Here is a 72,089-nt window from a genome sequence, read left to right on the forward strand (position 1 = left end):
GAAGTGGAGCTCTTTTATCCAAGTAGGAGGGTTGGGAGAGGAAGGTTTTCAGAGGGAGCTGGGACAGGAAAGCCAGTGGTTTCCCAGAGAAGCCAACACTAGTCTCGGAGTGGAAAAGATTCATGAAAAACCACTGATGACATGTGATCAAAACCTATTTGCCGCAAGCAGTCTTCACTATCCCAGCGGGTCACCTGGAGGTTTTGCTTGTGATCAGATAATTGATCTGATGGCAGTGGGGTTTGCTGGCTCTGAGCGCAGAACTGGATGGGTGGGAGGGGCTGTCTCCAGGAGTGCAGCCCCAGAAAGTGTTCTGCTCACATGGGTTTGCTGGGAGCAAGATGGCTACACTCCTTCTGGAGACAGACAGGTCCTCGCCTGAAGTTGGCCAAGCAGGCCCCCAATCCTGATCTCCAGCTTTGTAAACAGCACACTGCACTTAGTTCCTTATGTAGTATTAAATTATATTAATGCACTTCCTTTCCTCCACCATCACCCACTCTTCTCTGACCCCAGCAAGTGCTCTTAATATGACCATGTGACAAATGATTAACACGGGCTTCTGACCTCACTGCCTGGCTTGGAATCTGTGCTCTGTCGCTTCTAGCTGTGTGATCTTAGGCATATTGATGAACCTCTCTGTTCTGTTCATCCCTCATTTATAAAATGGTGACAGTGATGATAACAAATACCTAGGGTTAATTCAGGATTAAAATGTAATCATTTGCATAAGTCCAGTACAGGTTGGTGCTGGGAGATGAGGAGTTATGTAAAAATGTTGGCTTTTAATATTATTGAAAATAGGTTATTTCCCCGCTTCTCTCTTTACCCTCTGTCACTGGCTAGACTCAGTTGACATCCTGCTCCAGCCGCTCAGCTCAACAGCTTCTAATGTGGCTCCCTGCTTCCTCTCTTGCCTCCCAAATCTCTTCTGCATATTTCAGCCAGAGGGGAGTTTAAATGTTGCTTTAGTTTCCAAGACTGCCGTGCAAATTACTGCAAACTTAGTGACTTAAAACAACAGAAATTTCTCCTCTCATCTTTTTGGAGGCCAGAAGTCTGAAACCAAGGTGTCAGCAGGGCTGCTCCTGAGGCTCTAGGGAAGGATCCAGGCCCACGGACCCCCATGGTCTGCTGCCTGCGGGTCCCTGTGGGGTCATCTGCTCATTCGTTTGATAAATGATGATTGATCCCCTGGCAGGAAGGAGAGGCAAGCATGATGTGAGAGCTGTTTAGAATAGTCATGAGGAAAACAGTCCGAGCAGTGCCCAGGGCCAGGCGAGGTTGGCCCTGTCGGTTAAGAGAGGGTACGGATTCTATTTTAATTGTGATGAAAAATCACTGAGGCTTTGATCAAGGAGCAAATGATTTTCATCTGTACTTTACAAAAATCTCCCTGGCTTAGGGTTGCCAGATTTAGCAAGCAAAATACAGGGTGCCCAGTTCAATTTTAGTTTAAAATAAACAACAAGCATATTTTTATTTTAGCATAGACTTGTGTGCGAGCTCAGTCATGTCTGACCCCCATGGACTGTAGCCCACCAGGCTCCTCTGTCCAAGAAATTTTCCAGGCAAGAATACTGGAATGGGTTGCCATTTCCTCCTCCATGAGATCTTCTTGACCCAAGGATTCAACCCACGTCTCTTGTGTCTCACTTAGCAGGCAGATTCTTTACCACTGTACCACCTGGGAAGCCTTTTTTGTTTTGTTTTGTTTTAGCATAAGTATGTCCCAAATATTGCATGGGTTGACACCTGTCTTTAGTTGGATGACTCAGGGTGTAATTATGAGCAAAATTAAATTCAAACCAAGCTGTGATCAGTTGAGATGCATGCGTAATAGAAGGTTCCAAACTGGAGAAGGATTCTTTCAAAGAAGAGGCCTTGTGGTCTCAAACACCCAAGTGATGATGAGAACCTGGCATTTTCACAAAGACGGGTGCTTCTCATCATCCACTGCCACGTTCTTCCCAAACACAGGCACAGCCTCCCCTTGGGGGTAAGAGGAGAGTCCTCCTCTGGACCTCTCCATTTGAGGCCACCAAACCACAAGCCAGGCGGGCCTTTCCTGCTCAGGTGGGTCCCAGGCAAGTCTCTCCAGGTCCCTGAGAGCACAGCAAGTCTTCTCAGAGCACGGCTGTGGCCACAGACTTACCCTGGGCTGGAAAACCATGCTTTTCTGTGGGTCCTTGCATCAGAGCATCTCTCTTCCCCTCCGCCTGCTTGTACCTGAGAAACCTGGGTCAGGGCGTGTTGGAAGGGAATTCATTCATCTGCTGGTCTGGTCCCTCACTCACTTGTAGCAGAGAAAGCCAGGTCACCTTGGCACCCAGTCTCAGAACCAGGTCACGTTCAAATAAAGAGCCGACTGAGGGTCAGAAATAATTGAAAAGCAATTTCAGTCTTTGCTGAAATCTCACAAAAGCACTCAAGAAGCTTCCATTTTTGACATACATTGAAGCTTTCTGAGGAGAAGGAAATGGCACCCCACTTCAGTACTCTTGCCTGGAAAATCCCATGGATAGAGGAGCCTGGTAGGCTGCAGTCCATGGGGTCGCTAAGAGTCGGACACAACTGAGCAACTTCACTTTCACTTTTCACTTCCATGCATTGGAGAAGGAAATGGCAACCCACTCCAGTGTTCTTGCCTGGAAAATCCCAGGGACGGGAGAGCCTGGTGGGCTGATGTCTATGGGGTCGCACAGAGTCGGACATGACTGAAGTGACTTAGCAGCAGCAGCAGAAGCTTTCTGACACCCTCTATCTAGCAGCTCTCAGCCTGGCACCAAGCCTGACCAGGGCTTGGTGAGGTTGGAAAGCCCCGGACAAGCATGCTCAGTGTGTGTTAAAATAGGGGCTTTGTACCAAGCTAGAGGGGTGGGATGGGAAGGGAGATGGGAGGGAGGTCCAAGAGGGAGGGGACATATGTACACCTATGGCTGATTCATGTTAAGGTTTGACAGAAAACAGCAAAATTCTGTAAAGCAATTATCCTTCAATTAAAAAATAAATAAATTTAAAAAACTCCCCAGTGATCCCAATGCACAACCTAGTGTGAGAACCTCCTCAAATGTGTTTCAGATCCTCCCTGTTTTTCTCTATCACCCCATGTCCCCTCTACACTCACTAATCCTGTTTTTAAAACAAGAACAAGAAATGAGTTGGCAAAGCCTGAGTTCTTCTTGAAGGGGAGAATGAAGAGTTGGAGCTGCGGATTTACTTGTTAATTTGGGGCACACGTCATGGGTCTGCCAACCTTTTTTACATGCCAGGCACTATGTGAGGCCCAGCAAAGGTATTGAAATAAAAGGGATGAGAAAAGCTGTGGCTTGAGGCAAGCAAGTAAACGGCAATTACAATAAAGGTCGACACAGACCGTAAAAATCACGGCCAATACCATGTACTAACTGCTGGCTGGATTCTGTTCTAAGTCAGTAGTGTGGATTAACTTGTTCAACCCTCACAACAAACCTGTCGTGTAGGTACCAACGTGAACTCCTAACCCTAACCGTTTGCTCATGGCAAAAAACAAAAACAGAGAGGTTACTCATTTGCACAAGATCACATAGCAGGTACGTGGCAGAGCCAGGATTCCAATCAGAAATGTCTGACTTCCAGAGCCTGGCTCTTATCCATGGTGCTATCCTCACAGAAGTCTGTGTGGTGGCAGAACTGGGATTTAAACCAGCCAGGCACCAGGAAAGGCTTCCTGGAGGAGGCAATGCCTGAGTTGAATCTTGAAGGACCAGAATTTCCAATAGGGTTCCTCCATTTCTGTAACCTTTAGCAGTTAGGCTGTGCCTGGATAAGACGGGACCTGGGAGTGGGGAGAGGGGAGGAAGGTGGGCAGGCTATCCACAGGGATGTTCTTTGGTTGTGACTTGAACGGGGAAAGAAACATAAAACACTAGATTAACAACAGCAACAACAAACCCAGGCTACTCACTGATGCCTAGAACTCTGAAGTTGAACAGTTTGGCAGCCTGCAGGCACAGTTGTACCCAGGGGCTTGTCTGACTTACTCTGCTCTCGCTGTCTCTTGGCTCTGCTTATTTCTAGCTGGCCTCATTACTGGGCAAGCTGGGTTTCAAATGACAGTAGGGATGCCTCCAGCACTTCTGGGCGTCCATTACTTTCATAGTTAGCAAGTCAGAGAAATTTCACAGTCTTCCTACAAAACCCATTTCATTTCCCCTAGACTTCCTACAGAATCCATTTGATTTCTCACAGAGGACTCTGATTGGCCCTGCTTTGGTCATGTGACTGTCTTCTTGCCCTAACTTGATGTTCCAGGCCATGGACTGCTCTGATTGGTCGGCTTGGGTGAGCTGCTCAACCTCAGGGGAGGGGAGGCATTAAGGCAAAGGGGCTGCCAGAGGAAGAAGAGTCTTTTCTCTTCCAGCCTACTCCTCAAGCCTGTCTAGCCAAGGCGTGCCTAGGATGAGGAAGATGGAAAAAGAAGGAGGAAGACAAACCACAAGTTTATATACAAAGTTAAAAAACAAATGCAAACAGAGCCCTAGTTGGTCCCAGAAAACATCTGAAACTGTTGGAGAAAGAAAATGAGAAAGAGATGGGACCCTTGGAAATGAGATGGAATTAACTGGCTGTGGAACTGAGCACCATGAAATTAAAAATAACTTAATATGAAGTTCACAGACTTTTGTCTGGCTTTCTCTTAGCATACGGGGAAACTTTGACACACAGATGTGCCCCAAATGGAGAGCACAGGGGAAGGGAGAGAGTGCGACCCCTTCTTTGCGGTCAGGTACCTGGGAGCTCAGCTATGGGAAAAGGGTCAGGAGTCCTGGGAGGCAGGGCTGCTCCTGTCTCCATGGAGACAGGCCTACCATCTTCCCAGGATTCTCTCAGGAGGGTAGGGAGCTCCTACACAGGCAAGGTCCAAGTGAGAAGCACCTGAGTTAGAATCCAGGGCTTCTAGGTGCCTGAATGCCCGAGGAAAGCATATCTCCTAAACTGCAGCTTCCTCAGTCTGTAAAGAAATGGTTGATGGAAGACAGTGTTGACCTGTGTTGGGAAAACGCATCACTGGCAAGGCTAAGGATTGCTTGTGGTACAAAGCAATTTTTAAAACTTTCATAACGATATGTTCATCTTTAATTTCACCTTCCATTTTTATTTTTCCATCCACAGTTGTGATATATAACTTTATTTTAAAATATATTTGCTTTTGTGAAAAGTATGCATCGTTTTAAAGAGTAGTTCTAAGTCAATCACAGAGCCAGTGCTTAGTCACTAAGTCACGTCCAACTCTTTTGCAACCCCATGGTCTGTAACCCCCCCAGGCTCCTCTGTCCACGGGATTTCCCGGGCAAGAATCCTGGAATGGGTTGCAAATTTCCTTCTCCAGGGACTCTTTCGGACCCAGGGTCTGAACCCAAGTCTCCTATGTCTCCTGCATTGCTGGCAGATTCTTCACCCAATGAGCCAGCTTAGAAGGCCATAGAGCCAGTAGGCAAAGACAGGAAGGCATTACCCACATGCTCAATGTCTGGGAAAAGCCAGCTGGATGCACTGGGTTTGAGGTACAAGTTCTTATTTTATTCGTACATGTCCCATGAGTAGGAACACTCAAAGTGCCCTGGTGACCAGCTATAGTGCCCAGAGGAAGCACTGAACTTCCTAGGCTTGCTCTCCCAGTGATTCTCCTAGGCACTTCTTAAAAAAACAGCTGCAACCCCTGAATACCATGCTGTTCTGAATCCTGCTTTTTTGAAACTTAATATCTGCTGACAGTCACCACATGCCGGCAGACTGTCTCCTCCACTGGGATCATCAGCTTCTGCCTCCAGGTCCCAGTGGGGAAGGTCCTGTCATGTGCTTAACTAGCTCCTTTTTGGAAGGAGAGCCCCCATTTTTCGTGATTGTAAACGGCAGTGCTTTGAGCTTTCCCGTAGCCAGATCTTGTCTCTGATGATTCCGAAGGGTGCTTTCCTCGGAAGGAACGTGGCTGGACACTCCTGATCAAGGTGGAGAGGAGCCACCGGCGGCCCAGTTACAGCCCCGAGCTGCTGCCTCCCACGGCAGGAGGCCATTCATCTGCAGTCCTGTCTAGACAGCAAGTGTGCCAGCCACTCACTGCCAGGCCTGGGCCAGCTGTGTGTGTGTGTATGTGTGTGTGTGTGTGTCTATGTGTGTGCTTGTTTGTTAATTACTCTGGAATGTCTGTTCCGGCCGCCACAGTGGAAATGTAGGTCATCCCAGTGAGGCGTGTGGTCGTGAGAAGGGGGGTCAGGCCAGCCGGCGGTGCACACACTGTATCGAGGTCACGGCGGTCTGGGAGCCAGCCTGCCGGGGCCAGAGCATGTGAGAAGCAGACAGTCTGGGTTCTTTCTGCATCTCTTTCTCCTCATACATTTCATAGCATTGCTGACATCGTCAGCCTCCAGAGTGTGGCTTCGCCATCATGGAAGAAAGGACAGGTGTCCCATTGTACATCTTAAATTAGATCTGTCACGTAAAATTCCTGTATTGAGCTGGGGACATCCTACTGGGCAATTTCCCCTGCAGGGTCAAAGTCATTTCATCCTTCTACCGGCCCAAGGAGGAGGGTCCTATTTTTATCACAACACCCTAATATATAATCTCCATTTACATTTTACAGGTAAGGAAACCAATGATCAGAAACATCACCCTGCTATGAATAATAACTATTTGTTCCTAACTGCATGCCAGTCTCCTCTGTTCTCAGTTCTTTGTATGTAACAGCTCTGTGAAGCCTCCAACAACCAGACAATGGAGACTGTTCCCATTTTACAGATGAGGAAACTGAGCCATAGAGTAGCCAATCTCAGAGCTAGAGTAGTTCAAGCCCAGGGAGTCTGGTTAGAGTCTGTGCCCTTAAACCATGAGTCGTCCGTGGTGGCACTATGGTGCCCAGACTGGCCTAGAGTCAGCCTTTGTCTTGGATGAACTATTTGGATTAAAATAAAACTGACCTACTTCACTCTGTATAAAGGGTTCCAAGTTCATCCACCTCATTAGAACTGACTCAAATGTATTCCTTTCTATGCTGCTGCTGCTGCTAAGCCACTTCAGTAGTGTCCCACTCTGTGCGACCCCATAGACGGCAGCCCACTAGGCTCCTCTGTCCCTGGGATTCTCCAGGCAAGAATACTGGAGTGGGTTGCCATTTCCTTCTCCAACGCATGAAAGTGCAAAGTCAAAGTGAAGTCGCTTAGCTGTGCCCGACTCTTAGCGACCCCATGGACTGCAGCCTACCAGGCTCTTCCGTCCATGGGATTTTCCAGGCAAGAGTATTGGAGTGGGTTGCCATTGCCTTCTCCGGTTCCTTTCTATGGCTGAGTAGTATTTCATAATATATATGTACTGCTCCTTCCTTATGGACCCTGGCGGGGTGGAGGAGGGAAGGAGAGGGTGAGACAAATGGAGAGTGTAGCATGGAAGCATATACACTACCATGTGTAAATAAATAGCTAAAGGAAATTTACTGTATGACTCAGGAAACTCAAACCAGGGCTCTGTAACAACCAAGAGAGGATGAGAAAGGATGGGAGGGAACATATGTACACCTATGGCTGATTCATGTTGATGTATGGCAGAAATAAAACCAACATTGTAAAGCAATTATCCTTCAATTAAAAATAAATAAATTAAAACAAAGCTGAAGTGAATGCAGGGCTGTTGTGCCCATTGCTAAGAAGCTTTTGGTGAGAAAGAGTTAAGCCTGTTTCCTGCTAGACAAAGGTGGCTCCAGGGGATGCAGCTGAAAAGCCAGATCTTCTCCATGGGATTGTTCACAGGCTGAGGCCTGCAGCATCTTTTACCAACATACACCCTCGGCCTCCTGGCCCCAGGTTAAAAAAAAAAATCTAATCTAAGAGACTTTTCCATCTGCAGAACAATACACTGCTGTGTGGGGGTTTTGTTTGTGCACCTGACACTGATAATTGTTCAAACACTTATAAACTGTGATGTGATGAGAAAGAGGTTCTAAGAAATAAAAGGAATACAAGGAAGCACTGTTTTAACCCACTCTGTCCTGGAAACTGGGGCAGGATGCATCCGTTCCCCTCCCCCTGCCCCCAACATTTTATAAAAAATTCCAAAATACGGGAACACTGGAAGAATTGTACAGTGGACACCCAGAACCTCGCCGTGTAGGTCTTTACCACGAACAGTTTAGTACGCTTGCTTTGGCTCTTGTCTACCTATGACAGCCTGCGTCTGAAAATGCCTCCTCAGACATTATCTGCAGATAGATTTCCCTCCACAGGGAATGGACCCCCAGCCACGCAGGGTTTTGGCCATGATTTTTCAAGGATATTTTCATACAGAGTATAATGATGGAGAAGGAGTGGGCTGAGAAATGGCAGCAACTGCTCTTTTCTCAGTGCTCACGTTCAGGGGCGTTTTCTGTCTTAACAGTACTGTCTCCAAGGGAGGCATGCACTTGGACAAGTTATCTGACCCCAGTCTCTTTGTGTGTGAAAAGTCAGCGATCATACCCTTTGATGAAAGCTAATGTGAGATTTTAAGACACAGAGGGTGGACAGACAGCACCCTATACACAGCAGGTGCTCAATAAAAGGTCACTTTCTGTCATAATGGACTTCCCTGGTGGCTCAGATGGTAAAGCGTCTGTCTACAATGCGGGAGACCCGGGTTCAATCCCTGGGTCAGGAAGATCCTCTGGAGGAGGAAATGGCAATCCACTCCAGTACTATTGCCTGAAAAATCCCATGGACAGAGGAGCTTGGTAGGCTACAGTCCATGGGGGTCGCAAAGAGTCGGAAACGACTGAGCGACTTCACTCACTCAATCAGTCTGTCTTAATATCTGCTGAGCTTATGAGCTGTGGTGTGTGATTTCCATGTGAGGGGGTTGGTCCTGGGGTTTCTGTGACCCATGAGCAGGAGGATAGTTAGGTCTGGCTCTTTGGAACGGCCCCCTTGCCACCCGTCAACCCAAGGGTGCCTCATAATCTGTGGGCTTGCTCAGTGAGAAGTGTTAACGACCGTGGTAATTTGACCACCATTTAACAGTGAATCATACATGCATCTCATCTGTTTCTTCTGTATTTATCTCTGTTTCTGCCCTCAAGGAGCTGAAAGTCTACAGAAGAGATATTTTATCCCTTTCTCATGGGACCAGGAAGACTCAGCAAAGGGCTCAGTATAACTCAGTGCTTCTCAAAGCATCCCACACCTATTCAACCTAACATAACCTAACTCAACCCAACCCACCTCAAACCAACTTAACCTGACTCAGCTCAACCCAGCTGAACTCAACCCAGATCAATCTAACCTAGCTCAAACGAGCTCAGCCCAGCTCAACCCAACCCAGTCCAATCTAAGCCAACTTATTTCAACACAACACAGCTCAAACCAACCCAACCCAGCTTAACCAAGTTCAATCTAACTCAACCAAGCTCAACCCAACCCAATATGACCTAGCTCAATCTACACCAAACCACAACAACCCAGTTCAGCCCAGCCCAACTCAGTGGCAGCAGCTGTTTCACAGAATGCACACAGGATTTAGAAGCAGAGAGAGCTGAGGTGAAATCTCAGCTCCTTTACTTAGAAGCTGTGTGACCTTGAGCAAGTCACTTCACTTCTGAGTCTGTCTCCTCATCTTTAAAATGCTCTAACTAGCCTTTAGACTATAAGTATGGTCCCTTCAAAGTGCTGCTGTGCATGGCACACTAATATGCAGAAGTGACTGCCACCGTCTCTGTACCTGTGACCGTGGTCATGATACTAGTACAGAAGCTCTCACGTCTCCATGGCACAAAGACACTGGACTGACCAGCGCTCCTCACTGCCACTGTAAACACTCTCAGGATGCCCACAAGCACCTGAATGTTCAAGGATGGTCAGCTGCACCTCATGGAGTCCCTCCACTTCTGCTCCAATCTAATAAGTCACATGGTCACCCAGGGTCAGCTGGACTTGTTCCCAAACCTGCCCGTGCCAGTTATACTTACGATTTTAATTTCATAACTCAACTGAACTATCATACAAAGTGAAAAACTATTAGTATGAAAAGAAAGAGAATAGCTATTTTTATTTTAAAAAAAAGTAAGCCAAATGCTTTGGAATGACTTGATAAATACAAATTGCTCCCCAAATTGCAAAAGAATTAGGTGTGGGAGAGATTAAAAAATACATGGATAAAGAAGGACTCTACAGTCAGAATCTTTGCAAGCATACTTCAGTGTTTTCCTTCACTTTAAAGGATTGGAAACTAGCAATTCTAGATAATGTAAAAATGGGTATGGTTTACATAAGAAGATTAAGATGAAACTCCAATCAGTGAAACTAAAAATTCCTGATGCAAGCAAAAAGATTGGTAAATGGATGTCCCGTTGGGTGATTAAACTGTCAGCTTGAACCGCATAGGGGTTTTATGGAAGCGTGAGTGCTGTGGTGGAAGCTACGTGCTGGTGTCCTGGAGCCTGGCTTTGCAGTGGGCTTCAGGCATTTGTATGAGTGAGTGGGAGCAGGTCCCACCCAGTGGAAAGAACACAATCTGGCATAAACGCCAGTGGGCTCAAGGGCCTCACCATCACTCACTCTGTGACCCTGGGTGGACCACATCGCTTCTGAGGACATTGATTTCTTCCTTGGCAGGAGGAGGTGCTAATAACCAGCTCACGGGGTGTGAAGGTCAAAGGAGGGGTAAGGAGTGTCTGTAGCCAGTTTGGGACCCAGAAGAGCACCTGCCCCTCCCCTCTGGGCATCCATGGCCCCAGTGGTCCAGCGTGTGGCTGACTTTCTCATCTCCCAGCCCAGGATGGAGGAGTCTTGGTTCTCAGTTGAAGGGCTCTCCTGGGTGCCACATCTGTGAAATGTACAGATGTCTATGGAACTCACAGTCCTTCAAGCTCAGAAAACGTACCCGACAACAGGGATTTCCCTCGGGTACCTGACGTTTTGGTCAGTTGGATCTCTGTAGAGAACAGAGTGTCAGGAAAAGATAGGAAGGCCCAGTAATGGAAGGATAAGGGGCTGCCTCCTGGCTGCGTGGAGGATGAGAGAAGCGCTGCTTCATGGATTAATTAATGCTTGGCAACCTCATTAACCGCTGTCTGACCTCCGACAGGCAGGCACTCTGGTGGCAGTGCGGTCCAGGGTCATTAACAATGACGTGCATGGGTTCATCGGAGAGACAGCCGTTTCCTTCAAGACCCAGCTTCACATTGAGAAAGCGCGGGCTTCCGCTGCTTTGTTCCTGGTGGATAAACAAGGAGAGGAGAGCCGCGGGCTTTGGGGAGGGCCCCTCTGGGAAGCATAACAGAAGAGAGTCTGCACAATGGGCCCGTGAGAGCACCACCACAGGGAGGGGCAGGCTGCGTGGCCAGACTTCAGGGAGGGGTCCTGAGAGAACTGGCCCGGCGGTGGTGTCAGCTGGTGAAGGTCACTGGCTTGTGTGTCAGGCAGACCTGGGGCACAGGTGTGGACCAGTCCTGCCCTTGGCTTTACCTGCCCGCACCCCAGTCTCCTGGTGTACACGGTAGGGCCTGGGGATCAACCCATATGTGGATACTTCCCCCAAGAACCTGACATGGCGAGATGGGTCACCCTCTTCCCCATCTTGGGTCAAATAAGGTTTGCTTATTGACTAAAAGAGGATTTTTTTTTTTTTTTTTTTAGTCCTTGGGAGTTAGATTTAATCAGTTAGCTACTTTAATGTGAGTACTCGGGATATAAGTTCTTTCGGTTAATTGGACCACATTCTGCTCAGTTATCTCCTAAAGTTCCTGTCCCTTCTTTTACCTCGCACACATAGCCGCTCTGCTCCCCACCTAGTGTTAGTTGCTCAGTTGTGTCTGAATCTTTGCGACCCCATGGACTGTAGCCCCCCTGCCCCTTCTGCCCATGGAATTCTCCAGGCCAGAATATTAGACTGGGTTGCCATTCCCTTTTCCAAGGGATCTTTCCCACCTAGGGATCAAACCCCAGTCTTCTACATCAGCAGGCAGGTTCTTTACCACTGAGCCACCGGGGAAGCCCCCAAAATGTTAGTTGCTTCCATTAGTCATGTCCCCCACTAATACCTAGGTAAAATAAGGATGACCCATTAGACTTGAATTGAAAAAATATTTAGCTTATGTCCCATGAAATATTTGGCATATACTAAAAACAAAAAAGGTTCATTGTTTATCTGAAACTTTATATTCACTGGGTGAAAATCAAATTTTTATTTGATTTTTATTTCTATCTGCTCAATCTGACCATGGCGGGAGTGGAGGAGGCTCCAGGACACCCTAGTTGGGAGTGGGTACTGTCAATGATTACACTCACAGTTTCTTTATTGGATAGCCCTTCTGTGCCGGGCACGGTGCTGAGCCCTTGATATCCATCTTCCCGTCTTTAATCCTCACCATCACTTTGAAGATGTGGAAGTAGAGGAAAGGAAAACAGGGGAGACCTGCCCATTAGCCAAGCATCCCTGAAGCCCATGCCCTGCACCTCCAGAACCGAGACACAGGGCTCTGACCCCCTGCCCATCCCGCTCTGCACCTCCATCAACAGCTGTGCCTAGACTGCTTCCTCCCGCTGCCTGAACCTGACTTAAATCCCTGCTATTTTCAATCCAGTGCCTGTGCCACATGTGAAGTCCTTGGTTTTCATCTAAATTAGTTTCTGGGGACACCCTGCACCCTCCCTGGCTTTTGTATGCCTTGATTCAGTTTGCGAAATGAGAGACATCACCCTGAACCTCCCCTTCTCATTCCCCAGCAAGTCTGGTGGAGTCTCTCTGCCCTTGGCTGCGGCCCCAGCCTTGTTCTCCATGAAATGTTATTTCCAATAGACCAAGCAACTTAGCAGCCATCATATGGTACAAATCAGGCAGGAACTGCTGAGCAGCCTCTCCTCATCCCACTGTGTTTCATGGGCCACGGTTCACAGTGTTGCTCCAAGGCACCCAGTTTGATGCTGCCTGTACCTTCCTCACAGAGAAGGCAATGGCACCCCACTCCAGTACTCTTGCCTGGAAAATCCCATGGATGGAGGAGCCTGGCAGGCTGCAGTCCATGGGGTTGCTAAGAGTTGGACACGACTGAGCGACTTCACTTTGACTTTTCACTTTCATGCATTGAAGAAGGAAATGGCAACCCACTCCAGTGTTCTTGCCTGGAGAATCCCAGGGATGGGGGAGCCTGGTGGGCTGCCGTCTATGGGGTCGCACAGAGTCAGACACAACTGAAGCGACTTAGCAGCAGCAGCAGCAGCAGTACCTCCCTCGAGAGCAAACAGCTCAGTCTGATCCAAGAGGTTGGCCCTTATTTGGTTCCTTCTTTTATGTGGTCAGCTTTGTGGGAAGGGGTGGGTTTGCCAGCTGGAGTCATGCTCCAAAACCAGGCTTTTGAAACTGGAACTTTCAACACAAGTTAGAATGTTCTGTGTTTGCCCTGGTCTGAAATTCGGCGCCAGTTTGAAAAGACAAGTCATTATGGAGTGAGCTGGAGGGTGGCTGATGTCATTGGATAAAGCCAAGGACACCATCTTGCAGCTACTTGGGGACAGTGACCCTGGGAGAGATATTGCAGTTCATCCAACAAGGTTCATTACCACCAAAAATGCCCTCATTTGCTCATTTAAGGAATATTCCCTGAGCACTTATTGTGCCTTGTGTTAGCACCAGGCATACAGTGAGAAAATTGGGACATGTTCACTGTGTTAAGGGTTCCATCATATCAGAAGTGAGGCAAAGTGATCAGAAATATAAACCAACAGGCAAACTGACCAGATAGCAGCCACCATGCAGAGCCCCCTGAAGACCTGCAAGGGGGTCCCATATTCTGTGGCTCCAGGCAGTGAACCAGGATTGATTTAAACCTTTCAGAGCCACCCCATTATCCTTTTGCCAGGCTCTTATTTCCCAGCCTCTGTTGCATCTGGGGTGGCCCTTCACGTCTATAAATGAGATTTAGGTTGAAATGTGGCAGGGAGTCACTGAGAAATATTTCACCTCCCTGATAAAAAGACCATATTCACTGGCTTCCCCTTCTGCTTTCTTCTTGTCTTAAAAATGTTGATGTGATGCTTTGAGCTCCATCAGCTACCTTGACATCATGAGACCACCAACCTGAGGACAAAAAGCCTGGGTGTCTGGAATGCCAGAGGGGAGGGCAGGGACAGTTTCAGTCCCAGATAGAGTCACTGAGACAGGCCCCTCCCCTCCCCACCAAGTACTGCCTCTTCCTTGCTCCTCTACCTGCAAGAAAAAAATGAACTTCTGTTTATTTAAGCAACTATTGGCTGGCATTTGTGTTACTTGCAGCCCGAACCATTTCTAATAAATGCAGAATTCAGTGATTTTATCTGGAAGGTTTTGGAAAATCTAGACAGAAGAATCTTAAAAATGCACAGAGTCCCTTTGTCCTCAAAGACTCTCAGTCTGTCAGGGACACACAGCATGTCCTGGTTTGTCCTGCCAGATGAAGGGGCCACTCCTTGCCAGCTGGGGACCATGTTGCAAAGACTGAGTTTAACAGCTCTGGTCTCTGAGAACAGGGGAAGTGAAATCAGACTGCTTGGTCCTGCTCAGTTTCCCTGAGACTCCTGTGGAAACTCTGTCATTTCCAATCCAGCTGAGCTGTGAAAACACAGAACGCATAGAAGTGCTGATTGAGCCCCGGTGCCCGGACATTACCTAGGGCTCTTCTCTAGGTGCAAGTTCAGACCCAGTGGGTCCAGAGTCTGCATTTACAGCTCCCAGGTGGTGCTGGTGCTGATGATGCTGGCCTGAGGGTGTAGAGAGTGGCCATCTGCATCTAAAACCATCCCACTTGTGGATAGGTCCTGTCTCTTCCTTGTGGAATCATCCGTGCGGGTGCTCTGTGCCTCAAAGCATTTGGTTGAAACTTAGCCCCTGTCTCAAGTCCAGTCAATTACTCCCTTCTGCAGTCTATTAGGACCTCTCACTGGTGGGCTCTAGATCAATTTCATGGGGTTTGGATAGACCTACAATGACCAAGTGTTCTGGCTTGCCCGGGAGAGAAGGGCTTCCTAGGACATGGGAATTTCAGTCCTAGCAAACTGGGACCAGTTGGTGGCCCTGTCCAGACTGAAGCCTGAGCAGTTAAACCCAGGAGGATAGCTTGGAAGAGGCCATGGCCCCAAACCAAGGAAATAACTAATGAGTGTCAGTCAGGGGCTAGTGCAGGCCAGGTGAGTGACAGAATTGTCTGAGCGCTCCAATCAATAAAGTGCAACATATCTGCTTTTAGGAATTTCCTCAAGACCTGGTGGCTCAGACAGTAAAGAATCTGCCTGCAATGCGGGAGATCCAGGTTTGATCCCTGGGGTTGGGAAGATCCCGTAGAGAAGGGAGTGGCTACCCACTCCAGTATTCTTGCTTGGAGAATTCCACAGACAGAGGCTTGAACAGTTAGGAGACAAAACAAATCGCCCTCCAACCCTTGTGGGCTTGCTGCTGCCACGTGGGACTGGCGAGGGTGGCCCTGTCAGAGCCCTGAGGAGCCCTGAGGACTGGCATGGGGACAGAATGAGATCACGGGGCTTCTGCTCCTCCTGAGTTTGCAGGGGCCTCTCCACCTTCCACAGCCCTGGGCGGTTAACGTCTCAGCTCCTTAACAGAAAGAAATATGCACTCATTCCCTGCTGAATGCCCTTAATTTGTCTCATTTGTGCCTAAAGCACAAGGTGTCTAAGCAAAAAGGCTATTACCATAATGCACAGCCCTCGGCAAAGCTCTTCTGAAAGTGCATTTTTTCCCATAACCAGACGGAGTGGACGGAAATGTGATCAATATATTAGCGAACAATCTGAGCATAACAGGAATTCCATGCTTGCTTATATGCAAGAACGTTTCATGTTGGTGCACATGCACACACACACACATATCTCACATCTCCCTCAGTTCACACTCAGGTTAGGAGCCACACTCATCCACACCTGATGTTAAAACTGTCTACCTTGTTTCAGGCCACTATCCTTCCTCCAAATCCACATATTCACAGGCAAACTTCAGGTCTTCTTCATGGGGAAATACCATATTCACTGTAGTGTTTAGGTATTTTCTATCTGTTTAATGTGTGTACAACTGAACTAGTTTTTATCTTTTTTAAAAAATGTGTTACTGATGATGCTTTGAGAGTTTTGTGTTCTTAACTTGATTTCCCCCATAAGTCCTGCGGTCTTTATTGTGTGATTTTGCATAGCTTGGTGATCTTAGGAGAAGCGCCTTATGGCAAAACTGCCTGCTGTGGGTTGGGTTAATCATTCAGCCTCCTGGGAGCCTTAGTTTCCTTATCTGTAAAATGAGGGTAGTCATACCCATCTCATAGGGGATAATAAAAAGAGTCCTGGACTTGGAGTCTCAGTGACCAGGTTATAGACCAGGCTCCAAGATGCATGGGGCTTCCTCAAGGACTTGAGTTCCCCTGAGACCCTCCAAGCATCAGCTTCATGGCCTGTTGAAGAGGGACCACCTCCTCAGCCTCATCCACCTCAAAGAATGGCAAACTCAGGAGGAGCAGAAGCAGTGGCTTGGAGATTAGCCACTGGATGTCCACAGGCTTTGTCAACTTAATGGTTAGCGTCATCCAGTTAATTCAAAATTTGAAAGAAAAAGCCAGAAAGGTATGAAGGAAGAAACGAGAAGTGTCACAGAGTCTAACCATCATTCATCTCAGTAGATTCAGTTTCAGGCCCTTGTTTGTCACATGTCCGTGCTGGGTGGCACTGTGCTGTGTATGTGTACATATATATTATACATACATATAATATATATACATATATAACTATATATACATATAGTTTTATTCAATGTTTTGTCATGAGCATGCCATTTCCCCTTTATTAGGATTGCTTTGTAAACATCAGTTTTAAAAGTTGCATAAATATTTCATCATAAGAACATTCTATAATTTAACCATTTTGCAATGTTGGTCATTTAATTTTTTTTAAAGTCAAATAATGCCATGATTAATGTCTGTTTATCTTAACCTGTTTTCATCTCCTGATTATTTTCTTGGGCCAGATTCCCAAAAGCAGAATTCCAGAATAAAGTAGATGATTGATTTTAGTACATTTCTACACAAACACATACATCAACAATTTGCTTCTTGTGAAAGTGCTTCTGACAGCGTTTGAGGGAGCCCATGGTGACACCATCCCCAGCATTGAGTATTGTTGTTACTTTAAAAAAAATTTATTGGAGTGTAGTTGATTTACAGTGTTGTATTTACCTTTTAAAATCTTCGTTCAATTAACTTTTTAGATGGTCTCTCATTGTTTCAATCACATGGATTAATTCTAAAAATATTTCTTCATGGATTTTTTTAAACTCACAATTTCCTAAGTTAGAGCCCCTGAGAGAACATCTTGACTGGATTTTAGAGATGGTCCTTCTGAATGGGCAGGAAGACGTCCCCTCTGCTGGACTGCTGAGCCGCCGCCAAGTCTTCATGGTCTGGTCTGCTGGGCAGAAGGCCAGTGGCCTCAGGGGAAGGAGGTTAACTTTCCACTTTGCAGCAATCATCTGAGCATTAAGGCTGCGCTGACATCGGGAAGCCTGAATGGGAGTGGCCAGTCTGGGTTTGGGGTCTAGATGATCTGAGGCTGGGGGGTGATTTGAGAATCGCCATCCTCTGAATGGTAACTGGTCACTTCTGTGCCAACCTTGCCCAAAGGCAGAGCTCAGATTTCCTGCGGTGTGACGGGTCCTAAGAAAACCGGCATCTGCCTAGAGGATTAGATGAACAGCAAACAAGTTGTAGTCCCAGTGTACCTTTTCAGAGGTTATATGAGATGGCAGTAAGGGTGAAAATCTTGGAGTGTTTGCCTATGGCAGTGTCCCCTCGCCCAGGGTGACTCAAGTTGGCTGTAACCTCCTGGAGGCATCTCAGGGACACCAGCGGTTTTCTCTCCATTCTGCTGGCTCACGAGACACACCTTTGCTCCCCAGAACTGCATCTGTCATGTGCCCAAATTCAGGAGCTGCCCTGGCACTTATCAATCAGCCAGAAAGCAGATCTAATGCTTAGAGGACATCTCCTTAATTTTGCAAGTTTGAGTTTATTCCCTGTTTAAACAATGGATTCAATTCCATGCAAGGGGAAAGAAAAATCAAACAATTAAAGCAGCCCTCTGTCTGGGACAAGTGTGCACTTTGGAAAATGGTCAAGTGAGCTGCCACTGGGAGGCCATGGAGCTGGGGAAAAGATGGTGGCATTTGGAGTCAGGAGACCTGAGTTCAAGTCCAGCTGGGTAACCTAGGGGAAGTCAAGAGCCACTAAACTCCAGGGTTCTCACCTGTGTGTGATGATGAAAATGTAGCAACTTTGTGACCAGCAGAGCAGCATCCAGACGTTGGTGATCCCAGCGCTGACCACCATCCTATTAATATTGCTGTCGATGCGGTAACAAAGCCCACCTCCTTTCTGCTGGTTTTGCTACAACCATCCTTATTTGGTTGTAGGTTGGTTATGTAAGGTTGCATAAATAGTGTATATAAAATATGTATCTTTTAAATTTACCTGTATATTTTGTGTAAATACATACAGCATATGTATTTATTGATACATGATATAGATTATATATACTGATACATACATACATATGTATACATATTTATTAACATGATATACATATATATCACAATGCACATTTCTTTCTCCATGTTTTATTTTTAGCTCTAATTATAAATTACAGGCAGACCACTTTTTAATATGAAAGAACACTTTGTTGGTTAAAAAGTTAGTGATTTTTCCATTGCTTCCTCTATCAAAATGCTTTTCAAAGGAACACCTAAAAAGTGAAATTTAAAAACCTGATAGAGCCATAATTTCCATCATCACGCTGGCTGGGATGGAGTAGTCTTAGCAGGAGACACAGGCAAAACAGATGCTAAGACCTGCCCCCAGAGGAAGCAGTCCAAGGGCCAGATGAAGGCTCCTGGCGGCAGATTTAGCATCTAAACGGCAACTACATGGTCATCAAAAGGCTGAAGACTTTCTCTGTTTACTACATACTGACAGACACGTTTGTGCTTTTATGGTGACAGCGATATGTGTGTCTCCAGGCAGATGGCCGTGTTCATGCTTATTTAGCTCCACAGACTGTCCAGCATGGGGCTGGCCTGCTTCCTCCTCCAGTGTTAGCTGCCTGGCTAACTGAGTTTGGCTCGTCGGGCCATGATGGATTGAGCTTGCAGCATTGCCTGTGGGTGAGGTTGGGTGGGGAGACCAGTCCTTAGGAGGGTGGCAAACTGAGAAAATCCTAACAGGACACAGCAGGCCCCTGGGATGAGGGCCATCTTTCCCTAGGGCACACCTTTCCCAGGGAACCTGAGACTTTTAAGGGTTCATGAAGATGCTCAAACTTCTTTTAGAATCAGAAAAAAATAGGCTTGAAAATGAAAGACAGCAAGGCGTGTTGGGATTTCAGCATGGCTTCCTGCGTCCTCCCTGGCATCTTTCCTTCAGCAACTAACTTCATTGACTCTCTCATTCCTAATCGGCTACATTGCTCTAAAGAGCCACCTGCCCCATCTCCTCACCTGACTCTCCCCGCACCCCACCCCGTCTGCTTTCCACCCCCTGCAGAGGCACTGCTGGTGAACTTCAACATGGACCTCCAAGTAGCCACATCCCATGCATGGTCTCTGCTTCTCAGTTTTTTTTTTTTTAATTGTATTATTTTTTTATTTATTTTTGGCTGTGCTGGGTCTTTGTTGGCTGTGCGGGCTCTTCTCTAGTTGTGGCAAGCGAGGGCTGCTCTCTAGCTGAGGAGCACTCACTTCTCATTGCGGTGGCTTCTCTTGTTGTGGAGCACGGGCTCTAGGGTGCTTGGGCTCAGTAGTTGCAGCCCCCGGGCTCTAGGGCACAGGGTCAATAGATGTGGCACACGGGCTTGGTTACTCTGTGGCATGTGGGATCTTCCTTGACCAGCGATTGAACCTATGTCCCTTGCATTGCAAGGCGGATTCTTTACCATGGAGCCCCGTGGAAAGCCCCTCTGCTTCTCCTTTTATCTGATTCTCAGAGGCCTGAAGCACTCGCTAGAGGATCTGTCATGTGATCTTTTAATCAACAGCATAACTGGAACTTTAACTTTTCCACTGAGAGGCACTAAAGGCGAAAGCCGGGGCTTGAATTCCCAGTGCACGGCGACAAGGTTGAAATTTACTTAGAGCTTGTGTTTTATCTTGAAAACTCTTCTCAAGTTCAGCATTTTTCTCCAGTGGATGTCTATATCTTCTTCAAAGAAAAAGAAGTGCTTCCTGGCAACTTCCTGTGCAAAACTGATGCTCTAGGAGGAGGATATGCTGTGTTTTCCCGGAGTTTTGCCTGTTGCCTGGTACCCGGGGCCAGGATGAGGGTGAGGCTGGCAAGGATCCCAAGGCTCAAAATGTCAGGAGGCCCCTATCTCAGTGCCAGTCCTGGGCTTGCATGCCTCTGAAGGTGACAACTCCTTATATTGTGCACCTGTGTCTTCCTCAGCCTCCTCCCAGCCCTGCCTTGTGCCCCACTGTGAACCCCACTTTGAGAGATGGGAGAAGGCCGTCCAAAGTAAAGGGAAAAGGTGGTGCCTGATGGCTGTCCTCGTTTTGCACCACCAATTGCCCCGAATAACCAAGTGCATCAAAGCCGCTGAGGGTCTTATAGAGCCTCTTCGAAGATCTTCTGTGGGACTCATATAGAGACAGTTTGATCATTCAGGATGTCAGCACCCTTTCATGCATTTATTCACTTTCAGGATATTATTACTAAAGACTGGCCAGAGGCCAAGTTGGACACTGGAGACACAGCAGGGCCCAAACGGATGCGGTTCCTCTCAGCTGGGGTTTCAGCGGCTTTGGTGTTTGTACAAACAAAACCAGACTGAAAAGTAGAAAACTATGCCTGTGTTTGGGTGAAGTCAGGGCATTCCTGGGCATGCGTAGGTCCCCAGCTCAGCATTTCTAAAGGTAATTGGTTCTTGGGGACACTCGCCCCAAGAACAAAGAGGGTGCTGTGTTCAATACGCGCAGAAAACGCTGGATAAGCTGGGACCCCAGAGAGGTTCACAGCCTACACATATAAATTAGATGCTGGCCAGTCGTGTGGGTCAGCTCTGTCTGGGGTTTGCATGTTTGACCTTTCCCTGCAGCATCTGTTAACATCTGGACGAACAGGTCCTTCCAGGTCCACTTTCGGAAATGCTGCTTTGTAGTTTTCCTCATGAGTTTGTTGGGTTCAGCATGCCCCTCATTTGTCCTCATTTGGGGGCTTCCCTGGTAACTCAGCTGGTAAAGAAACTGCCTGCAATGCAGGAGACTCTGGTTTGATTCCTAGGTTGGGAAGATCCGCTGGAGAAGGGATAGGCTACCCTCTCCAGTATTCTTGGGATTTCCTGGTGGCTCAACTGATAAAGAATCCACCTATAATGTGGGAGACCTGGGTTTGATCCCTGGGTTGGAACGATCCCCTGAAGAAGGGAATGGCTACCCACCCCAGTATTCTGGCCTGGAGAATTACGTGAGTTGGACGTGACTTTCACTTTCTTTCATTTTTCCTTCCTTCCTCCTGGTGAAGACGACTGAAGCCACGTGTATGCAGCTTAGCTGTGTTTTGGGGATTGTGTGCTTGTGGCCAGAGGCTGCTGGTACCAAACCTACCCATAGGGGCTGTCGCTGGGAGATTAGGGACGATTTAGGGTAAGGAGAATTCTGACTTCAGAGAGCTTTGGTGGGGCCCTAAAACGGCAATCATCAGTCAGAAGCTTGAAAAACAACAAAGACAAAGCAGGGTGAGGAGGTTTGGGGGAGATTAGTTATTTAGCTTTAGTTGCTTAGTTTTGTCTGACTCTTTGTGCCCCGGGACTGTAGCTCGCCAGGCTCCTCTGTCCAGGCAAGAATCCTGGAGCGGATTGCCATTTCCTCCTCAGGGGGTCTTCTCGACCCAGGGATCGAACCCCTGTCACCTGCATTGGCAGGCAGACTCTTAACCATCTGAGCCACCAAAGAAGCGCATATAATTGCATTATTTGGGAAACCAGTATCGCATGTCACAAACAGATAGGACCCTAAAAATATGTGCAAAGAGGATCCAGCCAAAGTTCTTCATGTGTCCAGCTGGAGACAGTTGTCTGCAGACTCTGAGCACAAGGCTTCCTTTTCTGTGGTTGCTGCTATCAGAGTGTGAGAACAGAGTTGAGGGCATGCCAGTGCCCAGGGAGACTTCCTCCTGGAAGGAGAGAGGGCCTGATGCTTCTGGCGTCTGTTGAGTAGAGACCAGAGGTACCCGTTCAACATCCTGTGATGCATAGTACAGCCCTCACCATGGAGAGCCATCTGGCCCAAACATCAGCAGAGCCCAGATGGAGAAAACTTGACCTAGACCCTAAGGTCCCTGATGGCTGGTGTTAAGTGTGGCTTTCTTACTCAGCAAGCTGATCTTCCCTCGCACCCCACTGGTAGCTTCTCGGCGAGGAGGGTAGTGCTGAGGGGGGCACATACATCACACGGGGGAAGACCACGCCTGCTCTTCTCAGGAGGATAAGGGAGCTGTACCCCACACTGGGAGATCCGAGAAGGGAAAGCACAGTCACTCCCAGCTCTGCAATCTCAAGCCAATTATTAAACTTTCTGAGTCCCGTTTCCTCACCTATAGAAAGGAGGTGTCGTCGTACTTATGCCTAGTGTCCCTGCGATTATTCAGTGAAAGAACAAACACACGTCCCAGGCCCAGTTTAGTGCTCAGCCCGACCACTGCAAGAGGCTTTCACACTTTTATCATGATGCATCATCACAAAAGATGAAGACATTTTCCACTACAATTTTACTTAATTAATGCCCACATATCTTTGGTGAGTTTGTACATTACATGTGCACACATGCACCCACACAGAAGGCTATAAAGGTTCTAAACCCATCCTGCCTGCCCCCAGATTCCCCCAGGACTGTGGATGAAGATCTGGTTTCTCTGCTGGCTTCCTTCCTCCCCACAGGACCCTCAAATATCCCTGGAGGACAGTGCCCTCGTGCTTGAGGGACCCCATCTCTCCTCTCAGCCCTGAAGAAATTTCCCAGGAGGCCTGGATGGTCCTGAAGACCCTGAGCCTGAAGGGGTGTTAGCTGAAATCACTGTAATTAAGATCCAGGAAGCTAGAGCCTTGTATCTGAGTCCCTCCACCCTGTCCCCTGCCCTGTGTCTCCAGCCCAGCCCCCAAAGCCCCAGCAGAGCCTCCCTGCCCAAGGAAGGCCTAGGTGGACGCTTGTCCCAGCAGGTCAGGGGGCCTGCACTTGGGCTGGCCAAAGGGGGATGTCTCCTGGGGTGGAAGCCCACCTCCCTGGCTCTGAGGTAGAGGAGTGGCATTTGAACTTGAGGCGCAGGGAGTCATTCCGCGGCTGTGGGTTTAAGTTTCCAAGAGTTCTGTTTGAGAGATGACGTCCCTACCTATGAAATGAGGGTAAGCCTCTCCACCTCCAGGACTCAGTGGGAGAGGGTATTCAGACACTGCGTGAAGCCTGGGACACAGGGAAGCTATAAGAAATGGCAGCTACTTGGGGCTTCCCTGATAGTCCAGTGGTTAAGACTCCACGCTTCTACTGCAGGGGGTGCAGGGATCAATCCCTGGTGGGGGAAATGAGATACCACATGCCTTGCAGCCAAAAAACCAAAACAGAAACAATATTGTGACAAATTCAATAGAGAACATTAAAAATGTCCGCATCCAAAAAAAAAGGCAGCTACTGTGTATATTTTTAGATCACATGGAGCTTGACCCACTAGAAATAGATGTGCCCAGTCCAGAGCAGTTAATAAATAGAAAAGCAAGGAGAAATTTGAACTGGACTGTTTCTAAAAAGTAAGCATTCGGGGAGCTACTGGACTCTCTGCTGCCAGGTGGTGATAAGTGTTGTGGAGGAAAATGAAGGAGGGGCAGATGGCCTGGGGGTGGTGTGTGTGTGTATGTGTGTGTGTGCGATTTAAATGTAGAGCGGTTAGTTTCAAAGAGAAGGCAGTATTTGTGTAAAGATCTGAAGTAAGGGAGTGACGCGTTGGAATGGCATGAGACTCTTTCCAGTGCAGGAAACTGCCAGTGCAAAGGCCCTGAGGCAGGAATGGAGTTGGCCATCTGAGATGCGGCAAGAAGGCAGATGGGCCAGAGCAGAGTGGACTGCAGAAACGTGCAAGGAGGCAGGGTCAGCCGACATGGGACCTAGGCCACAGTCAAGATTTCATGAGATGCAACTCCTGGGAGGCTCAGGAGCAGAGAAGTGACAGGACTTTGCTTGCATTTGATCTCCAGTCCCTGAGAGGACAGACTAGAGCCCAGGGCGCCCAGAGAGGAGATGGCTGCAGTACACAGGGTGAGAAGTAGTATGGGCTGAACAGGGAAGAATCTTCTGAAAGAATCTATTCGTTGACAAATTCAGAGCCACATAAATGTGGAAGAAAGGGTGGGAAGTCAGGACGACTCTTGCTTTCTGTCCCTGAGTTGGGGCCCCCGTGTTTTCTGGCCTGGCCCCAGGAGCATGCCCCACTCTGCCACCACAGCCGGGGGCCGAAGAGGTGGATGGGGGAGGATAGAGCTGGTTGGATGTGCCCGGGAATGGCCGGGCCACAGAAGTTCCAGGAGTTCCAGCTGGCAGAACAGCCCTTGAACTTGGGTAGACAGGCGCAGCAGGAGCCAGCATCCCGTGGCCTGATGCTGGCCTGCCGCGTAGGGTAAACAGAAGTTCAAAGGCTTCCCAGGCCGAGCGGGCAGGTGGGGACACGGCTGCCTCCACGTCAGCAGTCCCATGGATGTTTGATCCCAGGGAGGGAAGGTGCCCGGTGTTATTTCAGCTGAGCCTGGAGGAGCCCCCACACAGAGCGGCACAGAGGGAGGAGGCGTGGCACAGAAGGGAGGTCGTGGAGTGCTCCAAGCCCCCTTGTTTGTGGACTGGGCTTTAGTCCAGAGAGAGAGGGGGCTGGGAGGGGAGTCTGTCTGCCAGAGGAGCTGAGGAGCCGGGGGAGGGGGTGTGCTGGTGCAAAGGGAAACCTCTTGAAATCTGGTGGCCTTTCTGAGCGTCTTTGTCTGGGAAGCGAGTGTCTTCGTCTGGGAATCAAGTGTCTGGGGAGTCCAGATTGGCAATTATTTGTAAATAATCTGGAATGGTAGAGAAAGAAAGGACAAAAGAGGGAGATAAAAGCAGACAGAGAGGACCGGTCAGTGCGGCAGAGACAAGTGTGGCGTCTCACAGGCCCCTGTGCCACTCAGCCCACCCAGCCCACTCACTGAGCACCGGCCCAGAGGCCAACCTGAAACAGACTCCGGAGTCCCACCCAGGCCCCTGATGCTCATCCCATAGCCTGGACTATTCTGTCCATGGAATTCTCCAGGCAAGAATACTGGAGTGGGTAGCTGTTTCCTTCTCCAGGGGATCTCCCCAACCCAAGGATTGAACCCAGGTCTCCTGCATTGCAGGTGGATTCTTTATCATCTGAGCCACCAGGGAAGCCCAGAATATTCTCTCAGGAAAACTAAATTGTGTGTGTCTACCTGTGTGTGTGGGCACATGTGTGTATATGCGTGTGTGTGTGTATGTATGTATGTGCACATGTGTGTTTGGACATGTGTGTGTGCATGTGTTTCTCCATAAAGTTAGTCAAGGGCAAGCTGAGTATTGTCTTCCCTCCACCCACCCAGGCTCAGCCCTGAGGGCCGCAGGGCGAATGAGGGAGCGAGGGAGCCTCGAATGGGTCCAGACTTCTGGCTGGTCATCAGCATGGAGAACAGACACAGATGTCAAATGTCTACAGCAAATGTGAGACTATTTAGGTACAATTTAGCAGAAACGAGTCATCCTGCAGACATAAACATTTTAATCGGAGTGACAATTTATTCAAACAATTTGACAATGCTCACACATGCTGAACAGATGGGCTGGGGCCGGGGCCCAGCAAGTGCGCTGCTGGGGGAGGGAACCCCGGCCGAGGCTGGCTGGCCTGCAGGACGGGCAGAGTGGACGATAAGCTCCCGCCTGACAGCAGAGAGGCTCCTGGGACGACCCCAGGTCCCCTCTTCCAGGGGAACCTGCCTGCACTTTCAGGCACCTCTGATGTCCCAATGATGCTGATGATGTAGGAAGAGTTCTTGATGGAAGAAGGCCATTTGCTTATTCACTCATCCTATTTGGAGAGTTTGCCGAGTATAATTACGGGCCAGGCACTGAGTTGGATGCTGTTGTGTGTGTGTTGCTGTTATTTAGTCGCTAAGTCGTGTCTCTTTGTGACCCCAGGGACTGTAGCCGGCCAGGCTCCTCTGTCCATGCGATTTCCCAGGAAAGAATACTGGAGTGGGTTGCCATTTCCTCCTCCAGGGGATTTTTCTGACCCAGGGATTGAACTCGCGCCTCCTGCATTGGCAGGCAGATTCTTTACCACTGTGCCACCAGGGAAGCCCTACCCACCTACACAGGTGAGGGCAAATGCTAACCTCCACACACAAATCCAGAAATTAGGTTTCATCAGCTATAGAAGCCCAGTCACATGAAATTAACCATCACAGAGACCAACTCACTTAACACCATGGTGTAAAATCCTCTCTCCCTTCCTCAAACTCGTGGAGGGAAAAGGCAGTACCATCAAGCCCGATGCAACTCATTTCAGCCTCTATTTTCTTTCCCTTGATGAAACAGTCACTGGGAAAAAGCTGTGAGTGATGGTGTGACCCCCACGGCATGTAGGGCGAATGTTCTGTGATAAGCAAGCTGGTCGTCTCCTCTGAGTAGCCGGGGCGGGGGAGGAGAGGAGCCGCATCACCCCTTCCCATGTCAGGTTTTCTGAGTCTAGACGCTTCCCAGTTTATCTCTAAATATAATCACCAGTTACCCACGTCCCCCTCCCAAGCAAGTGGAATGATTTTGCAATTTAATTTAATCACCCACTGAGTTTCCAAAATTAATTTCCTGTTAGAAATAAATATTGTACTATGAATTATAAATCAGACCAGGCGGTAATTTACAGAGAACCAGTAAATTAAAATTTTGACTGTTGTTTTCTGTAGCAGACGAAAGTGGGAGCACCTAGAGGGTGCCCAGGATTGAAAGTCCATAGCTCCTTGGGGGAGGTTGGGCAGAGCTATTTCACGTCATTCTGGTCAAGCAGCTCTTGGAGTGTGTCCCCTGAGTGCTGGACACTGGGTGTAACTGGTAAACAGCTAAGTGGCGGTCCAGAACCTGGGGCTCTCCTAGGTGTGACTCAGCTGCTGAGATAAGGACTCCAGAAGACCCTCGTGTTGCCCTGGCTTTGGGCCCACCCTGAGGACTGTCCTCAGGGTCTGCATTTATCAAGTTAATCTTCATGATAATCAGACACAGAAGCTTCTATCATTAGTGCAGTTTCATTTTTGAGAGAAAGGAGGTGCAGACAACACCAGTAACAAACACATCAGAGACGGTGAGCTGGCAAGTGGCAGAGCTTGGGTGCAGGAGGCCCCCAGTTCCAGAGTTCAGGTCCCCACTCCATCACACCCAGTCCTGGTTGGCCCATCTCCCCCTCTGAGGCTAGGCCATTCCTGTCCTCTCCACTTTGGTGCCATCCCACCTCCCAGCAGTCTCTCGCTCAACCCCTTTCTGCCCACTCCCCAACACACACACCACATCACTCTGGGAGAACTTCAGAAATGCGACTGTGAAGTACCACAGTGTTGCTCCCACCCAGGACCACCCTCTGCCCTAAATGAACAAGAAAGAAGCCCTGCCCCAAGCTGCACCCAGGTGGGCAGGTGTGACAAACCCATAGCAGCGGCTCCCTGTTTCAGGCAGCCAGATGCAGACTTTTTACTAAAACATGGTGATCTTGCAGGGTCCTGGAATAGTTGGCATTTCCACGTCAGCATGTCTCTGGTGAGCAAACCAATGGTGCAAAGTCTCAGCAAAATATTTATCGAGTGGATACAAAACGCTCAAAACTGGGGGGCTCAGTGGGGACAGGAGAGGTGAGCCTTTGCCCCCAGGTCATTTCCGGTTCTGGGAGGAAGATGGGAAATCTGCAAGTGAGCCCCATGCAGGAAGGCATGTGTGTAATGTGGCTTGGAGGTCTGAGGGTCTCCAGGTGGCTTCCTGTCTCCTCCCCAGCAAGTGGCATTACTATCACCTTATCCTGTGGGGAGTGGGGACAGGACTAACAGGTGAGATGAGCTCCCCTGGGCCACATAGGTGGTACATAGCAGAGTGCAGGCCTTACCAGGCAACTGGCTGCAGAACATATTGGGTGACCACCATGAGCACTGCCTCTTCTTGCCTGATTGTCAGGCATTTGGTGAATGAGCTGGTCAAGTGGGGCCGCAGGTGAGAGCAGACCCTCCTCTCACCTCACTGCTGGCAGGTCATCCTCTCCCTCCAGACAGGCTTTTCATTGATGAGGATTTCTCTGGCACTTCTTGAAGGACAACTTGAACTAGCTAAGAAACAGAAGAAAATTTTCCGGCAGATTTTTTATCCTCAAATCCAGGAGTTCTGGCTTCAGGTATGGCTGGATCCAGGGGCTCCAGTTCTGTCTTTTGGACTCTGTCTCTCTCTTTTGATTCTACTTGGCTTCTCCTCTCTTCTAGAAAGGAAGCTGTTCTGCCTTACAATGGGATGGCAGCCTCACTATCCCTTGTGTGTGTCCTCCCAGCTTCTCATCTTAAAGAAGGGCCCTTTAGGGAAGGGCATTGAGTAGACTGGCCAAGGCACCTACTCACTGCTGGGCCCACTACTGTGACAAGAGGCACCAGTGCTGTGGCTGGCCCATGTTGTTGGATAGAGATGAGATAAGAGCATTTGGTGTCAGCCACTGCATCCTCCAAGAAGTGTGGCAGAAGTGGCTTCTACTGCTTGAGGCATTTGGGGGGCTACTCCAAGGAGAGTCATGAATGAGACACCTGTCTTGGGGAAGAGAGGCCTCCTAAACCAAGGGCAGGTTCCCGCCACCTCTCCAGTCCTGCCATTCTGGTCTTTAGAGATTGATGGTGGGGGCTGAGCCAGCACTGGTGGGGTGGCCGGGGGAGGGGTGTTGTGTGTGGCTGGGTTGGGGCTTCTGGGAAAGTGAAAGCTGCTCAGTCGTGTCTGACTCTTTGTGACCCCATGGACTATACAGTCCATGGAATTCTCTAGGCCAGAATACTGGAGTGGGTAACCTTTCCCTTTTCCAGGGGATCTTCCCAACCCAGGGATCGAACGCAGGTCTCCTGCACTGCAGGCGGATTCTTTACCAGCTGAGCCACAAGGGAAGCCCAGGGGCTCCTGGGACTTGCAGTAAAAAGCTTGACAGACGCAACTGTTGGCCGGAGGGGGAGCTGTCGCCATCACCAGCCTCCTCCTGTCCCTCCTCCGCTTGCATCAGCATAACGTCCACTGAGCCCATATGAGGATTCAGTGTGCTCCAGAGCAGAGCTCATTCTCTGCATTATATCATTGTGTCCCCACGGTGGACATTCAAGGTACGTTCTACAGGCGATCCTCATGTTAACTCAGAGGGCAGAGCTGGCCCCCAGGTCTCTCTGACTCCATGTCCACGTTCTCTCCTTCTCTGCACACAAGACAGTCTTGCCTCTAATGCATGCAAACCATCCACCCACTTGGAAGCATTTCCTGTTCCAGGGGGTCCACCTCTCCCGCTACGGTGAACAGACCAGCATGGCCCCTAACACGTGACCGGCTGTGGCTGGAACAGCTGGGCAGAACATCTGGTTTTCTTTCTTGTCCAATTTTTCTCGGTGCATAAATTCCCTTTTCTTTGCTTCTTTCATCTGGCCCCAGCCCTGGTTCCCTGGGGACACAGAGAACCAAAGCTAATATTTACCTGAGGTAGTCTTGGCTTCAGTTTAGGCTAGCCTTTTTAAAATGTAGATGTGGAAACAGCCAGACCCTCGGGGTTATATCTTCCTGGCCCCAGTCCTGCTGGTAAAACAGAACAGAGAACTAACTCTATGAGGAGGTCAGCCCTTGGTGCTCCAGGAGTTGGAGCTGGGTTTTGGCTGTAGTCTCAGTGATCCGAGGGGCACCCCTAGTGGGTGAGGCACTGGGTGTGGTGAGGGTAGGGGGAGCTGTGATAGGGTGAAAGGACCAGAGAAATTCAGGACCCCAACTTTTAGTGATTCGAGCTCCACATAAGGAGTTGAAACTTCCTAGCTGGTGATTGAAGTTTTAGGCAAAGCAATCTCTATCCCCCAAAGGGTCATACTTGTAGATTTGCCCTTTGGATAAACTGCGTTTTTTATTGGGGTAAAATATATATATCATAAAATGTATCTGTTTAAGTGTACCATTTGGTGGCACTAAGTACATTCACAGTCGTATAACCATCACCCCCATCCATCTCTAGGACTCTCTTATCTTCCTCAAACAAAAACTCTGTTCCTATTAAACACTGACTTCCTACCTCCCACTCTCCCTCCAGTCCTGGCACCCACCATTTTGCTTTCTGTGTTTATGAATTTCTCTATACCTGGTACTTCCTTGCTCTAGCTTATATGTTTGTGTACCTCCAAATTCATAGGTTGATACCCTAATGCAAGGGCTTCCCGGGTGGCGCTAGTGATAAAGAACTCGCCTGTCAATGCAAGAGACAGGAGACACAGGTTCCATCCCTGGGTTGGGAAGCTCCCTGGAGGAGGGCATGGCAACCCACTCCAGTATTCTTGCCTGGAGAATCCCATGGATTCTGGACAGAGGAGACTGGAGGGCAATGGTCCACAGGCTCGCAAAGAGTCAGACACAAGTAAAGCAACTTAGCACACACACACACGCAACGCCCAAGGTGATGGTGTTAGGAGATAGGGCCTTGGGAACAGATCACATCATCATCTTGTGAACAGGATCAGCACCCTTATGAGAGGCCCTGCCGAGCTCCCCCTGCCCCTCTCCCTGGGTTGGGGCACAGAGAGGGGTCGGCAGTCTGCAGCTCAGAACAGAGTCTCCTCCAGAACTCTGCCGTGTGGGCACCTGCTCTTGGACTTCCAACCTCTGAAACTGTTAAGAAGTGAGTTCTTGTTGTCAGTCCTCCTGACTGAAATGTTTAGGCAGAGTTCTCTTAAACTTTCGAAAACATGCCCAGGCTCTCCTGATCTCACATTATGCGAGCCAACATTTCTCAGCCTAAGAGATGATCTGTTCACTTAGGGACCAAACAGAACAATCAGGGGTGCATTGGCAATGGGATAATCGCATTCCTGAAGGATGAGAGATCAGGGCTAACCGTGGGAAGGATGAGTTTCTGTTTACGTGACCAAGAATGAGAAGCCTGCATCTCACGAGAGATCCTGGACTCCCATCCTGCCAACACTAATTGGCCAATTGTAAGAGACAACAGCAAAGCTTGTGGAAACCTCCCACCACTTCATTTCCAGCCTGCAGAACATCACTAACTTTCAACGCCGTTGTCTTCCTGGGCCTTGTCCATAACTCTGGGCTGTAACATGAGCTTCAGTGTTATAAGTTCTGACGTCCAGTTTGTTTGAGACACTGACCCGCTCTGCCTCACGTGCCTCTCACGGAAAAAGTCAAAAGCCCTGGGAGGGACTCCAAGTGGATCTGACTCTGTTCTGGGTCTCATCCCAAAGCAGGATTTCTGAGCTTGAACAAGAAAGTTCCAGAATTCTGGCAGCATTATGCTCACAGGTTCCCACATCATTCTGCCAGAGTCTGTCTTTTCTTGGTGGAAGCTCTTACCCTACAAGACACAGTCGGCCCTTGGTATTCACAGGGCATTGGTTTCAGGACACCATCTCCCCCCCCCCCCCCCCCCCGCCATTTGGACACCCAAACCTGAACTTTTTCTCAAGTCCCTTATATAAAATGGTGCAGAACTTGCATATAAGCTAAGTTCCTCCTCCAGTGCACTTTAACTCATTTCTAGGTTATGATATTTAATACAATGTACGTGCTATCTAAATAGTTGTCAGCTCATGGCAAATTTGAGTACCTGTTGCAGGGAGAGTGAGGTGCCCAGGCCAGCCAGCACAGCCGCCTCCCTAGAAAGGCAGTCCTCAGGGAGCCCCAGTAAATCACTGCATCCGCCCACTCGAGGCCCTTTGGTGCATGAGTTCTGTTGTCTTCGAGGCCAAAGAGCAAAAGCAAGACATCCTTTTGTTCTTATTCTAAATGTGTGTCCATGCTCAGTCGCTAAGTTGTGTCTGACTCTGTGCAACATCATGGACTATAGCCCACCAGGCTCCTCTGTCCGTGGGATTTCCCAGGCAAGAATAGTGGAGTGGGTTGCCATTTCGTACTCCAAGGGATCTTCCCGACCCAGGGATTGAACCCATGTCTCCTGCACTGGCAGGCAATTTCTTTACCACTAGTGCCACCTGGGAAGCCTCCTAAAATAATCATAATTAGTTTAGCTTCTCCTTATTTTGGGCTTCCCTTGTGGCTTAGCCAGTAAAGAATCTGCCTGTGGTGCGGGAGACCTGGGTTCCATCTCTGGGTTGGGAAGATCCCCTGGAGAAGGGAAAGGCTACCCACTTTAGTATTCTGGCCTGGAGAATTCCATGGGTTGTATAGTTCATGGGGTCGCAAAGAGCCAGACACAACTGAGTGACTTTCACTCACTCACTCACTTCTTATTTCACTTTTTCAAATTTTTGGCCACACCATGAGGCATGTGGGATCTTAGTTCCCCCACCAGAGATCGAACCTGCTGCACTGGATGCACAAAGCCTTAACTACTGGACCACCAGGGAAATCACCAGGTTGAGAGCCTACCCTAATCCAGTGCGACCTCAAGTGTGTGTGTGTGTTAAGTCATTTCAGCCATGTCCAACCCCTTGCAACCCTATGGACTGTAGCCGGCCAAGCTCTTCTGTTCATGGGATTTCCCTGACAAGAATACTAGAGTGGGTAGCCATGCCCTCCCCCAGGGGATGTTCCTAATGCAGGGATCAAGCCTATGTCTCTTACCTCTCTCTCCTGCGTTGGCAGGTGGGTTCTCTACCACTTGTCCCACTTTGGAAACCCAGTGTGACCTTGCAAAGACCCCATTTTCATATAAGGTCACACTCTGAGGTTCTGGGTAGACATGGGTTTTGAGAGAATATTGTTGAGCCCAGAACTCCATCTCTTATGTGGAGGCTCAGTGCCTCCCAGACATGATGGCCTCCCGTCCTCTGAGCCTCCTCAGGAAAAAGGGACATCGAGGAGGGGAAGGCGGCCCTCAGGCTCTGTGACCGTCTTTGTCTTCACTTTGAATTCATCTGACTTGCAAAGGGGGAGTCCCCACCTTGACATTTCTTTCAAATCAGCAGGAGAGCAGCCGGACCACAGGAGCTGGGCTCCAAAGCACCCTGTGTTCACAGGCATTTCAGACAGAAGAAAGGGCTTGGTTATAAAACAGACACTGAGCAGAGCTGCTGGGAGGCCAGAGAGCAGGAGTGCAAGGCTGTTTCCAAGATGACGCCGGTGGGCGGGCAGAACCATGGTGGTCTCAAGGTGGCCCAAGGGCCCAGCGAAGCGTGCTGGGCGTCCAGCTGCTAGGTGAAGAAGGACTGTTTCTTTCTCAAACATTCAGGTAACCTCATCTCAATCTGGCACAGTCTTCGCCCTTGCTGGGGTCACGAGGAAAGTTCGCTGCTGACGTCAATAAAATTCAGCTCCATAAAGTTTCTCCTGGGGTGTGTTGGTGGTGGGTTGATTCAAAGCCATTCTGAGCACGGAGCCAGAGGGACTTACTGGGTCTTTTGAGAAGAGTCCACCCCTCAGCCATCTCCACCTGTATCCCAAAGAGCATCGTTTCTTCTCTGCCCGCGTCTGCCTGCTGACACCGAAAGTGTACTCCGAACGGCTCTTTGCTCGTTAGGTTTCCCTTTCCCATCACCAGTCCAAGGCTGGCTCTGCTCTTGTCATCTTTCTGGCAAGCACCCTATCCTGCTTCCCTAAATCAGCCTCGGATCGTGGGGCACCCTCGATACAAAGGCAGATCCGGGGCCCCCAGCTCAAAGATGCTGCCTCAGTAGGTAGGGGTCCATGAAGCCGTCTTTGAAACAGGCTCTCTGAGTAACTGATCCAAATGGTCTGAGTGCTACCTTGGGACAGACGCTGAGCTGGCTTGGGAAGAAGTTCCAGAGGCACTCTGGAGCTCCAAATTATTTTGCCAAATTAGAGAGATTTTAAGGGAAGATTTAAACCAGTGTTTTCCAAAGCATACAGGTCAAGGGCAATGTGGTTTTAGGTGATGCATGCATGTGACATTAAACAACATTGATTCACACAGTGCAAAAATTAGTCCTCTTTCCATCCCTCTGGTTAGACCAAGGGGAAAGTCTTCGTCTGGCACTAGGAGTCTTTAGCACCTTCTGACATTTCTAATCTCCCCTGTGAACAAAGACAGAAGAGCCCCGGGCTCACAGACTTCACAGGCAGTGGCATGTGGCTCGAAGTTAGTAGTATTAGTTTAGAAATAATTGTTTCTCAACGTTTCTAAATAATCAAGCAATTATTATTTAGAAATAATCATTTCAAGGTGTTTCTTTCTGTAGTCACTTTATGTTAATGGCAAGACACACTGATTTCCTTTGTGGTGGCGACATCAAGGTTCCTTTTAAATTAAATGCAATTAATTTAAAATGCGAGGTGGTTTACGGGAGAAAAAGGTTGTGACTGCATTCTAGTCCAGGTGGCAAAAGAGGCCAAAATTATGGCAGCGTGGGGCAATGATGGAATTTTGGGAAACGCTCATCTAGTCCAGGCTTTGTATTACTTGTAAGAAAAAAATGGAGACTGAGGGATGGGGGAGGAACTTGTCCAAGTTCACACAGCATCCAGGGATGGTCCTCGATGTCATCTCTGGGTACCCACTGCAGAGCCCAGCAGAGCCAACACGGCAGGGGAAGTTTTTATTTATTTATTTATTTCACAAACCTGAGGATCTGAGCTCATCAGGGAGGTGTGATTCTCAAGACACCAACATCTTTAAAACAGATCAAAATAAAGCGGCAAGAGTGACCTCACCCGGCATGTGGTGGCCGCTGGGAGCAGAGGGCTATAAAACTTAATTGCTCTCTCTCTGGTGACCTGCTATAGCAGGCGGGCCCCCGGCCAGGGGGTCACCCAAAAGGCAGGGGGAAATAGAGACATTCTTTGGGACTGACACAGCGGTTCTGCAGTGATCTCACCCAGACAACAGAGCCTTGTTATTCCAAACTGAATTTCATTTCGTTTCTAAGTGCTGGGGAACTGGGGCTTGCGAGAAGCTTTGCCGTCAAGATGAAGGTCTAAATCATCAAAAAGCATGCACGGCCCTCAATGTCTGCAGAGCACGGACGTCAACAGTTGCTGGTCCCAGGGCTTCCTTGTCTGTATCTGAGATACCTTGTTAACTGTGCTGGTCTCCACATGTGCTTGGAGTGAACCTGAGACGTGGAACCTGGGAGGAGAGCTCTGATGGGCATTTTCACCATGGTGTGGTTTTGAGGGAGGCCTCTCAGGAGAAGCTGGGCAAGCAGGGAGAGCAGGGATGAGCCACAGCAAATCTGCATGTGATGAGGGAACTCAGATGCCACTGACGGTCTTGGAAGAGACCCACCCCACCTGACAATTTCCCACCAATCTTGGGCTGACGATGAGTACAGGACCCAGGCAAGCTTCCCTGCTGGGGCACACCCTGAAGTAATCTTCTCACGAAGGCATCTCCTCGGTCACCACGGGTGTTTCTCTTCGAGGCATACCCTGCCCTGTGAATTGCACATCATGGCAGTGGGGTGATTTTGGAGCTCTTTTTTCATGGTGTTCTAGCGAAGTGATTGTGGACTGTGACCCCTTGCATATGTGCTGTCTGTGCCTAAATCCTCTTGCTTTTCAGCTGCTCAGTCATGTCCAGCTCTCTGCAACCCCATGGACTGTAGCACACCAGGCTTTCTTGTCCTTTACCATCTCCCAGAGCTTGCTCAAACGCATGTCCATTGAGTCGGTGACGCCATCCAACCATCTCATCCTCTGTCATCCCCTTCTCCTCCTGCTTTCAATCTTTCCCAGCATCGGGGTCTTTTCTAATGAGTTGGCTTTTCACATCAGGTGGCCAGAGTATTGGACCTTCAGCTTCTGCCTCAGTCCTTCCAATGAAAATTCAGTGTTGATTTCTTTTAGGACTGACTGGTTTGATCTCCTTGCTGTCCAAGGGACTCTCAAGAGTCTTCTTCAACACCACATGTCAAAAGCATCAATTCTTCGGTGCTCAGCCTTCTTTACGTCCAACTCTCACGTCCAAACATGACTACTGGAAAAACCAGAGCTTTGACTGGAAGGACCTTCGTCAGCCAAGTAAAGTCCTCTATTCCTCATCTTTAAAATGTCCACTTTATCTTGCAGAAAAAATACATTAAATGGATAAACACTTACAGGAAAAAAAAAAAAAAAAAGCCCAGCGGAGGCTGTGGTGGGCTAGAACCCAGGCTCAGCTGCATCCCATGGGAAGTGTGGGTTCCAGCACAGAGTTGAATCTGCCTCAGGCATGAGGCACTGCATCCTCCCCGCTGTGAGTCAGTCCTTGGTGTGGGATGCCTTAGGGTTGGGCAGGGAGGTTCCCCTGATCAAGAGCATCTTTCCAGAGAAAGGAGGTGGTCTCAGGAAGATGTGAAACCAGCTCTCTGTGGGTGGGAAGAGCTAAGTCCAGATTTGTAACTTTTGCCTACTTCTGTGGTGTGAATTCAAAGCTACCAATGGTGCAGCCAAAAGCTGACAAAATTCCTGCATGTTTAACAATGAGCTCTCACTGGCCAGGAGGAGCTGACCCCACCCCTGCCAACAAAATCCCCTGCATTAGCAGAGTCTGGAGGGAGCAGAGAGCAGGGAAAGGCACTCTGGGTACCAGGTCAGTATTTTTTTGGCTTCATGATGAACATAGCTTCCTTCCAGTCTGTCCTCCTGCTCCTACCTACCCCGGTCATATTTCCCTCCCCAGTGAGCAGGAGCACTTTGTTCATACACAGTTCCAGCATGTCCCCCTGTGTTAACCCTTTATGGGCTCCCTGCCACCTGTAAGGTAAAGTCCCCCTCCTTATCTTGATCCACAAAACCCAGCTGACCCGACCCCTGCCACTCTCCCCAGCCTGGTCTCTCCGCCCTCACTTTCTCATGGAATTTCCACTCTGCCCACACTGGACTTCACCCTTGTCCTTGATGTCTGAACCCTGTCTCACTGCCAGACATCCTCATGAGACTCTCTTGGCTTAGAACAGGGTTTCCCCGGTCCTGTTCACCCAGCAGCCTGACAAGCTCCCCAGACATCTTTGCTATGGCTTCCAATTTACAGCCCATCTGGTTTACCAGCAGGGCATTGGCACGTGCTGTGTGAGCTTGGGCAAGTGCACCCCTCTCTCTGGGCTCAGTCTGTCTTCCACACTGGATTAGTTATTCCTTAAAGATGAAGGGGTTTTCTGGTTTTATTACTCCAAATCCCTAGCACCCATCACAGGTGGGTAGATCAAATGAATGAATGAACAATTCAGTCATCAGCCTATCAAATAACTTATTCATGACCCAGCGGTCAAGGCACCTGCCTGGTAACAAATGTCAGGTAGAAGAGCTGTCATCCATCTCTGCTCTGACAGCCGTGCTCTGGGGACCTGAGCTGTGGGATGGAGCACGGAGCTGTACAGACACGGCCCTAGAGTGCACCTGCTGTTTACCGCACTTGTCTGCATTCACTCTTCACAGCGAGCCTGGGGGAGGACAGAGCACTGTCCCATTTTAGCAACAAGGACATTGGGCCGCTCAAGAGATAAATCACCCAGGGCCACAAGACTGCTCATTGGTGAGGGTTAGCAACTTGCCTTCCCACCGGCAGCGTGTCCTCGGCCTCTCACTGCATCTGTGCACAGGGCAGGAACAGCCCCGCCCCTTTCTCTCTGCTGCTCTGGGTCAACCCTGTGGGTGTACCTTCCTCTAAGTGCTCCCTTTATGGAGCATTCACTTTTTCCCCCTTTTTTCTTTCTGTTTTCCTTTTTTCCCTTTTCTAAACAATGCTGCATGGACATCTTCATGTGGATATCTGCACACCTGTATGAGCATTGGTACCTGGCTAAAAGGAAAGAGGTGTGGAGATTGCAGTTCACACCTTGAGAGATTTTGCAACTAAACTTCCGGGCAGTAGGGCGCCATTGTGCACAGAGAGCGGTCTGCCTTTGCCCAACTCCTGGGGTGTGTCACCTCTAAGCTCTTGGAATGTCCTGCCTGATAAGGTGTCCTTGTTTACCTGGCAATCTTGGGCCATGCCAGAGATTCTATGCTGACAACGTGATTTAGGATGGGTGCCTTGGGCCACAAAATGTCAGCTTGACCTGTAGAGGGGCTGGAGACCAAGGTCAGCCACACAGCAGTCAACCAAGTCTATGTGCCTGAGGACACAGACTCGGAGGCCCGGGTCGGTGGGGGAGGGCGGTCCCTGTGAGCAGTGGTGATGCGTGCTTGTAACTGAAAGTAGGGGTCTGGCTGCTCACTGATGGACAAGTTTTGTGGAAAGGAAAGTTTGCTTTATTTTGGATGTCGGCAATTGAAGGGTAGGAGGGCAGGGAGAGGGCAGAGTCCTGTCCAAAGGCCAACTCCCCGAAAAAGACAATCAGTGGGCAAGAGCTTTTATAGACAGAAGGAATGGGCTCCTTGCAGAAACAGCTCAGTCAGCTCTGATGGTCACCTTGAAATTAGTCAGGCAGTAGTCTGACCATCGTCATCTTGATTGTTTCAAGTACGATTAATCTTAAATTCCAGGGTCAGTTTGTTCCCATTTTCAGTTTGTTCCCATTTATTTGAGACCAATTCTTAGAATTGTGGCAGGCAATGGCACCCCACTCCAGTACTCTTGCCTGGAAAATCCATGGAGGGAGGAGCCTGGTAGGCTGCAGTCCATGGGGTCGCGAAGAGTTGGATACACTGAGTGACTTCACTTTCACTTTTTGCTTTCATGCATTGGAGAAGGAAATGGCAACCCACTCCAGTATTCTTGCCTGGAGAATCCCAGGGACGGGGAAGCCTGGTGGGCTGCCGTCTATGGGGTCGCACAGAGTCGGACACAACTGAAGCGACTTAGCAGCAGCAGCAGCAGCAGGACATGGCTACAGTCTGGTTATCATGTAGTTAGTTAACTTCTTCCACCTGGTGGGGGTCTCAGTATCTACAAGACAGCTCATAGGACGTGGCTCAGAATATTATCTTCAGCCCCTTGCGAAGGAATTAAAGGTCTTTGATCATGCTTAATGACTAAGCTATTATTATTTAGTCTTATTGGACTGTTTTCCTTTGTTTCTGTATTTTCTCACTTCTCTGATTAAACTTACTCTTTGGCTAAAGTTTTTCCACAGACAAAGGGCAGGCAGAGGACATGGAGGAGGCAAGGACCCCAGGGTCCTGCGCCATTGCAGGTTCCCACATCTTTGTCAGGAAAGGTTGGGGCTGTTCATGACTCCCAGAGAGAGGACACCTAGAAGCTTTGAGTATGGAGTATTCCTGGGCTCTTGACTGGGTTAATTTTATCCATATCCTTTGCTATAATAGATTGTTATGTGAGTGTATCAGCTTCTAGTGAGTTCTGAGTCTTTCCAGTGAGTTACCAAAACTGGGAGTGCTCTTGGGGAACTCCCACTTTGTAGGCCAAGTGACGGTGGTCTTGGAGATCCCTGGACCCTTCACTGTCTATTTTGAGAGGAGGGTGCCTCTTCCATGACCAGCCCTGGGATGCAAGGACCAGGGTCTCAGGTCAGGCCCTGTTCTCTCTACATCCCTGGGCCCCAGGACACAGCAGTGTATTGTAATGGCAACCCTGAACGTTCCGTAAGGCTGGGTTGTTGATTTTATTCTTCCCACCTTATCAGGTGAAGCTGGACCTGGAAGCGGCAGTGACTTGCTGAAACCACGTGGCTGAGCCAGATTTGAACTTCGGTCTGAGGTTCTGGAGGCACACTTCACACTGTGCTCTGTTCCTCTGTGGGTCTGGCTTCCTTGCTGCACAACTGGGAAGATGAAAGGCCAGGAATAAGGAGGCCGGGTAAGCAGGAGTTAGGAGAGGAAACAGCCAGGGAATAGTCAGGAGGGGCCAGCCAGGGGCGGCCTTGCTCTTCAGAGCTGGGCTCTGCAGTGATGTTATCTGTCACGCTTGTGGGTCTGGCCTCAGAGAAAGAAAAGAGGAGTGATGGAGAGAGAGGGGCTGGACCCCGTGTGAGTTATGAAAGGGAAGAGCAGATGAGAGGAGATAACTGCTTCAATACCTTGCTTTTATTATACAAATCTGCACTTCGAGTTGGAAGAAAAGATTTTTTTTCTGTTGGTGGTTATTTGCTTAAGAGAATTGGAGACCTGAGAGCTGTCTCGGTGGATGATTAATGGGAAAAAAAAAATTATATTTCGATGAGGTCGTTCCTCCTGGAGGGTGACGCTCATCAAAGGGACATGTACAGTGGGTGTCAGGTTCATTTCCACATGTCCGTCTCAGCTGGGGCTGAAAGAGATGCTTTTAAGGGGGACTGGGGTAGGAAAGCAGAAGTTTAAGGCTCCTCATTAATAATAATCCCAGTTCACATTGATGGGGGCAGGGGCTGTGCTGAGCGTGCAGCTTGTGGTCTTGTGCACATGTAATCACCCCATGAATTAGGAGCTGTGATTGTCCCCATTTCAAATGATGCTCAGGGACCTTAGGCAGTTGTGACAGGGCTAGGGTGAAACACAATTGAAACCTGATCTGCCTGGCTTCTCTGTACTGGCCCTTCTTTCAGATCTACTTGAGGGCTGGACCAGCATCATTCAGGGATGGCCTTGGGCAAGTGTCCATTTAGTCTCAATGAAATGGTTTGGAAGAGCCAAGAAATGTCCCTCCTGTGCAACTGTCCATCTAAACTAGTGTCTGTGGTCACCTGGCTGTGCCCTAATAGGCCCCCACCATCTCACTGGCTGTCTCCATTCTGTGCATGGTTTGTGACCAGGAGGGGATGCAGGAACCTTGCTTCCCACCACTTTGGGGCCCCAAGTGCAGACTTCTGGGGAGGTTCTTCCTATTTCCATTTGGGACCCAGCCCTGCCCCAGGTTTTCCAGGATGTTGGAGGAAGGGCTGTTGGCACAGACACTGTGCTTATGATGGGCAGCTCTTCAGTGTCAAGCAAATGACGACACGGAGGCTGGCCACATGGTGAGTACACCAGGCAGACTGTGGGCTCACACAAGTTCACTCAGAATTATCTAGCAGTGGGGCATCCTCTGATGCCACTCTGGGGGCTGTGAACCCAGAGTCCTGGCTATCACGCACCTTTCACTGTTCTTGTCCATGAATTTTCTGAGTGTCTTCTCCATCTTGTTTATATTTTCAGTCTTTGCTAGGTCTTGGGTGGAGAGAGTTCCAACACTAAGTTCCTTTTCTTTTTTGTCCCCTTGACCTCATGCCATCCTAGTTCATGCCCACGGGAGTAGAGGTCCCAAAATGGCATGTGGGGAGGATGTGCTAAGGGCATGTATGCGTGCGTGTGCGTGTGTGTGTAAAGTTGCTTCAGTTGTGTCCAACTCTTTGTGACCCTATGGACTGTAGCCCACCAGGTTCCTTTGTCCATGGGGATTCTCCAGGACAAAATACCGGAGGGGGTTACTTTGCCCTCCTCCAGGACATCTTCCTCACTCAGGGATTGAACCCACATCTCCTGCATTGGCAGGTGGGTTCTTTACCCTTAGCACCACTTGTGAAGTCTGTATTGATAGGATCTATCCCCTAAATTCACCAAGCATCTCAGATAGAGGGTGCCTTGACCAGCCTGAGAGAGTCAAGGCAGCCAAGACTCTTATTCTTTTCCCCTGGTAGTTCCAAGAGGGTTCTTCTGTGGGGAACTACTGTAGAACACAGATCAGGGTTTGTCTTATAACTCTGAAAAGGAAGAGCTTGGCAGGCTACCTTCCACAAGGTTGCAAAGAGTCCGACATGACTGTAGCGACTTAGTACTCACACGATGATTCGTGATGTTGAAAAATTCTTTGCTTTTCAGGATTCATGGAACTAGACTGGGTCCACCTAGACACCTAGATACCCAAGTGATCTGGGCTAACCTCCCATCTCAAGAACCTTGACATAATCCCATCCGCTAAGTCCGTTTGCCATTTACGGTGACACATTTACAGGATGCTTTTGAACTGTGGGGTTGGAGAAGACTCTTGAGAGTCTCTTGGACTGCAAGGAGATCCAACCAGTCCATCCTAAAGGAGATCAGTCCTGGGTGTTCGTTGGAGGGACTGATGTTGAAGCTGAAACTCCAGTACTTTGGCCACCTGATGCGAAGAACTGACTCATTTGAAAAGACCCTGATGCTAGGAAAGATTGAAGGCAGGAGGAGAAGGGAACAACAGAGGATGGGATGGTTGGATGGCATCACTGACTCAATGGACATGGGTTTGGGTAGACTCCGGGAGTTGGTGATGGACAGGGAGGCCTCGTGTGCTGTGGTTCATGGGGTCACAAAGAGTCGGACACAACTGAGCGACTGAACTGAGCTGAACTGAACTGATTTACAGGTTCCAGTGATTGGGACTTAGCCACCTTGGGGCCATTATTCTGCATTCCACACTTGAGCAGCTAAAATGAACCTGGAGAGCTTCAGGGGTTGGGGGCGGTGATCAACCAGGAGCTTAAAGGACCTCCAGCATCTTAACGAAAATGCAGTTGCTGTTGCTGTTTACTTGCCCAGGTGTTAAGAGAGGAATTATCCAAAAGTCACAGATCTCTCATACCTCTCAGTCTGTCTATCCGGGCAGCTCTTCCAGGCCAGATGTCAGGCAGGTGTCCCCAGCAATGGACACGGCCCTGTGTACGAAAAAAACCCGTAGCATCACAAGGTTATCATGTGGTTACAAGTGTGTTCGAGTGATGAAGAGACCCCAGGTTTCCATGAACGCAAACCTCAGCTTTGCTGAGATGCTGATGTTTCAGCCCAGAGCAAGAGTCACACAAGCCAAAGCTGAGGGGAAAGCTTCCCAGCAGAAGCTACAGAATATGCAAAGGCCTTGGTGGCTCAGACAGTAAAGAATCTGCCTGCAATGCAGGAGATGTGGGTTCGATCCTTGAGTTGGGAAGATCCCCTGGAGTAGGGAATGGCAACCCACTCCAGTAGTCTTATCTGGAGAATCCCATGGACAGAGGAGCCTGGCGGGCTACAGTCCATGGGCTTGCAAAGAGTTGGGACACAACAGAACTGCTAACACTTTCACTAAGGTTGGCAGGGATCTGGGGTGGGGTTCTGGGCTCTGAGAGATGGTGAAGGTGGCAAGAGGCTGGAGACATCAGTAATCCCACTTCTTGTCTGAGAAATATCTATGATGTTAAGCATGCTCAGTAAGGGACAGTTTCCCCTTCTGCAAGAGTCACCGAAATACCAGAGTAGGAATTGGTGTGGGGCCTCTTTACTTACTAGTAATCATCACAACAGTATCACTTCTTAGTAAGAAATTCTGGCATCAGTTTATAATTCTGGGAGGGAGATTAAACACCCAGCATACATGAAATAAAAATGAAAATTTGGTGACCCCCAGGGTGCTACAGGGTGTGTATGGGATTTCATTCCTTTCTCATCCCAGCCCTGCACCTCCTGCCACTCTGCCCTTCCCCCTCACCCCAGGTTGTTGCCCCCCAAAGGTCTCCCTTTTGAGTTGAGTCACAAACAGATGAATCTCTTAACAGCTCCCATTTCCCCTGCTCCGGGAGGTCCGCATGATGAAACGGCATCTCCCCACGGCGGAAGCCAAGCCAAACAGATTAATGTGAGATGCATCTGCTGTAGATTAAACATTTGGAAAAGCCATTTTATAAATATTTTTTTCCACAACCACATCCCCATATGGCCGCGAGCTCGGGTCCCTGTTCCCAAGGCTGCTGGCAGCCTCAGGCGTATGTACTGAACGTACACTCGAGGTTCAGGACTTCTGTGCCCAGCCTCCCTGAAGCCTTCCCAGGCAGCAGCTAATCTACTTTGGGAGAGGCGATCAGGACAGATGGTGCCCACCTCGGGTGGGGCTGTGTGTGCAGGTAAGTGAGAGAGACCTCCTCTTGGTCATTTTTGCAGATGCACAACCCACAGCCCTTTGTCTGCTCTGTGCTGAGTCAGGACTAGGAACTTCTGAAGCCTAGGTTCTTGTCTTTCTAGAACCCCTATCCAGCAGAAAAATACCACCTAGGGTCAACTCTTACTCTGTTGAACTGCTACACTCCTGAGAACCATCAAGCCCTGTCCCTTCTCCTCAGGAAGTTACTTCCATCATCTCCACACACTGCTCCCTCCTGGACCACCATCAGCCTCCTCACTGAACCCTGAGTACCCCAACCCCTCCCTCCATGGAACCCCACAGCCTGAGGGATCACACGTGCCTGGCTTACAGCCCACCACCAGTGCTTTGAAGATGTATTCATTTTAATTTTTAGCACCGTTAATAGTGATACATTCAACCTTCTTGGACAAAACTCTTTGGAATCCTCAGTGATTGTTAAGAGTGTAAAGGGATCCTCAAAATTTGAGAACCTCTGATCTAGCACTTGCCACAGGAAGCACTAAGGATAATCTCCATTGGAGGGTATTACACCCATTTCACAGATGAGAACAAAGAGGTTCATATGTTATACCAGTTGTGGTTCTTGGGCTACAAGCCTCAGAAACCAACCTGGCTTACCTAGGTGAGACAGGATTTACTGGGACTCTTGGGGTGAAGCAGGAAGATTACTCAGGCAGCATCCAAGGATGGAGAGAATGGTTTGTGCTTGATGGAAGCAGCCGTCTGTGGTCCTGCTGTCCAGTGGAGCAGTGAGAAGATGTCCTATGCTCTCCTGGGCTAGAGGTTGGCACATAGTTGGGCTAGTGGGATTCCTCCCCCTAGAACCTGGTTCTTAAAAAGTTAGGCAACAGACTAACTTTCTGGAGCACAAGGAAGCTTCTCCCCAGGGTACAGAAACCTCATTTAGTTAACAGCCACTTGGAAGAAGGCAGTCTCCCATCGACCACCTGATGCGAAGAGCCAACTCATTGGAAAAGACTCTGATGTTAAGAAAGATTGAAGGCAGGAGGAGAAGGGGACGACAGAGGATGAGATGGTTGAATGACATCACCGACTCAAAGGACATGAGTTTGAGCAAACTCCGGGAGATAGTGAAGGACGAAGCCTGGCGTGCTGCAGTCCATAGGGTCGCACAGAGTTGGACACAACTGAGCGACTGGACAACAAAAAACGTAGATCTTCCTGTGGCTCACTAGGGCAAATGCTTAAACCAGCTCCTGCCCCAGAAAGATGCCCAGCCGGGCAGTGTCTGCACCTTTTCGTTCCTAAGGCAACTCCCTCCCCCTGTAGCCCCCCTCCTCCCCCGGATCTTGTGATGTTTGTGGGGGCTGTGTGTGTGCTGTCTTCCACCCAGCAGGAAGTCTTTCTCTAGATTTATTGGAGAAATTGCCTGTCAAATATGATTATTTGTTTGGAGTCCTGTAAATCAAGATCTGCTGGAGCTGGCATGCTGTCACACACGGTTTATAGGTACATGGCGAGCATAGTCCCATTAAAAGCCCCTTAAAAATATGCTTGGTTAAAAAACAACCACCACCTTGTTTATGATGAACATAATCACAGAATCCTTCTTCCCTGGGGACCGTCTGTCTGCCGCCTGTAGCAGAGGAAAGGTGTGACTTCAAGCTCAGTCCCCACAGCGGCCACCACCACTGATTCCTTTTCAGGAACGAAGCCCGAGGACAGCCCTCCTTCGTCCACAATTTATTTCCTCTTCGCTTAATCACAGCAGGTGAGATGGATCCAGACTGACTAGCCCTGGGAAAACAGCCCGTCTGGCTTGGCTGAAATGATGTTGCAGGCAGGGATTTGATCGGCAGAATTAAAAGGCGAAAAGAAATCCATCCATCCATGAGCCTGGTGAGACATATCAATGTGAGCTGCATGGTTCTTTTGGGTTTTGCGAACTAGGAAGACCTGTTGGGTCAGGACTGAAGTCCTGCTGTCCCATCCTGCCTTTCCCCTCTGCCTGGCCTGGCCTGGGCCTATGTTCTTCACTTGCCGGCCAAGCTTCATGCAGGACTGGAGGGTCTGATGCCCTCGCCTGGTTGTAAATGGCTGACAGTGCTGACAAGAGCAGCCCTCCAGTGGACCACGTGTCCTCTGGGTACACGCCTGTACAGGATGTTGGCACCTTCTGATTGGCCCTGTTGGTGTACATCTGCTCAAATAAGCTAACATCCTTATTTTGGCAGACTCAGCTGGCAGGGACGAGGCATCCACCTGATGATGAAAGACTGCCCATGGGGCCCCTCCCCTGAGAACCGTAGAGCATACTGCATGCTTGGCTTGGCCAGGCTTTGAGAAAGGACGGCCTCACCTCTCCCATGGCTTCTGTGGGCCGGGCTGCTGGCCTCAGCCCAGCGACAGTGCAGCCCTCAAGTCTTGCAGTTCGCAATTCAACAGAGAAGAGTGAGAGCAAGCTCTCATGCTTTGTCAGGGCCGGGGGTCAGCTATGGCATGCTTCCCCAAAGGATGGGAACAGAAATGCACCTGTGCTTTGTGAATGGGTCTACTGAGGGTTCTCAAAGATACTAAAACTTTCAAGACTCCAAGATACTGTTGAAATGGTATTAAAAAAAAAAAAAAGAAAGAAAGAAAAACACCAAAAAAGACTTTACTCAAGGAACTATTGCAATAGGAGAGAAGAGACAAGGGCTCAGTTCAAACTACAACAAGGACGAGTGGGGATTTGTAGGCGAGGAGCGGGTGGGGTCAAAAGATGGAAAATCAGTAAGAGGAAATGTCAGGGTGAGGGGGAGCTCTGGCTAAAGTGAACCAGCTCTGATGGCATGCCGTGGTTATTAGATACGGCAGAGGGGGTGATGCGGGGGGGAGGAACCCACTCATATCTCCAGTGATCAGATGTTGAGGCTGGGGGTTCTCTCCAACTGATTCGGCATGATTCTTGGGGCAGCTGGACTCTACACGGGTAGTTTCTTCCAGAACACCTCATATGTGTAAAACTGCCTGGGAGCTGCACCCTCCATACAATCCCCTCCATGGATCATGGTCTTCCTTTCAGGGGAAAAAAAATCTCACTTGATATCAATGATTATGTCATCACCTGACTTACAGATGCAAAAGCAACTCCTTTTGCTTTTCTTACATACAAGCAACCAGGGTGAGAACTTCTTGACTGTATTCGTGCCTTTTGAACACAGCCCAGGGACAGTTCCATCCATGAGGATGTCAGGAAGGAGTTATTGTCTATGCAGCAAAAGGCAGGAATTTCAGCGACTGCTTGGTGGTCTGACATGGAGTGAAACTCCTCTCTCTCCACCAGGATAGTACTTGAGCACTTTGAAAAATGCTAATGTTTTCAGATTCAGACTCTGTGGTTTCTCAATAGCACAGATAGTACAGTAAATTTTAGTGTCAGTTGCCTATTGATTTTACAGTTTCCTTGCTTCCCTTTCCCCCCTCTCTGTCTTTGATTTTATTTATTAGAGACTCAATCTCACCAGGTATGCAAGGCTCACGGTCTAACCACTACTCCTATTGGCCCGGAGTCCCAGGTCCAAACCTGGCAAGAAGGGCTTCTCTCAGGCAGCATTTGCTCATCAGCCTCCTGGGGCCAGAAGTGAAGCTGGACTTGAGGATACAAGAGGACTAAGACTCAGTTCCCCTCAGAGGAACTCACTGTCCCATTGGATGGATAAAAGGAACAGTGATTCAAACTTCGAGCCACAACTAAAGATCCTACAAGCTGAAACAAAGATCAAAGATCTCGGCTCGACCAAATAAATATATTTTAAAACTCACAATGAGAAAATGTTTTAGAAAAATAATAAAATAAAATATAACCCCCTAACAAGTGTCACAAGGCAGAAGTTCTAATCCAGAGGTGCTGACTCCTGATCTCACGGTTTCTTATAGTAATGATGGGAAAGCCCTGTCCGGGTAGCGAAGGGGTAGAGATGATAAAGGCAGATAAGCGATGTGCCTGATGACCTTCCAGAGGTGGGCCATGCTGCAGGTGGTCTTAGACCGAGTTTTCACCCAGCTGTGATTCTCTGCTCCTCCGGGGAACCCACATCCTCCAGCACACGTCTGGCTTTGCTCAAGTTTGGAAGAACATTTTCCACTAGGTATGACTTCCTTTCAAAACCAATCATCAGCTTTTCATTTAAGCAGAGCTGGAGCAGTGGTGCTTCAACCTGGTTGGAGCAGGTAGGGTCCAAACTGGCCCCAGACATGGTCCTTAACACTCTCCAATTGTGCTGGTCTGGACAGGACCTTGAATGCAGAGTCCCAGTGTTCCCCCCAAGGAGAGGCACACCCAGAGACTGGCAGGATCTAGGCTTCTGGGGACACTGATGGAGAAAATGTGCCAAAAATAAAACTTCCCCTGAAATAAATGAATAATTACCCCCATTTCCCTTTAATGTGACTCTATGTGGCTGCTGGCATTTCCACCTAGGAATGGAGCGAGTTCTGACGTCCTTGGCAGGCTCTGCTTCACTAATTCATTGATGATTCAGGGACCGGGGGCGGGGGATCCTGGCTGCAGGCCACGCCCCTTCTGAGCAGGAGAGGAGATGTGGGTTCCCTTCCTGGTCCCCCCACCAGTCCCCTGGCCGGGAAGATTACCAGGAAACCTTGGCGGTGGGTAAATCTGAGGGAGATACCCCACCTCCCTGAGCCTTAGTTTCTTCATCTGTAAAATGGAAGTGTTAATAACAGAACATAGAGTCCAATTTTAAAACGTGTCAGTTAATCTAATTACTCTCATTAGTCTAATTACACAACTTGAAACACACGCCCCAGGCTGGCTGCTGGCAAGTTCACTCTCTGATCCCTCGGAACACGGCAGGACTTGAAAGCCGTTTTCTCGTGAGTGAAATAGTGCCCAGAGTGGGATGTTGCTGCTGCGTGCTGCAAACACATTTCAGACAGAGGGGAGACACTGTCTTCAGAGGACCTTCCTCCTAGGGTCCTGAGAAGCGTAAGGGCCAGCCCACGCAGGAGAAGAGTCTAGAAGGGAGACAGGAGAAGCAAATGACTGCCCTGGCCAGGGCATCTGTAAGTGCCCAGGCATCAGCTGGAGCACAGACCCGTGGCCCTGCCTGAGTCTGCGAGATTTTTCCGAAGCTGGGTTTAGAGACGAAGAGGCTAATAAGAAACCATTTGCTGCACTCCAGAGCATCCTCAGTTGTCTGGTGGTGGAAGCAGAAAAGAACCTTCTTTTCATACTCCACCTGAACGGATGGCTCGCATGGACCTCAGGTAGTCGCAGCATGAGATGTCTCACCATCATTTGTGAAATGGGAGGAGGTGGGACCCGCAGCATCCCCCTAACCTGGCTGACCCTCTGACCCAACCCTCCCCCAACCAACTTGCCTAGCAGCTGGGCCTGAGGTTCCACACAGGGCCATCAACAAGGAGCTTGGTCATCTGGGGACTTGTGAACCCCCAGGCCAGGGGACACCTTCTTCCCCCAGGAACAATTCTGTGGTGGACGTATTCGGTGATAAGAGCACAGGGTACACATCTCCCCCTAGCCTGGTGTGGCTACGCTCATGGAAGGAGCACTGGACTAGGGGTCCGCAGGCGTGGCTCCAGTTCTGGCTCCCCTGACCCCTGTCCCTGCCAGCAGCATGACCCCAATCTCACCTTCATCTTGGAAGAGGGGAGCTTGCTCAATCATCATCATTGTTTACAAAGAGGTGTGAACATCCTGACCTGCTGTGGAGGTGAGAGCTCCGTGCAGGTGAGAGGTAGGAGGAGGACCATACGACATGTCTGAGGTCTGCCCAGCTCATCCTGCACTCGCTTAGCTGGGAGGCAGCGAGCAGTAACGACATGAACAAAGACTCTCTGCTGTCCTGAAATCATTTCTCTTCCACTGAGAGCCCAGAGCCTCTGCCTTACCCTGTACTCCATGGATCTGAACGCTCCGAATTCAAAACCAAGTCAGACGTGTCAGTTCCTGAGCAGGACTCAGAAGACAGAGTCTGTGTCTGTGATGACTTAGGTAGTGTCCTAAGGTTTTTAGGACACACACATGCACACACACATGCCAGAAACATGGGCAACATTTATATTCACTTAATGTTCACGACTGATGCTAAAGCTCCAATACTTTGGCCACCTGATGTGAAGATCTGACTCACTGGAAGAGACCCTGATGCTGGGGTAGATTGAAGGCGGGAGGAGAAGGGGACAACGGAGGATGAGATGGTTGGATGGCATCACTGACCTGATGGACGTGAGTTTGAGCAAGCTCCGGGAGTTGGTGATGGACAGGGAAGCCTGGTGTGCTGCAGTCTATGGGGTCCCGAAGAGTCAGACATAACTGAGCAACAGAACTAAACTGAAGGCTCATGATAAGCCTGCTATTCTCCCATTTCTCAGATGAGTAAGCTGAGATCATTACAGACAAGTATGAAGACAGACAGACAGATTGGATAGACAAAAATGATAAAACAAAGACTTGTGGACTTCTATAGATGTGGATGTGGAAAAACAGATCAGATAGATGGGAATGGAGGGAAGAAGAAGGAAAAACGGGAAGCAGGAAGAGGGGTAGCTGCGTGGAAGGCAGAAATGATTTTTTCCATTCAGTGAATTGGAGTTTGCTCTTGTGTTTGTTCTCATCTGTGTGTTTGTTTTTGTTTGTTTGATTATTACTACTGCTTCTCCTCCTTGTAGGAAATCACAAAAATAAATATTTTCTGGTGATAAAATAAAGCCAGAACCCAGCCACCTCTCTTTCCTGCTGCTGCAGGCAACTGTGCTGGATGGTGGATACTAGCGTCAGAAAGATCGGGGACGTGTGGCCTCCCACAGTCAATTAATGGCGATAATTACACCCTGTAAACAGTCTCAGATATAATTAAGGCTGGAGGCCCAGGGCTGGGTTTGCTCCTGTTGAGCCTGGCATCATCAGACGTGGGGGCTGGAGGCTCGGATCCCTCCAGGAGACATCAAAGTGTCCGTCTGGACCTTGGTGAGGGGTGTGGGGGGAGGCTGCAGCTTCCTCCCCACCTCCTTCCTATTCTTCCTCCTAGGACAGAGCCCACCTTCAGAGGGGAGCCGCCATCCAGCCAGGTGCCCAGCTCAGCAGAGGGGACCTGCTCTGTTCCAGAGCTGATGCCCAGAAACAAAGCATCCAGTGACCCCAGGCCCAGGAGGGAGCCTCACCCTGGGAGGGGCAGGTGGCCACTCCTTGGACCCCAGAAACCCACCAGGTCTGAAATTGAGCTCAACTTTCCCCTCATCTTCCTCCCACTGAGCCACTGTACCAAGAGCTCTAAGACCCACTTCGGGGCTCAAACTCCAAACCTGGGGGTCTACCCTGAAGTCTCCCTCTCGTATTTAACTCCAATCCTTTCATTCATCTGCTCACTTCTTCCATAAATATTCATGGGAGCCTGCTATGATCTCGCTCTGTGTCATCAGCAAGAGCCATCAGTTTTACCTCCCGAATGTTCTCCGTTTTCACCCCACCTGCCTGGAGCAAGCCGTTCTGCCCAGGTCTCCAGGATGACCTTAGAAAACTCAAGTCTGGCCAAGTCCTTCTCTGCGTAAAACCTTCCAAGAGCCCACCATTGTCCTTGTGACCGGATGAAGTCCTGACCAGGCTGTACCACCAGGCTCCAGACATGTCCAGTTTCTTCTCTTGTGCTCTGAGCTCCAGCCAGTCTCCTCTTCTCTCAGTCTTCCTGCTGCAGAGACTGCACGAGCTGTTCCCTCTGCCAGGAATGCCCTCTCCACACCTTCTTGCCTCCCCTAGAAAACCCCAGTGTCTTTTATGTTCATTTCAAACAGCTTTTCTTCAAAGGAACTTCCCCTAACTTTCTGCTTGGGTCCAAACTCCTCCTTGCCAAGTACAAGGTGTTATGATTCCACGACTTCGCCTTTTGATAGTTAAATATCTGAAATTATGAGTTTAATGTCTTTCCCTCTCGACAGTTGTTAAGTCCCATGACAGCAGGGCCTCATCTGGCTTGTTTGTTGCTGCATCTCTACCACCTGAAACAGTGCCTTGCACATCGAAACTGAAGTGAAAGTCGCTCAGTCGTGTCTGACTTTTTGTGACCCCATGGACTATACAATCCACGGAATTCTCCAGGCCAGAATACTGGAGTGGGTAGCCATTCCTTTCTCCGGGGGATCTTTCCAACCCAGGAATCAAACCCAGGTCTCCCTCATTGCAGGAGGATTCTTTACCAGCTCAGCCACCAGGGAAGCTCTGTACATATTGAATGAATGAATGAATCAGTAAATGGATATATGAACAAACAGCTTTTAGTCTTCCCAGGATATATAGAGACAAACTGTTGCACTTTCTACTTTCTGTTTTTGACTTTTACTTTCTGTTTTGACTCACCTTGATCATTTTGTTTGTTTGTTTGTTTGTTTTGGTTCGTTTCTTGTCACTGGTCATTTCTGTTCTTCAAGTTCTTAAGTACTGAGAGTTTCAGGGTTGTGGGGATTAAAATGTTAGTTGTTCAGTCATGCTCGACTCTTTGCAACCCCATGGACTCTAACCTGCCAGGATCCTCGGTCCATGGGATTTTCCAAGCAAGAATACTGGAGTGTACGGTAGCCACACCTTTCTCCAGGGGATCTTCCCGACACAGGGATCAAACCCAGGTCTCCCAAATTGCAGGCAGATTCTTTACTATCTGAGCCACCAGGGAAGCCCTGTGGGGGTTAAAGATGGCTACAAATCATTTTATATTGCTCTGATGGATATGTAAAAGCCATGTTGTCTCTTCCTGAAACTGGACTGGTCCATGATGATTTGAACTCTTGGGTATGGTGAAAGAGATCTCTATCTACTCCAGGCCTTCCCTTTAAGAGGACTGTCAGCTTCCACATCTTTCCTCTTAGAACCCTGAGCCACTGTGCAAGGAGTCTGACTACCCTCAGGCTGCCATACTGTGAGGAAGCCCAAGGTATCTGCATGGAGAGACATACAGAGAGAGCAAGAGAGAGATCCTTGTTCAACCCAGCCATTGGAGTCAGCCCAACTGATACCCCAGAGGTGAGCATCCCTGCTGAGCCTTGTCTGCCCAACCCACAGAACCTTGATATTTAATAATAAACTTCTATTTTAAGCCACAATGTTTGGGATCACTCATTATGCAGCAAGAGACAGCTAGAACAGGGGTTCCTCAGCTTTGGGAGAGAAGACAGTACTTTCAGATATTTAAATAATGCCACACCTGCTCCTACTCACCATATTTGCAAATCTTCCCACGAGAGAGCTTGCTCATCTAAAGTGCTCCTCTGAGTAGAAGCAAACAGATAAACAGCACATCCATGGGTCTCTGACTTTGGGGGCAAGAACATTCTTTTGGTTTTGTGTTTTGGAGAGCTTCTACTTGTGGCCTTTTATTTTTGCAAAACAGACTCTCAGTTACCCATGTGACTGCTGGAAAATTCTAATCTCTAATGCAAGACCTATATTTTTAAGAACATCAGTCAAGAAAAGTAAGGAAAATACTATGTTCAAGAGCAATGAAGCATTCTAGAATGTGTGTGTTGGGGTAGGGGGTGAGGGGGACTCTGAGACCAGAAAACCTGCTGTTTCTTTTCAGTGCATGGTCCCAACCTTGAGCTTGCCTTTCTGGGAGGATGCTGGATGTGAGACCAGATGGCGATGGATGTAGAATTAGTTTAATGGTCGAAAACTTGGTCTTCTCTGGCAAGTGGAGGACCCCGGTTCTGGTGATCTGTTGCTGTGATATGTCTCTTGGCTGAACAGAAGTGGACCCTCCTCTGAAGCTAAGCTGTGAGGGTCTTGTCTGCAGGTGGAAAAGCCCTTGGGACCCTCAGCTCACACCTTCTTCTGCAGAGATGCACTTGGCATTGAGGGTGTGCCAGCCAGCTGCATGGGGTCTTGGCATCCAGTACTCGCTGGCAGCTTCCACGGGGCTCCCATTGATACCTTTCTCAGATGAGTTCCTGGGAGACTGTGTTTGGGCTGCTGCATTGACGGGCAGGAACACATAGGATCAAGGCAGACATCACCCGGAGGAGGAGAGATTCCATCTCTCTTGTTGTGTTTCCTTCAAGGGAGGGGGCCAGCTCCTGGGTAGGTGAAAATGCTGAAGAGTCGAAGAGTGGGGGAGAGAGAGAGACTGAGTGGGAAGGTCTGAGTGACCTTAAAATGCCGGGGAAAGGGGAGGACAAAGGGGAGGGCAGAGGATGGAGAGTGTGGCTGGATCCCTGAACAGAACAGTCTGAGCTGGTGTGGGATGAAGAAAGAGCAGAGAGAGCCCTGGGCAGGGTGTCCCAAGGGAGGAGCAATCACTAGTGGGTCAAGCAGGACACTCAGAGATGACTCTGTCAGAAGAGCCGGGAAGGGGCTGGGCTAGTGTTCAAACATTCCAGACCCTTCAGTTTTACAAACTGCACTCCACCCAGCACCCCAGCATCTTCTCTGAACCTAATGAAGCCACGTCTCGCTCACTCTGCTTCCAACCTGCCGTGGCTTCCCCGTGTCTCAGGAAAGGAACCGCCTTCTCTTCCCCACTTCTCACTTCCCATAAACCAGCCTGTCTGTCCCAGCCCAGAGTGGGCTCTGGCTTGTCCCAGTCAGAGGTGCTTTCTCTGACCTCCTTTCTCACTCCAAATGCAAAAAGCAATTCTAAAAGTGTTTGTGAATCTAAATGTAAAACAATAAGTCTTCAAGAGGGGCTTCCCAGGTGGCGCTAGTGGTAAGCAACCTGCCTGCCCATGCAGGAAATGCAAGAGATGCAGGTTCAATCCCTGGCTCGGGAAGATTCCCTGGGGTAGGAAGCGGCAATTCGCTTCAGTATTCTTGCCTGGAAAATTCCATGGAGAGAGAAACCTGGTGGACTACAGTTCATGGGGTTGCCAAGAGTCGGACATGACTGAGAGACTGAGCGCAAGGCTTCAAGAGGAACATGTAAGAAAATATCTTTATGCCTTGGGATAGGTAAAGAACTCTGAAGTAGAACATTAAAAGCATTGACCAAAAAGGAAAAAATTGCAAGACTGGACTACATTATAAGAAGTAGCCATCAAATAAACCATTAAGAGAATAATAGGCAGGCACAGAGTGGGACAAAATATTCCCATTATAGATATTCAACAAAATATTTGTATGTAGAGAATAAATAAAAGAGCTCTTGCAAATGAGTAAGGAAAAAATAGACAATCTGCCAGAAAGAGAGGGAAAGACTTGCAGCGCCAGAGAGAACATTCCAGCAGACAATTAACACATCAGAGGGGTTCACCTGTTCAGTCACCAGGAAAAGCAAATTAAAGCCAGAATAAGATGCTGCACACACCCGCTGGAATTACTCAGACTTAAACTGAGGAAGCACCAAGTGTGGGTTAAAATGTGGAGTGACTGCATGTTGGTGTGAGTGTAAAGTGGTTTGACTCTGGGAAATAGTCTGGCAGCATTTAGTTAAGTAGTACTAGTAGCACAAGTCACTCACTTGTGTCAACTTTTTGCAACCCTATGGGCTGTAGCCCACTGGGCTCCTCTGTCCATGGAAGTCTCATAGCAAGAATACTGAAGTGGGTTGCCATTCCCTTCTCCAGGGGATCTTCCTGACCTAGGGATCGAACCTGGATCACTTGTGTTGCAGACGGATTCTTTACAATTCGAGCCACCAGGGAAGCCCAGCATTTAGTAAACCTACTACTATTTCTACCTTGGGACCTGTCAGTTTTATTCCTGGGTGTAGACCCAACAGACATAGGTACAGATGACCACAACATGTGTCCTAGGAGTTCCTAGGAGCACCATTCCAAAAGTTCTCAGCTGGAGACCACCCAAATGTCCACCCCTCAAAAAAGGGAACATTATGGAGCACAGACAGACCTCTTTTTGTTGCCTTTCCCTTTATTGAGCTTTGCAGATTCTCCTTTTTTTTTTTTTTTGTTTCACAAATTACAGGTTGGTTGCAACCCTACACTGAGTAAATCTAGCAGAACCATTTTTCCAAAGGCATTTGTGCTCACGTCACACCTCTGCCTCCCCTTTTGGTAATCCTCACAATATTTCAAACTTGATCATTATTTTTATATCTGTTATGGTGACCTGTGATCAGTGATCTTTGATGTTACTGTTGTTACTACAAGTCACTAAGAGCTCCCATGATGATCAGCTTTTTTTTTTTAGCAATGAAGTATTTTAAAATTAAGGTACGTGCCTTGTTTTATTAGACACTTAGACTACGGTGCAGTGTAAACAGATCTTTGATATGCACAGGGAAACCAAGATACCTGTGTGACTCACTCTATTGCCATCTTTGCTGTAGTGTGGTGGTCTGGGACTGAACCCAGAATATCTCAGAGGCCTGCCTGTATTTCACGCAACAGCTTGGGGTTGTAGACAGGGCAGGAATAAACCACTGCTGACACCCTGCACTGTGGACAAACCTCATAGCCTTACATTTGAGAGAAGCCAGGTGCAGCGGAGTGTGTGTACAAAGTGGTTCCATCTACACACAGTTCAAGAAGAGATAAAGCTAATCCCCGGGGACAGATAACAGCAGGGCTGGGATGGGGCCCGGGGGTCTGCCTGGTTCTTTTCCTTCATGTGGAGGGTGATGACATGGTTCGGTTGCTTCGTGAAGATGCATTGGGCTGAATGCTTATGGTCTCTGCACTTTTCTGAATGTGAGTTGCATTTCTGTTGTGTGTACTTAGTCTCTGAGTCGAATTCTACTCTTTGCGACCCCATGGACTATACAGTTCATGGAATTCTCCAGGCCAGCCTTTCCCTTTTCCAGGGGATCTTTCCAACCCAGGGATTGGACCCAGGTCTCCTGCAATGCAGGTGGATTCTTTACCAGCTGAGCCACAAGGGAAGCCCAAGAATACTGGAGTGGGTAACCCATCCCTTTTCCAGTGGCTCTTCCTGACCCAGGAATCGAACCAGGGTCTCCTGCATTGCAGGCAGATTCTTTACCAACTGAGCTACCAGGTAAAGTTTATTTTAAAAAATACACAAAAAAATAAAGCAGGCTGGTACCCCCAGATACTCATTCTCCCAAGAAACAATTTATTTTCCTTGCAGTGCTTATGAGAAGGAATCACCAAGGAACTCTAGGGCCTCATTTTGAGAGTGCCGCTGACATGCTGAGTGACTTCCGGCAAGTTACTGAACGTGCCCATGCCTCAGTTTCTCCATCTGTGAAATAGCAGTGACTGTAGTGGTGGATGGTACTTGATGCACAGGACTTCTGCCATCATGACAGCTCCTCCTGCTCTGAAAAGAGAGCATCTCTCCCACTGAAAAGCCAGCTTTGATGGAACAGAGGTTCTGCCAGGAATGCTGCTCAGCCACCGCAAGCATTCAGTAAACATTCTATTAAAGTTTATCTTAAAAGTACATAAATACATAAATCCAGTGACTGCGCAGAGAGTGGGGGACCCCTGGGTCAGAGTTGCCTGAGAATAAGATTTGAGAGAAGGAAATGGCAACCCACTCCAATATTCTTGGCTGGAAAATCCCATGGACAGAGGAGCCTGGCAGGCTACATGGACTCATGGGGTCACAAAGAGTTGGACATGACAGAGAGACTTCACTTTCCTTTTCCTTTCCTGGTGCAAGAGAGGAGCTGATGGCAGGTCAGTGGGGCCACCTTCATCCCTCCTACTTGTCCAGCACCTGGAATTGGCTGCAACTCAGACTCACTCCTTTCAGTCAACAGCAGCATCAGGAAGCAAGAGAGACGAAAGAGGAGAGTGGAATAATCCAGAGTTTCTCTAGCCGGGCTGAAATGTGTTTCAAGTTATGCCAGGACCACCAAAGCCCAGGGGCAGTGTTCCCTGGAGCCGCTGGACTGGATGCTAAGTCTCCTGACACCTGCCTCGGCCCTGCCAAAGAAGCCTAGCTGGAGTTGCCCAGGACACGGTGGGGACAGGGCCACTGGACTCCCACCTCTTTCAGTGAGCTCCGTTTGACAGGACGTAATAAAAAGTCTTTTAATCTTTGCCACTGAGGGTAGGCAGAGAGGCCAAAAGTCTCCATGTTTTAAAGGGAAATTTTAATCAGTATGTAAATTCGACTGGCGGCATTAAAATGTCATTTGCTAAGTAAATGTTGCTACGCTCGGAGTTCAGGTATTTATTTGATCCTGTCCTGCCAAGGTGCCTTTGTGGGCTTCCTGAGTGTGTAATAACAGCATTTCAAAAACAAAATGAAATTCCCCCTCTGTTACAATGCACCCGGGCTATGGCTTCACCGCCGGTGATGTGACTGGAATATTTTAAGGTAGTGGCCGCCGGTTCTGGCAGCCACGCACGTGTCCCCTCCTTCCTGTCTGTCTGAGCCAGCCTCTGGGGGCTGCCAAGGAGACCCTCACATCCTTGGATCAGGAGCCCCAGCATTCAGCTGGCAGTGTCTGGAGTGACTGCCAGCTAACTGCCAAGGGTGGGGGAAACGTGATGAACGTCCAGTCTCTCAGATGAGGGGCGGACAGCTGAGAGGTCAGGTCACATCTCAGCCTTCAGAAAACCCATGGGGGGCCACCACAGAGGGAAGGGTAGAAGGAACCCACCAGGGGCCACGTTCTCCTTAATTCCAAGGTAAATGATGGCTTAATGCTGGGAACCCAAAGAACAGGAGATGACCGCCGAGTCTTCGGATTCCTGTGCCCGGACTGCACAGGAATTCCCACCTGGAGTGATCAAAGCATCCTCTGAATGCTAATTAAGCATCACTGAACCTTCCCCGTATCATGTGTGTGGATTCATGTTTGCAGCTCCAAGCTGCCTGCCTCCTACAGTAGGAGTCCATTCAGCTCCCATCCTGTCTAGATAGCAAGAGTGCCAGCCACTGCCAGGCCAGAGCTGGCCCTGTGTGTGCACACGTGTTTGCGTGTGTGTACATGTGCACATGTGCGTGTGTCGGGGGTAATCCTAAGGACTACTGCATTTACCATATGCACAAACTGAGCCCAGGGATGTGACCTCACACCTCCCTCCTCTAATTGCCCTTACACCCCTTCTTAGAGGAAGATGACTTGGGGGCATTTTCAGGAGCCTGGGAAGGGCTGGGACAGAAGTCCCCACAAGTACATCGGTTCTCATGCTGGCCCTGCCACTTATCAGCTATGAAGCCTCTGTTCCCTGAATCCTCACCCTCAGTGTTTCTTCTGGATCCTCATCTTCTCCAAGTCAGAAAGTGACACACAGGGGTCCAGGAGGCTGAGCCCCAAAGCCAGGGCACCATCTGGGGCTTGCCTCAGGGCACCATCTGTCATGAGGAGCAGAGAGGAGGTGAGAAAGTAGTGGGGTGTGGGCTAGGCAGAAATGGGTGGTTTCTGCTCAGTTTACAGGTGTTAAGTCCACACTCAGGAACTGCCCCCTCCCACCTCTAATAAGTCATACCTGTCCAGCTCACCAGAGCACTAAAAAGTTAGAGCTTCCACACAGCTCTTTTCTTCCTCTTATTTCCGCCATCACTAACAACACTAGCGGAGGGCCTGCTATCCCATCACCTTGACTGCTCACCCTCTGAACGGAGCAGTGGTTTAAAGGGCAGGCTCTGGTGTCAGGAGAGCCAGGCTGGAATCTTGGTGCAGCCACTTCCTGGCTGTGTGAGGTTAATTAACCTCTCTGAGCCTCAATGGCGTTGTGGGTTGGTTGGTGACGACAGCGGAGCCTATTTCAGAGGTGCTCTTGTGAAGTACAAGGCACAGCCTGGGGCACATGTGGAGCCTGCAGGCAGGTTTGATTACTGCTAGGGCTTTCCAGTGGAGAGGGCAATGGCACCCCACTCCAGTACTCTTGTCTGGAAAATCCCATGGATGGAGAAGCCTGGTAGGCTGCAGTCCATGGGGTTGCTGAGGGTTGGACACGACTGAGCGACTTCACTTTGACTTTTCACTTTCGTGCATTGGAGAAGGAAATGGCAACCCACTCCAGTGTTCTTGCCTGGAGAACCCCAGGGATGGGGGAGCCTGGTGGGCTGCTGTCTATGGGGTCGCAGAGTCGGACACGACTGAAGCGACTTAGTAGCAGCAACAGGGCTTCCCAGGTGGCACTAGTGGTAAAGAACCACCTGCCAGTGCAGGAGACATAAGAGATGCAGGTTTGATCCCTGGGTCAGGAAGGAGGGCATGGCAACACACTGCAATACTCTTGCCTGGATCCCATGGACAGAGGAGCCAGGCGGGCTATGGTTCATGGGGTTGCAAAGAGTTGGACACTAGTAAAGCGACTTAGCACAGCATGGCACCCCCGGGGGAGCTTCCAGCCCATTCTGACCATCTCTGACACAAGACATGCCACTGAAGAGGAAGGGCTGGGCAGAGTGGGTGCTGTGTTTCCTCAAGACTTTATAGACAGAGCCCCCTCCTGGGCTCAGAGTTCTTCCCAACCCCCGCTGCCCACGTTCCAGATTTTCCAGAGTTAATATTCCTAGAAACCTGAAAAGCCATAAATATGCAAAGATGCTTAGGTGGGCTTGGAGGGGTCTGAAATTAGGGAGGAGTTGCCATAAGGCTTTGTCTCCTGAAATGTGAAATGCAGCTTTTCTTTTGCTGGGTCCCCTTGAAGGGCTTTTCAGCAAAGCTGGTGGACTAGTGAGTGGGAATTTGGGAGGAATGCACCTAGGCAGCGGCCATCCACGGCAACACTCTCTAGCAATGAGTTTCCTCACTGGTCCTCAGCCCCAGCTCACATGGGAGGGAGTATCTGGGGAGCCTTGAAACTGTCAGTGCTTGGGGCCCACCTGGTAGCAAGGCTGATTTAATAGACAGGATGGAGGTCTGAGGATCAATGGGTCTTAAAACTTCCCCAGTGATTCCCTTGTGCGGCCAGGCCTGAGAACCACTGGTTACAGGCTGTAGTAGGTGGAAGGGCAAAGGAGGAATGAGTGAGAGGCAGAAGCTTCTGCAAGAGGCAAGGAGTCAGTATTTCTTGGGAGAAAATTTCCTGGACCCTAATTACAAGATGTGCTTGGATAAAGTCAGATTTGGACACGCAGTCGCGAAAAAACCAAGACACTTGCCCTCAAGGAGCTGCTGCTGCTGCTGCTAAGTCGCTTCAGTTGTGTCCAACTCTGTGCGACCCCATAGACGTCAGCCCACCAGGCTTTCCTGTCCCTGGGATTCTCCAGGCAAGAACACTGGAGTGGGTTGCCATTTCCTTCTCCAATGCATGGAAGTGAAAAGTGAAAGTGAAGTCACTCAGTTGTGTCTGACTCTTCGCGACCCCATCGACTGCAGCCTACCAGGCTCCTCCATCCATGGAATTTTCCAGGCAAGAGTACTGTAGTGGGGTGCCATTGCCTTCTCCGCCTTCAAGGAGAGTATAGCCTAAAGAGGGAAACAAACAGGGTGGGTATCACATAAAAAAGCAAGAAAGTTTCCAAGAGCTTTCATTGGAGGCAAGAGCTGCAAAGACATACAGCTTTCTACCTGGAAAATGAGGATTCTAATAAAACCCCTCGAGGTCAATGTGAAGATTAAATTAAATCGTGAACATATACACGGCATGGTAATGGGTGTACAAAAGGTGTTCCAAACTTACCAACAGCATTGGATGAGAAGAGAATCAGCCCAGCACAGGGAGGAAGGCAACATTTCTGTATCCTGGATGTAACAGTCAATTATAAAAACACCACGAAGGGTAGAGATACAGGGCCTACTTGCTCCAACGGGAGACCCTGGGATCAGTGCATTTCCTAAATACCAATCCTCTCCTGTTCCCATAATGGGCTTCTCAGGTAACTCAGTGGTAAAGGATCTGCCCGCTAATGCAGGAGATGAAAGGTGTAGTTTTGATCCCTGGGTTGGGAAGATCCGATGGAGGAGAAAATAGCAACCCACTCCAGTATTCTTGCTTGGAGAATCCCCATGGACAGAGGAGCTTGGCAGGCTACAGTCCATGGGGTTGCAAAGAGTTGGACACGACTAATCACACATGCAGGCCTGTCCTTATACAATTTAGGAAACTTAGGTGGGTCTCATTAGCCAGGCCACCCAGAGGCAAGCCCTATAATTCCATCCCATTGTAAATAAAAGGGGTAATTCCAGTTGGAGAGGAAAATCTGCATTAAACAGAAACTGCTGGGTAGGGGCTGGGAGGAACAGAGGAGAGGATTCAGCCCAGAAGGGGCCTCAGACCCTGGTTGTCTATAGGTTGTGGGGACCTGCCCAAGGGGGCTCTCCAATCCCAAAAGATAAGAGTCTGGGAAAGGGTGGCATAGAGGTCTGTGGATATCGTCGTTTCCTGCAGTGTCCCCAGCCCTTGGACCAGAGCCCGCCCTGAACATTGGGCTTACAAGTGTCTGTTTCATGAGTGTTAATAGCTCTGGTTGTTGAGCATTTATGATGTGTGGGATAGTCCATGTAATTCTGAGTATTAATTGTCTCATTGACTTTTTACAGCAACCGCAAGGGACAATTTTTTGTGCACATTTTATTGACAAGGAAACTGGGACAGAGCAGTGAACTTAGCCAGGCCATAGCCTGGAAGCCCTGATCTGGGAATCAAGTCCAGGCCGATGGACTGAAGAATCTGTTCTGTCCTGTTATTTCTCAGCTGTCCTGTCACTATGTGAAATAAACAAGTGAACCAATGAATGGATGGCTGAGGTGAGGAGCACCTGGCTCAGATGTGTGGGCTGTGCCCCAGCGGGCACTGGCTTGCTGGCTGAGCTGGGACACGCCCACCCTCTGCAGGCCTCGGTTTCTTTTGTAGAACTTCAAGCTCTTCCTGCCTTTGATCAAATTCTCTCCTTTCCACCATCCTTTCCTCGGCCCGTCCCACTCCATGTTAGCCCAGGTCACTGGGGAGGGCTATTCTGTATCGAGTCACTCAAAGCAGAGACCTCAACCAAGTAGGTCCCACTCATTCCAGTCATTTTCTTACTTCCAACTGCTGTGACTCTTGGGGACAGAGAGTGTAAGGGACCAGCCCAGCACAGAAAGTGGGCCTGGGGGTCTGAGCTCCTCCCCCAAGGCTGTTTGAATCCTCAGTTCAATTTTTCTATCCAGTACCAGGCATGACTGGTTTGCTAGGCAGCCCGGAGAGAGACATAAAGTATTCATGGTTATCAATTCATCAGCTGACAGAAATAAATTGTCCCTCTGGAATGCATTTCAAATCTCCATCCTGTGAGCCCAGGGCCAGGTAATTCCTGCTTACAGACTGGGGCTACCGCCCATCCTAGGGTGTTTGGATGGGCCTGTGGGATGCACTGCTGCGGCCTTGGGGACACTGTGAATGCAGAATCCTCATCAGAGCACCTACTGTGTGCCTGGCTTGTTCCACATCTGGCTTGACCTCATCTCATGTGTGTGGTGTGAGAGCCTGCAAAGTCAGAGCCTTCTGAATGCTGGGTCTGGTGGTTGGAGTTAGAGAGGTAAGTCCAGGTCTTCCCTGATCCCACAGCTGTTATACCATTAGGCCCCGTCCAAGGCACTGTTGCAATTTTTTCTGGGCTCTTCAAGCCTTGGTTTTTTCCTTTACCTTAAAGAGAATAAATAGCTCACTTGAATTTTATTCTAATGGTATGCATTTTCTCAATATCAAAAGTGGGTACAGAAGGTCTAAAAAATTTGTGTGTGATATGTGAGACTGCTTGTATAAGAAGTTTTGCCGAGGGTTCTAAATGGACTTATCTTTCATGAATTGTATTTACTGAAAGAATCAAAGCTCATGAGACTAAGGCCGCACCAGGGCTTCTCCAACACTTCACTAGCCTGAAGACGTTTTAACCGTTGACCAAGAGAAGACAGTCACACCCAGATCGCCAATTCCAGAGGGATGGGCCCTAATAGTCATTTCCACAAAATTTCAGTACAACAAAATCCCCAGACAACAGCAATCTTTTCCCTAAGACTTGGGCTTGACTGGATTGAAATGGATCTGGACTACTCTGCTAACTAAGTAGAGTATACTATTTTTATCATCTTTGACTTAAAAAAAAAGAATAACTCATGCTGAATCCAGAGGGACCCCCATAGCACATCAGTAGAAATGTTCGTGGTATTCTGTGCTATGGTAGGGAGAAAATCTTCTAAATGGAATTTATAATGACAAAAATCTGACTCTTTTTTTAGCTGCTTTATGGATGTTACATACCTGGTGAGTTCTTGTTGGAAGCAGAGAAATGCTCACCCTGCAGACACGTTGAAGTGGTGTTGTCTTGTTTGATGTGGCTTTTGACAGGGGTTGTTTGTCTGCCTTGGTGAGCAGGTTTTTTTTCTCATCACTGGAGGGGCCCACAGTAAACTGAAGAGGATGCTGGGGTGGGATTGTCACTCCCCAGAACTGGGGATGGAGGCTAGGAGTTTCTGGGAGAGCTTTTAAACCTCCCAATGGCCAGAATGCATCTCAGAACAACTATGTGGGAATCTCTGGGTTTGTGTCCCAGCATTTCATGAAGTATAGTTGATTTACAATGTTGTGTTAATTTCTCCTGTTCAGCAGAACTTCTCAGTAACACAGGGCCTCTTCCTGCTGTTCTGTGCTTCCCAGGCCGCAGGCACAGTGGCGATAAGAGTTTCCCAACTCACCTCATCCTCACAGCAACCCTTCTATACCCATTTCCCAGATGAGCTAACTGGGCTCAGAGAGGGTGACTAATTTGCCTCAGGACACACAGCTTCAAAACAAGGCCACCTGATCCCAGTGAGGGAGCCCTTCACCCACAATGCACCCCCTTTCTCTCATTCAATAATTCCCAGCACACAGTGGTAAAATTGGGGAAGAATTTGGAAATCAATAAATAATGTGGGTATTTAGCATTTGCAGAATAATTTAGACAGAAACCCTGGAAGGAATGCTGGTATTTTTACCCCAAAGGGATTCTGTGAATGCTGGTGACATGGCCCTGGGGGAAGTAAGCACAAGGGAACAGGGGGTTAAGGAGAAATAAGTGGGTAATTTATCATTTCTCTCCCCCGCCTGCCCATCCTTCTGGCCACCACTGAACACAGGGTCTTGTCTAACACCGTGATTTATTCATGTACAAATATCAACAGAGTGTCTCCAATGGGACGCGATGATTGCTGTTCTCTGCGCTCTAATAATTTCCTCATGTTGCATAACGGCCTCACTGCTTTGGATCCAGAGCCACCGCCCCGGGAGGCCTGTGGTCCTTGAGTGCTGGGTGAGCGAACACCATGCTGGCTGGAGACTCAGCGTTGCCTGGGGCTTTCAGGAACTTCCTTCAGATAATCACCCTGCCAGACAGTGGAGAACTGCCAGACAAATTAGGAAGACCTGCCTGACGGGCCTTTAAAGATGCCTTTGAGAAGAGGAAATGCGCTCCTTTCTGAGAAGGATACCTGTCCAGGTAGGGCTAAACTGCCTCCTTATTCTCGGGGCTTTCTGCAAAGCCTCTGTGCTCTGGGGAGCCAGGACTGCCAGCGCTTGGCAGAAGAGACAAGGCTGCCTTCAAGCCAATTTGACCTTGAGGGGCGGGATGCTCAGAGCCCAGCCTCCTGGCTGGGACTTAAGAGCAGATTATTTCCAGAGAGAAATGAGGCGTCTCTTTCAGCTTCAGGCCAGAGTTGACATTTTTTTTTTCTCCGTTGGACTTGTAGGCGTGTGAAGTAAAATCAGGTCTTTATTCATCAGGACTCATTCCTATCAGAGCTGCGTGCCTTGCTTGTTCTGAAAGGACACAAGGGAAAAAGTCATGGGGGAGGCAACTGTCATAGGTGGAGGGAGTGGGGCCCAGAGAGTGCAAGTCACATACCCTGGTTCATATAGGCAAGTGGTCTCCATGTGGGAGGAGTCAGTCCATGCTTCCAGAACATTTCAGCACATTCATGTTTCTACTCGAGTGGGGTTTCCCATCCTTGACACTATTGGCATTTGATTCTTTGTTGTGAGGGACTGCCGTGTGGGTTACTGGGTGTTTAGCAGACTCCCTGACCTCTGCCAACACTGGTAGCCCCACCCCAACACCAGTGATGACAACCGTGTGCATAGAGCTCTCCTGCCATCTGTCCTGTTTTAAGGAATGTGGCCTGGACTGTGAGTTCTCTTACCAGCAGTGGGAATGGGCCCTGGGGATCCTGTACCCCGTGGACCAGGCAGAAGGACACGCCCAGGTGTGGGGCGTCCTGAAGGGCCAGAGGGCATGGCAGCCTGGTCTGACCACATCCTTCCACTCTCCCCTTGCTCCCAGTGCCCCGAGGGATGCCTGTCTCACAGAGAGGGCCACAGCTACCCTCTGGCCTCAGTTGGTGACAAGTCCCAGGAAAGGCACAGGTGCTCAGGGCCAGCCTGGCAGACCTCCAGGGAGGCCCTCGGGATCTTTTCTGGCACATCTTTTTTTCTTTTTCATTTAATTATTCATGAAACAGACTCTTCCTGGGGGCCTCAGCACGGCTCCTGGCTTTTGAGGGGCCCAAGGAAGGAAGCCGAGCGGAGGCTCAGCATCTTTGTGGGAAGTGACCAAGGTGTCAGGGGCTGGGCTGTTACCTCTGCGGGAGGCAGACTGGAGGGTTGCAGCCACCCCTTCCTCTCTGTCCACATAATCCTGTGACATCCTTGCCCCACATCCTTTTTCCTCCTTCCTCCGACTGCCCTCTCCCTGGGGCCCCTTTTCTGGAGTAGCCCAGCACTGCCTGTCCTTACACGAACCAAGGTGCCGACGGTGGGGGCCTCAACTCACTGCCTTCCCATCCCCATCTCAGCACTCCTCCCCACTGATGCTTTCTGAGTGGATGCCCCCGGAGACGGTCTCCCAGACCCATGAGGGTCTGCTGTGAGGGTAGCCCAGAGTAAGTGCCAGCCACCTGTGCCCACAGGTGTCTGTCACATGTGCTAGCCACGTCTATAACCACAGGGGCTGGCAAGTGCTTGCCGGCTCCACTGGCTCTGGCAGAATCATATCCAGATTCTCCCAAACTTCCCTCTTGGGTCCTGGGCCCGTATCTCACCCTCATCTCTCACACACCACCTCTGCTCTCCTCTGACCACCTTCCCTGGGGCTCCTTCTGATCCATGAACACAGCAGGAAGGCTGTCTGCACATGCTGGCCCCACTGCCTGGAGTCCCCCTCCCAGGTTTGCATGGGGCCAGCTCCTTCATGTCTTTCTTTCTGAGCCCAGGCTCACCCTGCACTTTCCCAGCCTGGCAGCCATGTTCTGCCCCATAGCCCGGCTTTCCGGCCTCAGCACTCAGAGCCTTCTGAGATCACCTTCTCTGAACCCATATCTATTCATTTGCTGCCTCTCTTGTAGCAGCAGGTGAGCTCCACAGAGGCAGGAAGCCCACCAGCTTGTTCACTGCAGGATCTCCATCCAGAACAGCATGGGGATGGTATGTTCAGTGGATGCTTGTAGGAGGGACAAATGGATGGATGGATGAATGAAGGCAAAGCAAGACCATGGAGGAGTGGGGGAGGGGCCAGCTTTGAAAGGATGCCCTGAATTTCCCCGCGTTCCCAAGATGCTGGCCAGTCGGGATTCAACATCCACAGGAGCCTGTCTTGGGCAGCTGGTCTTCATGCCACAGGAGACACTGGTGAGGACCTGGAGTGGCTCCCTCTCTGTCCCCCATTGAGAAGGAGGCCCCCAGTGATGAGCAGGACACCAGCACTTGGCTGTGTTCCAAGAGAGCAGAGGGAGAGAGAAATCCAGCATCCCTGGACAGCTGAGGAGCTATGCAGTGCTTTGAAAATAGCTCTTCTAGCAGCTGCCAGCGGATTACTCTTTCTGTGCAGACTGGATAGCTTTAATAAAAAAGGAGAACTTCCCCATCTGCTCTTTAAAGATAAGCCCCCGGTTCCCAAAATCGGAGAGCGACAGAGGCCCTAGGGGGCTCAAGGAAGCTGGGAAGAGCCAGTCAGGCCAGTGGCAGAGCCAGTTAGCTGGGACCCAGCGGCTCACGGCTGATCGGGCCTCCTTTCTGCGGGATGGATGCAGAGGCTGAAGGAGGTGGAGGCCAGGGAGGCGGAGGCCAAGAGATGAAGCCTGTGGTGGCTGTCTGGCCCTCCCCAGGGCCATGCACCAGCCTTCTCTCCTTCCTGCTCTCAGGACAAGGACAGATTTCCCTGAGCCTGGTAACCTCAGGATCATGACTGGGTCCCCAAGAGCAACAAGGAATCAGCCTGGCTGATGGAGACCAACGGTTAAAGCAGATCCCATTTCCCTCGAGCAGCATTAACTGCCAAGATGGGTGTGTGTGCACCCAGAAGACACGGCCAGGGGGTCCCCTAGTCCTCATGTCAGAGCAGCTCTCCTAGCTCTACTATTGGAGAAGGATCGGGCAGATGCAGGTTCTGTGGGGCCTGGTGCTGGCGCAACTGGGGGGCTTATATGAGCAAATGAATACAGGATAGTGGACAGAAAGCTGTTAGAGCCTTTTCCAAGGCCTTGGAAGAGCCACCAAAGGGAGAGGCCTTGGGATTCAGGCCGTATGGGCTTCACTATAAATGTGTGTGTCTGTGACAGAGGGAGAGAGTGTGTGTGTGTGTGTGTGTGTGTGTACACAGAGCTGGTCTCTTCCCACCTGAGCCTTCTTTGGTTTGAAGTCCCAGGTACGATGTGAAATAAGTAACCTTTATTAGCTGGCACTAGTGGTAAAGACCAGAGAAGGCAATGGCACCCCACTCCAGTACTCTTGCCTGGAAAATCCCATGGATGGAGGAGCCTGGTGGGCCGCAGTCCATGGGGTCGCTAAGAGTCAGACACAACTGAGCGACTCCACTTTCACTTTTTACTTTCATGCATTGGAGAAGGAAATGGCAACCCACTCCAGTGTTCTTGCCTGGAGAATCCCAGGGACGGGAGAGCCTGGTGGGCTGCCATCTCTGGGTCACACAGAGTCGGACATGACTGAAGCGATTTAGCAGCGGCAGCAGCAGCAGCAGCAGTGGTAAAGAACCCCCTTGCCAGTGCAGGAGATGCAAGAGATGCAGATTTGATCCCTGGGTCTGGAAGATCCCCTGGAAGAGGAAATGGCAATCCACTCCAGTATTCTTGTCCGGGAAATCCCATGGACAGAGGAGCCCAGCTGGCTACAGTCAATGGGATCACAAAGAGTTGGACACAACTGAGCACAATACAGCCCACTTTCTGCTCCAGCTCCTGCTTTCAGCCTCCCATCAAGAACTACACTTTGCCAACCACCTCCCAGAATTTCGTGGTACAGAATCAGAAGGCTAGGACTAAAAGGCAGGAGGGGAGAGGGGAAGACCTGCCCAGAGAAGCCGAGTTTGTCCACGTGAAAATGACAGGGATTCATTGGAAGGAAGGGAGATGGAAACTCAACAGGCAGCAAGTCTGAAAGAGCCCAGAGCTTGTAGAAGGTGAGGCTCCTCGGGCGGTTATGGTCTTGACCTGTCACGTTGCTGGTGGTAACCTGGCTCCTCTGATGTTCTCAGAGAGACACAGGTAACTGGCCAAATGCCTTTTTATTGACTGTTGGTTGTAGCAACCACGTGTGACTAGGGTATCAGTCAGGTAACACAGGACCCAGATTTTAATAGGCTTATGCTTGAGTCCAGGCTTCCCAGGTGGTGCTAGTGGTGAAGAATCCGCCTGCCAATGCAGGAGACGAAAAAGACATGGGTAGATCCCTGGGTCAAGAAGATCCCCTGGAGGACAGCATGGCAAACCACTCCAGTATTCTTACCTGGAGAATCCCATGGACAGAGGAGCCTGACAGACTACACAGTCCATGGGGTCACAAAGAGTCAGACACGACTGAAGCAACTTAGCACGCATAACGTACGCTTGAGTCGAGGAAGGGAGTCTCCTGCCTAGGTATGTGCATGCATCCGTGTGTGCATGTGTGTGTACAAGTGTGTGTGTACGTGTGTGTCTGTGCACACGTGGGAAGTGAGGTGCCAACCTCCTGCTTGATAAGTCACAAAGCACCACCCGCATCTTTTCCCTTTTATGGTGTTGAGACATTAGAAGTAAAAGGAAAATATTCACTGCGTGTTCTTTCAGAATCCTACTAGAACAATACCAAACGTGCCTGGATAAAAATGGTCTGACTTTGCGATGTGTAACTTGTTATTTATTGTTGATTACAGTCCAGACTAATGGTAAAGTGAAATGTTAGCTTGTAGAGACTGGTAAGTTACAAGGACTGTTTGTCCAGAAGAGATGGAAATGATTAATGGCTAATAGAAAAGATTATCTCAGAGTTCACAATTATTTCTTTTGCCCTGTAGGATACAAAACCTGAACCAGTGTTGGATCTCACTTGTATCCCACTCTTACATCCTTTTAAATTGACTTTGCCATCCTGCTATTTCCCTCATTAACAAATATTAATATAATAATTGTGACATCAACTCACTGTGTGCCTGCCTGAGAATTATGTTTTTAATTGTTTTGAATATTATAGTTTGACATTAGTCCCCTTTCTCTAGTCCCTTCGGCTGTAAACTTATTTTATACCCCACAGATTATTCCAAAAGAGAAGCCCAAAGTTAAGGCATATGAATATCATTGTGGAAACTTCATTCTGTCTCTTTTTTAATATACACGTGTTTTTCAGAAACCAAACTACAGTTTCAATTGTGATTCAAATAACTCCTATGCTCCACACCAGGCTTAGCCTCTGCTAGTCAAAGAAACCTGGCTAAATAATCAAGAGGAAACAAAATGCAATTCAAATTCTCACTTGCATTTTCAAAGGATATTGAGGGGATCCAGGTCACAGCCCACAAGACACTTCTGAAAAATGCCTTCTGCCTCCTCCTTGACTCTCACACCCAGCAAATTACTTCTGAGCCCCTTGTTCAGCACAGCCTCCATGTTCATTCCCTGCACTAATTCTCCTGAACAGACTCCTCAATAGTACATACTAGGAATGCTTTTGATTGCAAGTAATAGAAAACCCAATAGACCTTATGGTTTAAATCATAAGTATATTGCATGTGCCCTTAATCAGATGCCCAGAAATACCTGGTCACAGGGCAGGTTCAGACATTCAACAGTATCATCATCCAGGTTTTGTCTGTCCTTACACCCAGTGAAACTTTGCCCTCATGCTTGTGCCTGATGGTCACAAGATGGTACCACAACTCCAAACATCATACCCCCATACGCAACGTGTTCAGCAGGAAGAATGAAGTAGGAACTAAAGACTTTCGGCCCAAATGATTCTTTTTTTTTTTTTTTAATTTTATTTTTTTTAATTTTAAAATCTTTAATTCTTACATGTGTTCCCAAACATGAACCCCCCTCCCACCTCCCTCCCCATAACATCTCTGTGGGGCATCCCCATGCACCAGCCCCAAGCATGCTGTATCCTGCGTCAGACATAGACTGGTGATTCAATTCTTACATGATAGTATAAATGATAGAATGCCATTCTCCCAAATCATCCCACCCTCTCCCTCTCCCTCTGAGTCCAAAAGTCCGTTATACACATCTGTGTCTTTTTTCCTGTCTTGCATACAGGGTCGTCATTGCCATCTTTCTAAATTCCATATATATGTGTTAGTATACTGTATTGGTGTTTTTCTTTCTGGCTTACTTCACTCTGTATAATCGGCTCCAGTTTCATCCATCTCATCAGAACTGAATCAAATGAATTCTTTTTAATGGCTGAGTAATACTCCATTGTGTATATGTACCACAGCTTTCTTATCCATTCAACTGCTGATGGACATCTAGGTTGTTTCCATGTCCTGGCTATTATAAACAGTGCTGCGATGAACATTGGGGTACATGTGTCTCTTTCAATTCTGGTTTCCTCGGTGTGTATGCCCAGCAGTGGGATTGCTGGGTCATAAGGTAGTTCTATTTGCAATTTTTTAAGGAATCTCCACACTGTTCTCCATAGTGGCTGCACTAGTTTGCATTCCCACCAACAGTGTAGGAGGGTTCCCTTTTCTCCACACCCTCTCCAGCATTTATTGCTTGCAGATTTTTGGATCGCAGCCATTCTGACTGGTGTGAAGTGGTACCTCATTGTGGTTTTGATTTGCATTTCTCTAATAATGAGCGATGTTGAGCATCTTTTCATGTGTTTGTTAGCCATCCGTATGTCTTCTTTGGAGAAATGTCTATTTAGTTCTTTGGCCCATTTTTTGATTGGGTCGTTTATTTTTCTGGAATTGAGCTGCATAAGTTGCTTGTATATTTTTGAGATTAGTTGTTTGTCAGTTGCTTCATTTGCTATTATTTTCTCCCATTCAGAAGGCTGTCTTTTCACCTTGCTGATATTTTCCTTTGTTGTGCAGAAG

This window comes from Budorcas taxicolor, chromosome 13, assembly GCF_023091745.1.
Source record: "Budorcas taxicolor isolate Tak-1 chromosome 13, Takin1.1, whole genome shotgun sequence".
Taxonomy (NCBI): domain Eukaryota; kingdom Metazoa; phylum Chordata; class Mammalia; order Artiodactyla; family Bovidae; genus Budorcas; species Budorcas taxicolor.